This window comes from Castanea sativa, chromosome 9, assembly GCF_040712315.1.
Source record: "Castanea sativa cultivar Marrone di Chiusa Pesio chromosome 9, ASM4071231v1".
NCBI classification, from domain to species: Eukaryota; Viridiplantae; Streptophyta; class Magnoliopsida; order Fagales; family Fagaceae; genus Castanea; species Castanea sativa.
This window is the reverse complement of record NC_134021.1, coordinates 28587732-28647652: the sequence shown is the minus strand read 5'-3', so window position 1 is coordinate 28647652 and position 59921 is coordinate 28587732. Positions and strand designations below refer to the sequence as shown.

At 36.7% G+C, this 59921-nt stretch overlaps 3 protein-coding genes across 5 annotated transcripts in view; 1 reads left to right on the top strand and 2 right to left on the bottom strand.

Moving 5' to 3' along the window:
* Positions 1-828, top strand: part of LOC142611336 (dehydration-responsive element-binding protein 2F) — a 1243-nt gene extending 415 nt beyond the window's left edge. The window contains exon 1 of the mRNA XM_075783448.1: positions 1-828. This exon is cut by the window's left edge and continues 415 nt beyond it. Coding sequence (XP_075639563.1) covers positions 1-506 — 506 coding nt within the window. The 3' untranslated portion in view covers positions 507-828.
* A 19641-nt stretch (positions 829-20469) lies between these two features.
* LOC142611030 (uncharacterized) lies at positions 20470-35701 on the bottom strand. Of its 3 annotated transcripts, XM_075783035.1 has the most exons (16): positions 35445-35701; positions 35156-35260; positions 34474-34542; positions 34149-34238; positions 33944-34027; positions 33372-33536; positions 30927-31114; positions 29786-29858; positions 29200-29253; positions 28391-28648; positions 27739-27945; positions 26812-26915; positions 26434-26578; positions 24505-24639; positions 20970-21160; positions 20470-20840 (listed from the first exon to the last, which is right to left on the bottom strand). In XM_075783035.1, the coding sequence occupies exons 1-15, from the start codon at positions 35532-35534 to the stop codon at positions 20984-20986; spliced, it is 1944 nt and encodes a 647-aa protein (XP_075639150.1). In that variant the 5' UTR covers positions 35535-35701; the 3' UTR covers positions 20470-20840; positions 20970-20983. The 3 variants fall into 3 exon arrangements, with proteins under 3 accessions (XP_075639150.1, XP_075639152.1, XP_075639151.1); XM_075783037.1 differs by lacking the exon at positions 27739-27945; XM_075783036.1 differs by lacking the exon at positions 35445-35701 and having other exon boundaries at positions 34474-34538.
* An 11594-nt stretch (positions 35702-47295) lies between these two features.
* On the bottom strand, positions 47296-51431 carry LOC142610537 (adenylosuccinate synthetase 2, chloroplastic). The gene is made up of 4 exons (XM_075782361.1): positions 50982-51431; positions 48861-49553; positions 48195-48506; positions 47296-47744 (listed from the first exon to the last, which is right to left on the bottom strand). Exons 1-4 carry the CDS (start codon positions 51303-51305, stop codon positions 47574-47576), a joined length of 1500 nt encoding a protein of 499 aa, XP_075638476.1. The 5' UTR covers positions 51306-51431; the 3' UTR covers positions 47296-47573.
* Positions 51432-59921: the final 8490 nt, after the last annotated feature.

Below are 59921 nucleotides of genomic sequence, written 5' to 3'. Positions count from 1 at the left end.
TGCTCAATATAAATGCCCAACCTAGTGTTCATGTCATTCATCAGAGGCTTCAAGAACTGAAGCAAAATGGGGTTCAAAATCAAACCCCTTCTTCCAGTTCACCTTCCTGTGATTCAAAAGCCGATCAAGTCCAGACCATGAGTGAGAAAACCCAAGTAGAAAACCCAGCCGCGAAGGAGAAAGACGCAAAAATTCCATCAGACAAGATGATAGGAGCTTGTGAGGAGAAACCACAGATTGATCTCAATGAGTTTCTTCAGCAGCTGGGTATACTGAAGGAAGAGAGACAGTCAGAAACAACTGATGCCACAGGAAGCTTTGCGGTGCCAGATTCTCCATTGAAAGATTATGGTGAAGAACTTGGGGCCTTAGCTGACAAGACTTTCAATTGGGATGCACTGATTGAGATGCATGGGATTGTTGATCAAGGAGAAGAAGTGGGTAACTTCCAAGTTTATGATTGTAATGAAGAGCTGAGTTTCCCTACTTCCATTTGGAATTTCTGAGAGAATCAGCTGATTTTGGAACGAGTAGGATTTAGCTTCAGCTGAGTTCAAAATCAGTTAGAAATAGGTAAATCAGTCACCGGTTAAGCTAAGCTATTGTAGTTCAGTTTGGCTTTAAATCTTCTGCTAGTTCTATCACTCTTACGTTGGTAGTATTTCAAAAGAAGAGATCTTTTTTGTTTTTTCTGATAAAACAATGGGTCATTTTTTCCAATCAACATCATGGTTATCTTGTATCTCAGCATGTTTTTGCCTAGTCCCTGACTAACTGAGGAACTTACTGGTAAACATGTTACAAAGTAATCACAGCATACTTTATCCTTGACCCTGGCTTTTGACATCTGTCATTCCATTAGGGATTATATTTATTGCACATATACTATTTTACGCAGTTTTACACATAACGCAACGGTTTCAATTGTTTTTTGAGTTGTATGTAAAACAATTTGTATGAAACAAGTATTATTATTCCATTAGATGATGAGAAATGAGAAATATTTACTATTCAAAACATCTTTCCCTGCACAAGAGGTAAATTTTCTCTCAAGCCTTGCTTGTTAAGTACAAAAGGATCATCACAGATTTCTAACATCAATTTTTCAATTAATAATATGACTACCAGACTTAATTTTTATGTGACACAATGTGACATAATTGTCAATACTATATTTTATCCGTTCTTGATCGTTTTATATGCAAAAAAAAAAAAAAAAAAAAAAAAAAACCTAATTTTTTCACAATCAAATGTCAAATTAATTAATTTGATCCATAAGAAGACAAGTAATCATGGGCTGAAAACTGAATTTTATATTCAAATTACCCAAAGCTTGATAGATCAAGAGGTGTCAAGTAGGTATCGAGGTTCATTAACTCTTGCTAGATATATAGACAGGTATTGAATAGGTTTCAGATTCTACAGTTATAGCTTTTCTTAATCAATTTCTTGAGCAATCTTGTGTCTTCGATAATACCACTTGTTTGTCAATTTCGAGGTCTTCTTGAACATGCTAAAAACTATAAGACTTAAATATAAGTAATTGTGTTTTGTCAGTAAGATTTGCCAATTACATAAAAAATGGCCCTTGCAGTATTGTTAGCAAATATTAACTCATTGCTATTCATATGGTACATGATATGTAATTTGAGGGAAAAAAATATTTACACTTATATAATAATAATAAATTTCAAATAAAAAAATTATATATAATAAGATTTCTTTCAAATTATTTACATTTGAATGATTATGATGTAAAAAAAAATTCTTACATTTGTAGTTTTTTTCAGTTTAAATAAAAAGAGTACTTAGATAAAAAATATATACAATTTATTGGAGTTTAAGTGATAGCCAATGGATTCTCAAAAAAAAAAAAAAAAAAAGTGATAGCCAATGGTAATGGCACCCTTTGTGGTGCCTTACCAACCTCACCCCCTTTTCCTACTATCTACATATAAAAAATTAAAAGATTAATCCCAACCCGCAGTGTAAAAAATAAATGAAGTTGAATGGTTAAGTAAAATTAAATGAATGGATTGGTAAAATTGCTTGTGTTTGGATTGTAATGTTAATAACCAAATAGTTTCTAAAATTACACGATTGGATTTAAAGATATTTTAATATTTCTTTATATTTAATATGGTTTAAAAAATAATCAAAAAATTGATAGGAAAAAAAAGGATGATGATGTGATTGATAAGGTGGCACAACAAGAACTACGTAAAATTAAATGCAACAATTCTATTATTATATATTGTGAAGATATAAATATAGATATAGATTACATTAAATGAGATAAACCATTCTCCTTTTTTTTCTTTTTTTCTTTTTTAGAAAGAATTTCAACTTATGGCATCCGCTCTTAATGATAGCTCTTTATCATCAGACCAAGACACCAATCAATTTTTTTTGTAGGCGGAGATTGAACTCTAAATCTTTTATTCAACCATCAGAGACTCTACCAGTTGAGCTAACTAGAACCCAGATAAACCATTCTCCTTGGTAGAATACATTTTTCTATAAAATAATATAATGAATTTGAGATGTCACTTTTTTTTTTTTTTTTTGAGAATCAATTTGAGATGTCACTTGAACAGACACAATAAATGTTTTATTCATTTATTAGTAGTACATATTTATAACGTGGCAACAACACGATGGGGAAATATTAGAAGCAATATCTAAGACTTATTATTCAAGCATCCCAAATAGCAAGAATTTACATTGCTCTTGACATTGTTTAAATCAGTCACACGAAAATTAAAGCATTGATGAGATTCATAATTTCTAACAGAGGTTGTATAAAAATAGTCTAGAAAAATTATATAATCCTAAAGAAGTTTCTTAAATTTAATAAACATAAATTTCCTAAAAAAAGTTAAAATCCATTAACCTTTATAAAGAAAAAATAAAAAGTCATCTATATGAGAGAGAAAGAGAGGGAGAGAGGTAGAAATTATCATACTGGACTTGATAGTCTTTGATTGTACACAATCTTTAGTACAATTATAGACTTCAGTTTATGGTGAATTGCATTCTGTCGTGCAAAGATTGAAACAAATATACAATTGGATAAGGTCAAATTTTAGTTGTTTGGACAAGCAGCTAAAACTACACTTCAAAATTCAAATCACAAAAAATACTGGGAGATGGCGAAATTGATAAAGACTCCTTTTGCGCTACAAAAAGCAAAAGCATCATTATCACAACTATAAATCTTTTTGTACTCATTCCTTCCCTGGCTCCTCTCTCACTTGACTTCAACCCTTAGAAGTGTTTTTAATTATCTAGTAGATAAACGAAACCACTATTTATATTGAACTTTTGTCCAAGTACATTAAATTTGCAGTCTTAATTATAAATTGAAAGCTAATAATTAATTTAAAATGCCAACCTTGAGATTATAGTGCACAAAATTAGAAGTTACATTTTTTTTTGATAAATTGTAAATTACATCCTTAAAGTATGGAGTTATTTAAATTTTACACTCTAAAGTTTTAAAAACTTGATTTTATACCCTGGAGTTTGGTTTCATTGACAATTTACTCTCTCTATGAGTTTATGCTGTTAAGTAACACATTATCGTGTTGTTGTATTTTAGTTTTGCCAAATCAGTGAAGACAGAGCAAGAATGGTGCAATCCAAAATGGTGTCGTTTTGCCCAAAGTTAAAACAAAAAAATCCAATCCTAAACTACACCACTTCAGCCTAGTGGGGTTGCTCTTCTCTTTGTTAAGACCGTTCTAAGATTACATCTCTCCTCATTTCCAAATGATCATCCAAAGAAAAACTTACCTAAGTCTTACAACAACTTCATCTTCTCTGTTTTTTTTTTTCTTTTTTGAACTAGCTACTACGTTTTCAATGAACAGATTAAAGATGAAAGAAAAAGAAAAACACAATGGAAGCACCCAAGAAATGAAGAAGAGGTCGTATGAACTGATCAATGAGACAACTATAATAGTAGCTGCAAGGATGGACCATCATTTGAAAACAGTACAAGAAGCAATCTGGTCAAACAAATCTATCCAAAAAAAAAAGCCCAACAAATCAAAAAATTACAAATCCATCAATAATATAATAAAGTAAAACCAACAAGTCCAAATCCAGTAACAAAAATCCAACGAGAGAGAGAGAGAGAGAGCTCATAATCTTTGTGGCTGTCGCCGGACGCCACCAGGCTGATGAGTTCACAATGAGCAAGAGAAGAGCAACTCACAATTGGAGTTGCCGTTGCCACCGACACATCTGGAGCCTTCGACAAGAGAGCTGAGAAGTTTGGGTCAGAGAGGTTTGGTTCACGTGTTCTTGAATGTTTTGTGCCTTCATGGGATTTTGATTTTAGATCTAGGCTGGAACGACACCGTTTTGGATCTTGCCATCTGCTTTTGTCTTCACTCTTCACTGAAATAGCTTGTTTAGGGCTGATATGGCAAAAACAAAACACATCAAAACGAAGATGTGTCATTTAATAGCAGAAATTAATTGTAGGAAGTGAATTATTAACAGAATCAAATTTCATGGTGTAAAATTAAGTTTCTAAAATGCAATTTGAAGCTCATATTGGTTTATAAAGAATGAAACGCAATTTCTCATGTTGAAGAAAGTTTTGGGCTGAGAGGAAGAAAGCATTGGGTTAAATTCACAGGAGAAATCGAATGATTTTTTTTTTTTTTGTCTTTTATGTTACTCTTAACATAAAATTCCATTTTTTGTTTTTTGTTTTATGCATCAAATGTTTTTAAACCTTTCATGAGGACACGTCGTTAGTCATTACTATTATAAGGAATTAATGTCACTAGAATAAATTCGTTATTTTATCTTTTATTCATGTTTTGTATCTTCTTTTACTGTTACATTTTATTTGGATTTTTTTTTTTCTTCAACCTTAAGCATATATGAGTTTCAATAAATGGACTTGTATTGGGTAAATTGCAAATTATACCCTTAAAATTTGGGAGTGATTGGATTCTACACCCTGAAATTTCAGAATTTGAATTTTATCCTCTTAAGTTTGTATTTTACATCCTGACGTTTCAGAATTTGAATTTTATTCTCTATATTTTAGGAGTGTTTGAATTTTACTCCCTAAAACTTAGGAGTATTTAGATTTTACATTCTCAAATTCTGAAACTTTAGAATATAAAATCCAATCACCATTAAACTTTAAGGGTTAAAATCTAAATTATGAAATGTGAAGATGTAAAATCCAAGCACCCCAAACTTCAAAGAATAAAATCCAAATTTCAAAATTTTAGGGTGTAAAATTCAATCACCACAAAACTTTAGGGGTGTTTGCAAATAAATAGAATTTACTTGCCATTAGAATATTCTAATCAGTTTTCACACTAAGGAAACTACTTATTTAATAGAACTCTTTTTAACTAATTCAACCTAAATATTCCATAGTGTAGGGTTTTACAAATTCTAATTATGCTCAAACTTCAAATTTTACAAATTCCTATCATTTTTAATTTTCTACCAATTGTTGATGTCCATTATGGTGGGCCTTCTTGTACTTCTGGGCTGAATTGCTTCCTGCCGCGTTATGACCCAATAGTTCTAGGGTAGGAGAATCGAGACTGGCTTGATTGAAACTCACCTCAAGCTAGCTTGTGCGCAAGCTAGGACCCCTTTGCTGAGATCTTGATCACATGCCCACAGTAGAAGATGCTGTTACAAAAATGTTATAGCAGGAGGGCACATTATAACAAAATAAAAAGAATATATTTGCTTCCAACCAAAAACAATGATTAATCCACTTCCTTAGTAAAGAAAACACAGTGATATGAGTACGGCAGAAATAAGTTAGTGTCAATAATAAAAGAAAAAGGAGTAATTTTAATGCTTGATCAATAAAAAATAAAAATAAATAAATAAATAAAAAAGGAGTGGTTAGTCTGTTGTGGTTAGTTCCTCCAAAGATGTAATTCCAGGAAGGGAACCACTCTTCAATGTGGGCAATCTTGTAGGGAAATCTTGCTATAGAAATTGCCCACTTTGAAAAAATGGGCTTAAATGGCTTATCCTCAAATCTTTTTAATCTTGCTAAAGAGTAGGCTGTTGAGAGCGAGAGAATGAGTAACCTATCAGTGCATGCCTTTATTACACTCTTGCTTCCTCACTACACTTTTAATCCTCTTTGTTTTTCTATACTTTCCATTTTCTTTCTTATTCCTATATTCTCTTTTTTCCTCCTTGTTTTTCATTGTTTTCCTTCTTGCTATTTTTCTCACTTGTTTTTCTTTGCTCTCTGCTTGCCTCTCATTGTTCTTTCTTACTCACTTATTGCCCTCCACACTGTCGTTCACTATGCATAGCTAAGGCCTTTTTATACTACCCGTCGTGATGAGTTTTACTATTTTACCCCTCAACTACTTTTGGCCTGGTATGGGTGTCCTCAAACCACCCACTAGTCTATCGGCTACTCAGCCATCACCACTACCCTGTGCTGGCCATGCCACGTTCCATTCCCAGACAAAAGAGTTGAGTTTTGTTTTGTTTTGTTTTGTTTTCTTGCTCTCCATAGCATTCCCATCTAGATAAGAGTTGAGTATTCTCTCTTACTAATTCCTATGGCATGCACCTAGTGATTCTAGCTCATCTTTCCCTCTTTTGGGTGGTATGTAATCCCAGCAGGACATTTCCCCCAAAAGAGCTTGAGCGGGAATCCCAAAATAGACTTCCCCATTCTCCCTACCGCTAGAACACACCCTCTCTTACCTCTGACCCATGGCTTACTGCCCCTATATTGGTTGGATACAAGTGGGTGGTGCCTAGGCCTTATGCATGCTCCACTTTCATGTGAGTCATGGCCTGTTTGCTGCTTATGCGTTTGCCATTGCCTAGAGATTTGTTTGGTCTTTGATACATGTTCTGCTGCTCATTCTTAACCTCTTGTGGCGTGGGTGAGTCATTGGGCCTTCATTCCTTGCACCTCGTTTCTTCTTTGGGCTGGTTTTTGCTTGGGTATGGGCCCTTCTTCCTTTAGTTCGGCCCCTATCCCTCTTTACTTTTGGTGTGTGGGTCGACTAGCATTCCTGCCACGCCATTTTGTTGCTTCTGCCATGTTACCACTTGACTTGTGCTTGCTAGGCCTCTTTTGGGCCTACCATGCACTTTTCTCTTATTCAATTCACATTGCCCAGTGTTTCTGCTGGGTTAATTTCTCATACCATCTCGGGCTTCCTTGGCTCATTTCTTTCCTTTGGGCATCCTCGACCCTTCAGGCATCCTTGGCCCATTCCATTCTCACATTCTCATGGGCTTTTGCTACATCTTTTGGGGTTCCTCGGCCCGATTGCCATATCATTTACTTTCGGGGTTTGTTGGCCTTTGTACCAACCTCATTTAATAATTCCCTTCTTTGGGCTTCTTCGACCCATTTTTACTTGGCTTCCATTTCTTAAAATTTTCATGGGCTTACTACTTCCTTCTTTGGGCTCCCTTGGACCCGTTTACTTTCTTTGGGGCCTTTTTATTATTCCATAGGCCCGTGGACCATTATTCCTGCCATTCGGGTTTAATGGTTTTTTCCTCACTTTGCTAATTCTTCTTCCTTATTCCATTCTATATTGTTGGGCTTCTTCTTGTTATTGGGCCTTCGTGCCAAAGTAGGCATCAACATTCAACCCCCTAAGCATATGAAATGCTTCTGCGGTTCATATGCGAATAAAAAGTCTTTTCTCCTTCTTCTTCTCTTTTTTTTGCAAGTTTTTTCGAACAGTGGGCCCCGCTTCATTTCTTTCTTGCGGTGAACAATGTTGTCTCTTCAATTTCTCAGTTTAACAGTTATTCTAAAACACAGCTTCCGCTTCATTAATATGATGCATTTTCTAATGGCTGACCCATTGCATCCTTTCACGTTAGCATTAATGTCATTAGTACTTAAACTTATTCCCTTCACATCACTTGCACAAAGCACCTTTTCATTTCTCTTTTTCTTCACATTGTCTTCTTCCTCAAACACCTTTACCCACCTATTCCGACCAAATATCCCACCATGACACCGGCGAAAGGCGAGGGTTCTTCTTGCCATAAGGGGAAGGAAATCACCTCCGACAATCTTGCCACCAAAGCCGTAGGTGAAGATGCTTCTCTCTCCAAATTGAATTTCTCTGAGGAGGAAGAAAGGGGTCACGACCCAAACAACGAGTGCGCTCCTCTCATCTATCCATGGTATGACACCCATGCCCATTTTTCGAAGGTGCCTGATGACTATTTTCCTCTACCGCCAGGTCGGGTGTGCTCGATTTGTCGTCGCGACACAGATGTATCTTGGGCCCCTTTTGCTTCTTCGATCCCCGATCTCAAACTTAAGGGGATTCATTCTCAGCTTAAAAATTATGCATCTTTCAAACACCTTTCTCAACACTTTGACATGGTCTTCCCATTTCTTTGACTTTACAACTATGTCATCCACATAGTCTTCTAGTTCGCGATGCATCATGTTATAGAATATGGCGATCATTGTGCGTTGATAGGTTACGCTTGCATTTTTCAACCCAAAAGGCATTACAGTGTAGTAGAAATTGCCTATAGGTGTTCTGAAAGTAGTTTTCTCTGCATCTCTTTGCGCCATTCGAATCTAGTTATAACCGCTAAATCCGTCCATAAAGGAGAATATGGTGTTTCCTATTGCAGAGTCTATTAGCAAGTCCATGTTTGGGAGCGGGAACTCATCCTTTCAGAAACTCAGTTGAGATTTTTGAAATCTACGTAGCACCTTATCTGCCCATTCTTCTTCTTTACTGGCACGATATTGGACAACCATCGTGGGTGCTTGATGGGCTTAATGAAACCAGCTACCAATAGCTTTTGCACTTCTTTTACTATCTGCTCTTCTATTTTGGTATGAAACACTCCAGCAGGCTGAGGCACCGTCTTAGCCTCGGGATCTACGTTGAGCGTGTGCACTACCAATCCTAGGTCTAGCCCAGGCATCTCATTATAGTCCAAGATGAAGACATCTCTAAACTCTTTCAACAACAGTATCAATTCTAACTATTCTTCTTTTGTCAGTTTCGAACTTATCGAAATGGGTCTTGGCCTCTGTGGGTCAATGCCCAAATCGACTTCTTCCAACTTCTCTTCGGTTGATATCTGTGTATCTTTTTCTACTGCAATTTCCTCCCCTTTTTTTGCATTCCTTTCTTCTTCAGAATTTTCTTGAGCTACACAACACATTAAACTTTTATGTTGCGGCTCCTGTCTGGGACCCCTCTGCAAATCGCAAGTGGACCCCATGTACCTTCATATCTTGTAGATTATTCTGCCATTAAGGATCTGAACCCTGACACATCACGATGCATCGCTTGTCTCCAAAGCAAGTGCTTCTTTCCTTTTCTATCTTTGCACTAGCAGCCCTCTTAAATCGGGCTCTAGGTCATCTTGAATATCCTCCCATCTAAGGACAAAGGTGCCTTGTAGCTTGGACATTAAGCTCTCACCAGACGGTGCCCATTCATTATAAAACATGGTTTCTACCAAATGTGCTTCTGCTTGCTTAAAAGGTGACGAGTTTGCTGCTATTCGTATCATTCTGCCATTCAGCCTTCCCTTCACACATTAATGGTAGGTTGATGGGACCAACCGATGTTTATGCAAACACGGCCTTCCCAATAATATGTGATATGAAACTTTCGTTTTTACCACATGAAAGCAAGACAAGGAGGCTATTGGTCACACTTTCAACTACAACTAAATGTGGCCTGCGGTATATTCACCTCTTCTCCCAAATCTTGTTACCTTCATTGGGCACCCTTGTATTTTTCTTTTTGAAATTCCTGCTGCTTGCAATGTGATTAGCGGAATGAGGTTTACCGAAGTGCCTGTATCAACCAAGGCCCTTTTGATGGGGATTTGGTTTGTGGAAGCTGTCTAGTAAAGGGGCCTCCTATGATCTGAATATCCCACTTCCATATCTTCATCACTAAAAGTGATCTTGTTTGTGTCATGTAAGAAAGCTTTGTCAGCTATGGTTTCCATCAACAAGCACTCTACTCCTACCCCTAAGGCAATGCTAACTAGGACCTCCGTGGCAATTCCTTGCTCATTTATTGTGAGGTCCAACTAATCAAACAGGTTCTTGAACCTAGAACTCTTCTGCAAGGTGGTGATTGCTACTCCCTTCCCCTTGTGGTTTGGGAGCAGGTCTCTTTGGACTTTTAGCTAAGATAATTTGAGAGTTCTTTCTTTGATTCTTCGATGTACAAGTCTACAGAGCGACCAGCATTATGCGGTAGGGTGTTGCACATAGTTGTGCAAACGGCACAAACGTGGGTCTTTCTGCTCTTCTTCAGTAGACTCCCTGGAAACTTGGTTGGGCTAAGATCCAATCTGCAATCTATTTATCCAGGAGCACATCAAGCTTCATCGCTGTACATGGCAATGGAGGAGGGTCCTCATATTCCCTCCCCTCCAATTTCCTTTGCCTTTCACCAGTAGATGCTGCCATGGCTTGTGGAGTGGTCCTCCTTTCTTTGGGCCTATCAGAACTTGGCCTCATTGATTGGGCGGTATTTCTGGATTTATACAATAATTGTGCAAACTGGGAGATTTCTAAATTCTCCAAAACAGCTATGTATTCCATAATTATGTTACCCATACACATTTTCACAAATGTCTTTTCCTCGCATTGATCATAGCAGTCAAGAGCTATGTCTCTAAATCTTTTGATGTATTCCATCAAATCTTCGCCACTTCCTTGCTTGGTTGCTTGCAAAGTCGCAAGCGTTACTGTCTTCTCTCCATGAAAGTATTTAGTGCAAAACACGTCTACCATGTCATCCCATGTTGGGATTAACCCTGGTTTCAAATCGGTGTACCAAGTGTATGCACGATCACATGGGGATTTGGAAAATTTCCAAAGTCACAAGTCCTCATCTGCTGCGTAGGAACCAAGAGTGTCAATAAACTTACTCACATGTTCGATGGCGTTTCCCCTTTTACCATTGTATTGTGCAAATGTTCGTGGCTCATACCTCTCAGGAGATGGTTTGCTAAGTATTCTCAGCAGATAAGGAGGCCTTCGTGCATAAAACCTTTCCTTCGGTACCTTGGCCCTTTCTTGTTCTAGAAGTGCTGCAACTTCAGCCATGGTGATGAAACGCTACTCTGCATTCTGCGGACCACCCCCTACTGGGGTCTCTTCCTTATCTGCTGCATGCTCTAGGTCATGCTGGATTCCTTTTTCTTTGTCTTATCCGCCTTCATTTGGCTAATTTCTTCCATTTTCTACTGCTAGGAATGCTACACAGACTACAGCACTTCGATAAAAAAGTTGGCATTATCAGAGGGAACCTTTTGTTGCTGCTGAGGTCCAGCCTTCGCTCCATTGACACCTTCCGCCTGGTTGGGCTGGTGCTGGTGGGGCATTATTGGCCTTGACTCTGCTTGCGAGTGCACTGCACTCATGTTTCGCGTCGTCTTTGATCTTGGAGGCATAACTTACGAGGGATTTATCTACCTTCCGTGTCTTTTTTCCAACTTCCCAGTGGAGTCCCCAATTTAAATGTGGTGGACCTTTTTGTACTTCTAGGCTAGGCTGCTTCCTGTCGTGTTATGGCCCAATAGTACTGGGATAGGAGAGTCCGAACTAACAAAATAAAAAGAATATATTTGCTGCCAACCAAAAACAATGATTAAACCACTTCCTTAGTAAGGAAAACACAGTGATATGACTACAGCAGAAATAAGTTAATGATAATAATAAAAGAAAAAGGAGTAATGTTAATGCTTGATCAATATAAAATAAATAAATAAATAAAAAAAGAGTGGTTAGTCTGCCATACTTGGTTCCTTCAAAGATTTAAGTTCAAGAAAAGAACCACTCTTCAATGTGAGCAATCTCACAGGGGAATCTTACCATGGAAGTTGCACACTTTGAAAGAATGACCCTAAATGGCTTATCCTTAAATCCTTTTAATCTTGCTAGAGAATAGGCTGTTAAGAGGGACAGAAGAAAGTAGTCTATTGGTGCATGCCCCTATTACACTCTTGCTTCCTCACTCCACTTTTTACCCTCTCTGTTTTTATTTACTCTTCATTTTCTTTCTTATTCCTATATTCTCTCTTTTCCTCTTTGTTTTTCGTTGTTTTCTTTCTTGCTATTTTTCTCACTTGTTTTTCCTTGCTCTCTGCTTGCCTCTCGTTGTTCTTTCTCCTCTTGTTGCTTACTCACTTACTCACCTCTACAATGCAGTTCACTATGCACAGCTAAGGCTTTTTTATACTGCCTACTGTGATGAGTTTTACTTCTTTACCCCTCAACTACTTTTGGCCTAGTCTGGGTGTCATTCCCAGACCACCTACTGGTCTGTTGATTACCCAGTCATCACCACTACCCTATGCTAGTCGTGCCACGTTCTATTCCCAGACAAAAGAGTTTTTTTTTTGTTTTCTTGCTCTCCGTGGCATTCCCATCCAAATAAGGGTTAGGTATTCTCTCTTACTAACTCTTATGGCATGCATCTAGTGATTCCAGCTCATCTTTCCCTCTTTTGGGTGGTATGTCATCCCAACAGGATATTTCCCCCAAAAGAGCTTGAGCTGGAATCCCAGAATAGACTTCTCCATTCTCCCCACCACCAGTCCACACCTTCTCTTACTTCTGACCCATAGCCCACCACTCCTATATTGGCTAGGTACAAGGGGGTGGTGTCTAAGCCTTATGCATGTTCCACTTTCATGTGAGTTCATAGCCTATCTGTTACTCATGCGTTTGTCATTTCCTAGGGGTTTGTCTGGTCTTTGATACACGTTTTGTTGTTAATTCTTAACCTCTTATGGCGTGGATGAGTCACTAGGCCTTCATTCCTTACACCTCGTTTCTTCTTTAGGCTGGGTCTTGCTTGGGTATGGGCCCTTCTTCCCTTAGTTCGGCCCCTATCCCTCTTTACTTCTAGTTTATGGATCGACTAGTGTTCCTGCCATGCCATTTCATTACTTCCGCCATATTACCACTTAACTTGTGCTTGTTGGGCCTCTTTTGGGCCTACCATGCACTTTTCTCTTATTCAATTACATTGCCCAAGGTTTCTACTGGTTTAATTTCTCATACCATCTCGGGCTTCCTTGGCCCATTTCATTCCTTTGGGCATCCTCGGCCCACTTTATTCCTTTGGACATCCTTTTCCCATTCCATTCTTACATTCCAATGGGCTTTTGCTACATCTTTTAGGCTTCCCCAGCCCAATTGCCATATCTTTTACTTTCAGGGTTTGTTGGCCTTTGTACCAACCCCATTTAATAATTCCTTTCTTTGGGCTCTTCTGACCCATTTTTGCTTGCCTTCCATTTCTTACAATTCTCATAGGCTTACTACTTCCTTCTTTGGGCTCCCTTGGGCCCGTTTGCTTTCTTTAGGGCCTTTTTATTATTCCATAGGCCTGTGGACCATTATTCTTGCCATTCGGGCTTAATGGTTTTTTTCCTCACTCTACTAATTCTTCTTCCTTATTCCTTTCTATATTATTGGGTTTTTTCTTGTTATTGGGTCTTCTTGCCAAAGTGGGCATTAACATCCATTTTTGACAAAATGCCCAATAGTAGAAGAAGTCCAAAAATATGAAAAAAATGGGAAGAGAAAATAGTAAAACAAGCCTAATAGGTCAAAATAACAGGCATAATGGTCAACAAGCCCACAAGAATAATAAGAGGTAAAAAGGAAGTAAATGGGCCCAAGAAGCCTAAAGAATGAAGTAGTAAACCCAAGGGAACTATAAGAGGTAAAAAGAAGGTAAATGGGCCGGGAAAACCTAAGAAATAAATTAGTAAATTCATTGGGTTGGCTTAAAAACCAATAAACCCGAAAAGTAATAAGAGGTAAAGATGTGGTAATTGGGCCGAGGAAGCCCAAAGGATTTAGCAAAAGCCCGTGGGAGTAAAAGAGGTAAGGAAGAAGTAAAAGGGCCGAAGAAGCCCGATGAATGAAATGGGTTGGCACAGCAAGAATTGTTGACACCTCATTTTGCAACCCGTATTTAACCTCACCTGGAGGGTAAATGGGTAATTTTGCCTTGAAAATATGCATCTTAATTCTGGTCATTAGATCCTTAATCTCATTTCACCAAAATGATATTGATGTTGTAACGATCAAATCAACTAGTCATATGCCCTAATCGGACCACCAGATTAAAAGTTATCATTAAATCAAGTTTTAATGACTGAGATGCACTATCACAAATTGAGTCCGACCATATGCAATTATGAACAATTGATTTCAATTGGTTATATGTATAATCAATTTGAGATCAATGATGTGTTATAATTTGATTGGTTAGGACTACATTTTATGATAGGGTTGCACACACCTAATTAATTAGATAATTAAACATTAATTATTCAATGAGTAATTTGTACAATTATCTTTTAATTAGAGCAAATTTGGAATCAATTAAGTCTGAAATGGGAGCGATTGGAGCCATTTAATGTTAATTGAGAGCTAATTTGGGACCTATTAATGTTAATTGTGCTAAAACAATTTTCTAACAAATGACCTCTGCTCACTATTTCATCGATATCTCTCAGAATATTTTGAATATGTGAATGAGGTTAATTTTTCCAGAAACTAGACATCCAGGGCTTCAATTTGAGCACAAAAACGAGACAATTCCGATTAGAATTGAGTCAGATATGATTTTTCGAAGTTGGCTCTACAGGCTGTTACAACAGCAACGGGAGAACCGAATTTCGGCTTGCTCCTCACTTCTACAAATCTCTACATTTAATACTCCAGATTTCCCCCAAGGCTAAAATGAGGTCTAGATTCATGATTCCTTGTCAACCCTCATTAATGGCCTTCCATTCATACTTCCTCCACCACTACTATATAAACCCCCCCTCTCCTTCATTCGAAGACATATAAAAAATAAAAAATAAAAACCCTCTCTTCTCCTCTCTTGAGTTCTAGGAAGTTGAGTAGTCTTATCATATCTTGGTCTTCTTGAGACTCAAGGTATTGAGTGAGGCTCACTCTTTTTCTCCTAACTCTTCTTTTCCTCCACCCTTAGGACCTCCTTCAAGAGTCTTCTCCTCCACCATATGAATCTTGCATGAAGGTATAATCTCTTTCCCTAATTGTTTTTTGTGTTGCCATGATGAGAGTTTAAGATTAAAGCATGATAGTAATCATTTAAATTCATTTAAATATGTTTGAATGTTCTTAATTATTCTTATATGTTCTTCACATGTTCATGCATAACACTAGCTTCAATCTTAAATCTACATCAAAAACATGAAAAATATGTTTGTTTAATAATTCCTTTAAATTCTTGAATCTAGGATAACACTATCCACACACATTCACTAGAATTTATTTTTTAATCCAAATGAAATACTTAATGAATTGAATTAGGGTTTATCACATGCACACACTTTGAATTCAACATGCAAATTGATTGACATATTGGATGATATGATATGAATGTTGGCCACCATAGTCTAGAAGAAACCGGGCAAGGTGGGTGCCTAACACCTTCCCACCTTGTAACATAGCCTCCGAATTTAGATCAAGGGTTAGTAGATCAAATGTTTATCCATGTAATTTTCAATTTTTAGATTATAACTAGGAAACAAAGCCATGTACTTTATCTTAGATTGTATCTAGGACCAAAGCCATGTAATTTTCCTATGATCAATGTAAATACAATTGAAAATTAATAAAATGAGAAATTTTTCAATTTTGGTTTTCTTATTTTTCCAATAATTAAATAAGTGGCGACTCCATTGTAAAACCCTTAATCTAAAGGGGAAAACATAACTAGTCAAACCTCCATTTTGAGAGGCAATAACACTACTCCACCCATTCACGTGGGTTTGGCCCAACACTCTATAAAACGGGGCCGGGGGCGCAGTCTCTCACAGGAATGTTGGCCAATAAAACTCAAAAGAGGTAAGGATGTGAAAAGGGGACTGACATAGCAGGAATGTTGGCCACTAAAGCCCAAAAAAGGTATGGATATGGAAAATGGGTTGGCACAGCAAGAATGTTGGCTAGTAATGCCCAAAAGAGGTAAAGATGTGAAAAGTGGACTAGCATGAGCATTAGCCCGAAAGCCCATGGGTGACAGAGGAATAAAAGAGAAATAATGATATAGCAGGAACATTATAGTGTCATGGCAGGATCCACAATCAAAAGGCTCACGGACACAAGAAGGAAGATAGGCTAGGCAGGAAAGAGAGGGCCTTCACCCAAGCAACACCCAGTCCAAAAAAGAGATGTAAGGCAGAAAACGTGAACCCAAAAAAGGTATGGATATGGAAAATGGGTTGGCACAGCAAAAATGTTGGCTAGTAACGCCCAAAAGAGGTAAAGATGTGGAAAGTGGACTAGCAGGAGCATTAGCCCGAAAGCCCATGGGTAACAAAGGAATAAAAGAGAAATAATGATATAGCAGGAACATTATAGTGTCATGGCAGGATCCACAATCAAAAGGCTCACGGACACAAGAAGGAAGATGGGCTAGGCAGGAAAGAGAGGGCCTTCACCCAAGCAACACCCAGTCCAAAAAAGAGATGTAAGGCAGAAAACGTGAACCCAAAGGCCCATATATCTTTCACTCCACAAGAGTTAAACACCTACTAGAACGTATAACAGAATTAGATAAACACGGAGGCAATAGCAAAGGCGTGAAGACTAGAAAAGTAATGGATTCAGAGGGAAGTGGAGCATACACACAGGGCCTAGGCACCACCTACTTGTATCCAGCCAATGCATGGGAGGTGGACCACGGGTCAAGGGTATGAGAGGATGTGGTATGGTAGTGGGGAGAAAAAGGGAGTCTATTTTGGGATTCCCACTCAAACTTCTTTGGGGAGAAATGTCCTGCTAGGATGGCATCTCACCCAAAAGAAGTAAGTATGAGCTGGAACCACTAGATGCATGCCATAGAGGTAGGTGAGGGAGATGTTTAACCCTTATCCAAATGAAAGTAGTGAAAACAAAGAGAGGTAAGAGACAAAACAAGCTATTTTTGTCTAGGAATGAGGCGTGGCATAGCCAACACAATTTAATGGTAGTAGCTAAGTAGCCGGCAGACTAATGGCCAATCTTGGAAGGATGCCCATAGCAAGCCAAAAGCGGTTGAAAAGTAAAAATGGTAAATCCTATCGTAACAGACAATTATAATAGGCAATAGTTGTGAATAGTGAGGGGGACTTTTTATATTTAAAATCAATTATATAAAACTAATTATTCTTTTTTTGAGGTGTAAAATTACTAATTAAGTTTTTGTAAATTGGTTTTACAAACACCTACTTTTCAGGTAATAATATGACTAATACTTAATTTTGGTGTGATAGAATCGATTTTAAGGTTTGCATTTTTTTAATTTAATTTGGCAAACTTCTACTTGCATGATCATATGTAACAAGTATTATCAATAAAATTAATTATGAGCAGATAGAAGACTCATCATGGATAAATTGATAATTGTAACGGATGCACCATAAACATTCATGAATGAATGCACTAAATTAATGGTGAAATTCATTAGTTTTAGTTAGGGTTTAGAGGAAAATTACCACTAAACCAAACCTATTTGATGGACAAAGACGCCATTGAAGCTGTGGTGCTTATGCAACCATGAAAATGGGGAGGTTTGTCTTGATTGGTGGAATTGAGAATTTGAGATTGGGCATCAAAGGTTAGATTGTGAGATACTTTGGTTTTGGTCACCAAAATTAATTTGATTGTTACTTCAAATTTGGGGGAGTGGGTGAGGGAAGGGGTGCGATCTTTCCTGTGAACTGACCGTACCCCAAATCCACATAGGTGAACGAGTGGAGTATACTAGAGCTCTTGAGAAAACTATGTCAAAGGAACTCGGCAAAATGATCTAGAACTTCAGGAGAGGGGTGTCCTCCTATCTTTTGATAAGGAAAGTGACGCATACCTAAGTTCAAGCATCCCGACCACCAATTTGTGCAAGACACGCATTTTCAAACAACGTGAATGTAATTTAGAGGATGTCTTGGGTGGTAGATGCAATTACGATTTTGCATATTTAGAGAATGTTGGATGGTTTCAATGCGTAGAATCTCAACATAGATCCTAGCCTAAATCCACGGAATTTCTAAAAGGAGTCAAAATTGGCACTATTTTTTTTTTTTTTTTTCCTGAAGGAAAATCGGCACTATTTGATGGAAGGTAGAATTCGGCAAAAATCGTCAACTTCGATCGATGTAGGTTAATCGAGTAAATTCAATAGGGTGCTGACTCATAAGTTACTTTAAAATGCAAACTACAACATTTTTTTTTATACAAGATTGAATTCTACTCTAGCCTAATCTAAGTGTATATGTGTGTGAAGCTCTCTCCTGGAGACTTGAACCCCGGCCCTTGCCCCCCACACTCCACAAGCACTTTTACTTAAGGAGTGACCATCGCACCAAGAGTGTACGGTGGTTGCAAACCACAACATTGATATTAGAATACATACTACTATATAAGTTAGTAATTAAGGATGAACATTGTAATTACCTATAAGTGCAAAAATATATGTCAACATTTTTAATTAGTTGAGATAATAGGACTAATACGCTTAATTTTATGTGACATGGTTGATTGTAAAGTTTGTATGAACAGGAACCAAAAAGGAAAAAGTTTGGCTTACGCATAGAAATCAGTCATATTTGCCCAGGTAGTTGCCAATTAAATATTCAGGAATTCAATATAATAGTGGAAAATTATTGAATACTCCGAAAGTACCATAAATGCGAACTCTCCTCTCTCACATGTGAAATCTACCATAAATTTAATTATTGGAACCCACAGTTATGTGAGAGGAGAAAGTACACACATGATTGTCAAAATCGCGATCTGGATCATAGGATCGCACGATTTTACGTTCCCACCTCACCAAAACGTTTAGGATCGCACTAGAATTGTAAAAATGGTAGGATCATACATAGAATCATATAAGATCGTATGAGATCCTACCAAAAACATAAATTTTTGGTTTGTTTTTTGGATAAATTTTTTGTTTTGATGAAGTTTTAAGGGTTTTTTTCATGTTGTGATGGTATGACTTTTTATTTTATTTTTATAAAATTATGTTAACCTAAGCCAATGTTTTCTAGTTTCTAATTCACTTGTTTTCAAAATGAAGAAATGCTTCATCATTTCTAAATGAAGAATTTGATGTTGATTTTGCTAATTTTTAAGCTATAATGTTGTTAAATTTGTTTGATCAATATACTAATTTGTATTCTAATATTATTAAAATATTTTTTATATATAATTTTATCATTTATGCTTGTATTTGTATATTGATTGATTGAGTGGTATCTTGATATAACTTGAATAGTTGAGTCTGAAATTGTATCTTGATATCTTTTGTAACTCTAGTGTACAAAAATATAATGTCTACATAGATGATGAAATGGATGATGATAATTAAGAATTTAGGACGGTGGTTATAAGAACCTTAGAATGGGAATAATTAAATGTCCACTTCACCTTAATATTTATCTTACTTTGGGATTTTATATTGTAGTTAGCTAGTTTTCATTTGCTAACTTACTTTGAATTTCAAACTTGGAACCTAGAACTTGAAAAATATTTCTCATATGTTTTGATAAATATTTTGGTATTTAGTTGCTAATTAAATATTTATTTAACTTTTTAAATACATTGGATCAAAACTTAAATATATTTGTTTCGTTAGTATAAACTTAGCGATGTATGACATGCAAATTACATCATATGATACAAATCTTAGTTTTTTTATGGATGAATTTATAATTTACGTGATTATTCAACATAAAAAGTCATAATCAATGTGTTTTTTGCTTTAAATTTGAAAATATGTAAGATCTTACGATTCACAATCCGATCCTACAATCTACGATCCCACCTACTTTTAACAATCCTTCGTAGAATCCCGATTTTGACAACCTTGAATACACATTTATATTACTTCAAGAGTACCTAATAATTATCCATATACAATAATCACGTCTGCTAAAAGTATAAAACTGTGTCAATAAATGATAAAACAATGAACAATGAAATTGGCTCTTACAGCCAAAACTCAAAAACAAAAAAGTAAAGACTCGTTTGGTAAAAGATTTCTAATAACGTTGTTTAAATGTTGTGAAAATATGTGTAGGTAAAAAAGTATTGTAAAAATATGTATTATGATGTTTAAACAACGAAAACTATTATTCAAATAACATTACAAACAAACCTTAAAGCATTCTAACGTGACACATTTGTGGACACTAACAAGAAAAGGTAAACTTCTATTATATTAAAAAGGTAAAACTTTTGGTTAAAAATTCCTATGGGCATTTTACAATTACTAGGTAATTATAAATATAGTTGTTTACACATCAATATCTTCAGTTTTCACCCATTTTAACTGAGGAGGTTCAAGCATTACCATAAAAATCTTTTAAACAGTAAGCAACTTTATCTCATTTAGTAGGATTTTGCACCTACTTATCTTCTTCTTCTTCTTCTTCTTCTTTTTCATTTTCTTTTAATAAAAAGCGATAGTAGTTTTTATTAATAACAAAAAGAAAATTATACATTACTTGTAACAAAAGGACTCGGAAAGGATAGGCACAAACCCTCATTTCTTCATTCTTTGCTGTGTAAACAAGAATTTTGCAGGCCCATTCATATCAACTTTTACATAATGGAAATTCAACTGGTCCCAACCCAATACAAAGAAGTCTTTCATGTCTTCAATTAACATTCCCATCTCAGACCAAAATAGAATTTTTTGGTGAAATGCATCAAAAATGAGGCCCTGTATCACCTTCAACAACAACACACCTCCAATCTGCTATACCACCATACTTCTCTCCAAACCATTCTTCTGCTTTTCTCATCTCTGTACGCCACAAAAATGAATGTGGTGACAGGTCTTAAAAAGAGTATCCCAGATCAACTCTTTTGTACCACAAAACACAACCAATAGATTGATGCACCCCAAAAAAATATAAATAAAAAGCCACCTTACCTAGGTATCTTTGCTTATTCATTTTGATACTCTGAAGCACTTAGATACTCAGCATGCTCCTCAAAGTACTCAATTAATCGCTTTAAGAATCCATCACTACTCACTGTCTCAGTGTCACAGACAAGGCAGCATTGTCTTCTAGCCCGTGTCACAGCCACATTCATTCGTCTGCGGTCACTCAGAAATCCCACCTGAAATATTTTGGAAAAAAAATTGTTCAATTTATTTCTTTTCTACAATCTTGATGGTAAATGGAATTTCTACCATATTAACTAAAATTATTTCACTCCAACTGCAGTGTCATCGCCATTTTGATCTCTCAAGTTTCAAAAAAGAACATTTGAATTCCTGTCAATGTGGCCTTTCCATCAAGTGTTCTTAATTGTTAACCATTAATTACCTATGAAGCACGGGTGCGGGTGCGGGTGCGGGTGCGGGTGCGCGTGCGGGACTCGGCAATTTTTGAAAAAGGTGGGTGCGGGTGCGGCGGGACTCGGCAATTAAAAAATTATTAAAAATATTTTTATTTATATTTTCTATATATTTTTACTATTAAAATATTCTTAAAAAAACATATTACTATGCCTTGATTCACAAAACAAAGAAAGAAGAAAGCAAGAAACACAAAACAAAACACAAAACCAAAAAGAAAACACAAAAGAAGCAACAAATTTTCAAAATAAAATTGAGGAAGGACAGATTTAGGGTTTTTGGGTCTCATTCAGAGCCGATTTCGGCTGTTCCGGCATGATTCAAGGCCGATTTCGGCCTGTTTCGGCAATTTCGGGCTTGTTCCGGCTGTTTCGGCCGTTTCGGTCGCCGGCCGATACGGCCTGATTCTGGCCGAATCGGCCCAAATCGGCGCGAATCAGCGCCAAGTCAGCGCGGTTCAAGCCGCGTCGGCGCGAGTCGGCTGAAAAAAAGAAGAAACCACGTGGTAGATGCGGCCCGACGCGGCACCGACGCGCGAGCAGCGGCGTCCCTTGCGCGTAGCCGCGTCGGACGCGGGTACAGCACCTCCGGCGCCGCGTCCGTGCATCATAGTTAATTACCCCTAACTGACAACAGTTTGTTCAAATTTGTTTCCCTAGTTTCAAACTAAAAGACATTGCTTAGGGATAGTTAACAGTCACCAATCACTTGAGCCATACAGAAGGGCCATTTCTTTTCTTTTCTTTTCTTTTTATAAGTAAGAAATATTATTAAAAGTAAGACAAAAATTACATCCAAGTACACAGGCTTTGTACTCAAAAAGGAATTACAAATCAACTAAAATTACAAAAATCTAAGAACTAGAGTAAATTAGAGAAAGAATGAAATAGACATCCAATCATACAAGGAAGATCATTTTAAGATCTGTCATGGTTCATTCAGTTCCTTCAAACATCCAGCTATTGTGTTCTGTCCATATGGTCCCCATTAAGCACAGGGGGATCACATTCCAAATATCACCTTTCTGATATCAAGCAAACCTCTTCTTCCAAGAAGCCAATGTATGAATTACCCTCCCAGGCATGACACAACACCCCAAAAATACATGATAAAAGAGACCACAACTCTCAATCAATAATGTAGTGTAGAAGTAAATAATCAACTAATTCTCCATCCTTCTTGCACATACGACATTTCATAACAATTATATTTCATCTTTGTAAGCTATCAATTGTCAAAAATTTCCCAAAGGTCACTGTCCAAGTAAAATGCTACTTTTATAGGGGCTTGAACCCTCCAAATACCTTTTCACGGAAAAGGCTTCACAACTTCAGCACATGGGGTACTCTATAGAAAGGTTTTACCTCAAATAAATCTGGTCTCTTCAACATCTTTTCTAACCTTTGTGGAGTAAAGGAGATTTTAGGAAATTGGTTAGGGCATCCATCTCCCAATCCTGGATAGCTCTTATTAAAGTGGCATCCCAGGGAAGGCGGCCTTTTTTTTATATATATATAACATAATTTTATTGAAAAAATATAGCCCAAGTAGACAGGGAGTGTATACTATGGGAGCATCACAATCAAACTCTCAAGTTACAATAATCAATTAGATCTAGGAGAAAAGTAAAAGAAAATTAATCCAAAGATGACATCCAACCAAAAAAAAATTTAAAAACAAAAAACATGAAAAAAAAAAAACTTCAGATCAGGAAAATTCTGTTCGCGTCCCTCAAGACTTCCAACAAGCAATGAGGAACCGCTTTCCAAATTTTATATTTCAATGGCTAACAAACTGACCTTGCCAAGAAGAGAACATATTCGGAACTCTGGCATAACCCATTGAACACCAAACAAGCCAAATACCATGGTCCACAACTTTGTAGCCAAGTAGATGGTCCGTCAACAATTTCCCCACTCAGATTAAATGCACATCACAGAGCATACTGTAGAACAACCCTCACTATTAATCAAACTCCTATGGGCAATTGACCCCATCCACTAGAACCAGTTACCAAATAATCCAAAGGTTTTTCACCCTTGACGGGCTAAGCAGTTTATCCTCATGCCCAGGGGGGCAAATATAACACCAATCTATCAAAATAATGCATCTCTTCCACAAACTATCAATAATCAGAATTTTCCCCCAGGAAGCAATCCATGAAAAAGAAAGCAAAAAAGAAAGCAAACTCAAGGTGGTATCTACATTACAGCACATAATTTGCCACAAAGGCCTCCTTATTTTGAGCAATTCTATATAAATCTGGGAAAGTATCCTTAAGAATCCCATCCCCATAACACCAGTCATGACAGAAACAAAAATTAGTACCACCACCAACCTCAAAGTTGATGAAGTTAGAAAACTTACCCCAGCCCATTCTGATATGCTTCCTAAGACAAATGCTTTAAGGACCATTACTTGCCATCAGACACCAGCCACTCCACTCAACCGTATTTTTTTGGCACTACATTCCTCCAACGAGTATCTTTCTCTGTGACAAACAGCCAAAGTCATATTCCCAATAAAGCTTGGTTGAAAGACACCAAACTCGTCATGCCCAATCCTCCAATACAGTTCACAAATCTTCTTCCAGTTAACAAGATGGAATTTACATGCATCTCCCAAACAACCCCATTAAAAATCTATTTGCAACTTTTCAATCCGCATAGCACAGTCGTACCCATGTCGTATTCATGTCGTAGGTAGACTTGAAAGCATGCTCTTCCACCCCGTTAATTGCAATTCCCTCTCTTATATGGTTTCCAAATTGCCCTAGTTTTAAATCTATAACCCAAATGCAGATATTTGAATATGGAAGTGCCATATTGATAATCATTTGACAATTTAAAGGGTTAATTGCAAGTTTTAAAACTTAAGGAACCAAAATAATAGTGGCACTAAAGTTTGAGGGAGTAAAATGTACTCTAGACTGTGCCAATGAGACCTAACTCAAATGAAACCTATTTCTCCCATATGAATAGTTGAAGAGTGAGGTTATGGGTTTAAAACCCACTACATGCGTAACATACCAATTTAAAAAAGTATTTTAGCCTAAATATTTAAAGAAATGAACATATAATAGTAATGGAGGTGTTTTAAGTACCTCTTTCTTTGAGTTCGATCGAACCATCGAAATAATAATAGCTTCCTTTTCTCGTCCTTGGAAGCCATCAACTGTTGAGATTTCCACTTCCCTCAATTGGTCTTCATTGCTTCTCAACATCTTCAGTAACACAACCTGCATTACTAAATACATTATTAATGAGTGAAAGATTTGATGATTGGAATTTAGTTTGAAAGACATGGAATTCTCTGAAAGAAAAAAATATATTTCTCTTCTTCAAACTATGATATATCATATATGGGTTCTATTCTTTCGATTCAGAACTGTGTTAGATGTGCCGCTATTGTTTTTGTCTTTTAGTATGACATGAACACTTTCATGTACAAAGTGCAAATTTGAGATATGGGTTTTATTTTCAATGTGAGAATTCATGGAATTTCTAAAATTATGATTTTGATAGCTTTTCATGTTCCATTAGTTCATTGGGCTATCCAAAGGGGCCTTTTTAGTAATTAGATTTGGTTTCTGAAATTTATTATTATAGGACTGACTAGAAATAGGAACCATAGAGATCTTAAGCTTCAGATCTATTTGAAGTACCACACCCACATCTATTTGAAAGTATGATATATTTAACTCAAGGTGCTCCATTTTATATGTAATCTGTAGATTCTAAAGTCCGTAGGGCTATATAGAAACTAGAAAGAAACTTTTGTTTAGAATTTTTCCATTGACACGGGCAACATATCCAAAGTTCTTAGCATGCTAATAAGAGGAAACATTTGTTTTGTTGATGACTAGGTTCAAACCTACATAAATATCGTCTAGTCCTCATGATGATGCTCTGCCAGTTCAATTGTTTAGTGACTTATCATTGATAACACATGCTTCTGTTTCTGGGAAGATTGGATTTGTTAGATTGTCCCTCAAAATTTCAATAAATATTCATAAAGATATTGATGTAGGAGCACAACCAGAAACTATCTCAATATTTTATTATTGATTTTTATTAGATAATTTTAAGTTTTGATATTTTTATTTATTTAGTTTGAGTTATGATAGGGATTGGATTGCATATCCTTAGATAAGGATTAGTTTAGTATTTGGATTAGATTAGATTACTATTTGAGTATCTTCATCTCTTGAGATTCCTAGAAGCTCTATATAAAGCTCTAGAGACTATTAGACACTTATTAATAATATTCAGTGATTATTCACACAAAGTATGCATTGCGTTTAGTGGTAAATCCAAACAATCTTAGGTGTTGAAGCCTAACGTTTACTGTGGGATTAATCTAGGTGGGAAGCCTAGGCTGTCCTGCATCAGATAAGATATGGCCTCAACTGCTATAAGAGCATTAAATTGAACCCGTCCCTTTCCCTGTATCACTGCATGCATGCTTACATTACTTTATAAATGAAATATTAGTTTATACTGATTAGTTTGTTGAGAGAATGGAAAAAAAGTTCATGTGCTTCTTTTGAATGTGTCATGTACAATTTTGCCTTTGACATTTCTAGCTCTTTGGAAGAATTTCATGTTTTTAGGAAAAACCATCTCTAACAGAGAAGCTTGAGAATGGAGTTGGGTTTGCATCTGATGACTTTGCATTGAGAACTTCAAAGTACATTTTAAGGTCTGCTCGGGAATTTGGAAGTTTGTTGTAGTTTGGTTCCTCTAGAGTTGATATTGGAGTAATATTTTAATTGATAGGTAGAGTTGATATTGGAGTAATATACTTAGCCAGCTCTTCAAAGTCTCTTATTTGCTCTTTCCATGGTCTTTGAAGCATTGCAAAAGAACTATCTCTTTAGTTGCTATTGGTCAGATTGTTCTTATTAAGTAGATTTATCTAGATGTATGAATATGTACGTGTGTGTGTGTGTGTGTGTGTGTGTGTAGTATTCCACTTCTAGGCTTGTGACCAGCAGAATTTACACAAAAGCCCACAAAAGAAACTTATATACCTGTGCAGAATAAGGGGTAATAATTCCAATATCAGAAGCCTGGACTCCACTTTGAACAAGTCTCTTTGCATGGGCCACAGCAACCTCCGCCTCACCCTCATTCAATGTGCTATCTTCTTCATCCTTCTTCTCTTCCATATCACACCTGAATCAGATATTTATGAACTGGTTACAATTGTCATATGAAAAGCATTTTGTTGATACAGCTCTCTCTTCTGATTTTCGTAGAATTGTTTAGCATTCACGTGACTCCGAATTTTAAGCAGAAAAAGCATGAAACCATTCAATGCTGTTCCATACTCCCAACTGGGATATCGTAAGCAACAACTGTGAAAACCAGATACATTATTCAGCATATGATAACAATAGACTGCATACCCAGCTATGTCTATGAGAAGAAGGGTTGGTTCTGTCGAAGTGGTCTTCTTCACAGCCTCAAGATCAAAAAGCATATGCGCAGCAACACACGGATGGGCTTTAACCTGAAATAGGAGAGAACCATTCAATATCACATACATTTTCTTCATCCTTTTTTTTTTTTTTTTTTTTTTGTGGGTTGGGGGTTGGGAGGGGGGGGGAGAGGTTGGGGGGTTAATCTTCCCTCCCAATCCCACTACCAACCACCATAAACCCATATCTGACCGCCCAAAATCATCCACACACAAAGGGGTAACCTAGACCTTGATGAGGAGTTTGGAGGTGACATGGTGATAGGAGTGAAGCAGTAAGTGGAGAGAAGTAAGGGGTTAGAATTTAGAGTAAAGAGAGGGTAGGCTACGGAGGGCAAGGGATTTGGTCCCATGGACATCATCCATGGTGGTAGAGGTTTAGGTCCTTTAGGATGCAAAATTATGGACATGTGCCACTCAATGATTGGCTTAAAAGTCATGTGATTCTCAAATGCTGTTTTTCAGTTATTACAACTGAAAAGTTAACCATTTCACATTAGTCCAAAGCACATTGGGTTTAGGGTAAATCTTGAATTTTTATTGCGACAAAATAAAACTAGCCCTAATCACAATTAGGTATTTCATAAGAATAATGCTATGGACACAATAGTTTCACAACATTCCTAAATTAGCATGCCAACTCACACATGGGCCCACCACAATCCCCCAATTTAAATTTTTTTAATGAAGTGGCATGCTATTTTGAGAATGTTGTGAAATTCTTGTGGCTTTTTGTTGTGTCCATGGCATTACTCATTCCATAATTCCCCCTTATAAATATCACAAATATAAAAAATTCATAATTGATGATTGATAAAATACTCCTCAACCCAACATCCAGACATGACCTGAGCACCTTACTGCTGTAAAGCTCTTTAGATGACCAATTCATAATCAGCTCATGCATACGGTACTGGACAGTGAGCATAGACACAACTTCATCTCCATATATGTCTGCAAGTCGTTCAAAGAGGGTTCTTCCTAAACCTCTCCTCTCAGCTTCAACACTTTGGATGGTTGGAGGAAGCTGTAGATGATCGCCAGCAAGAATACATCTTGAACCCTAAAACAATTAACACACTCTATATGTATGATTGAACTGGATTATAATCAATATTATCTTTTCTTCTTTGGACATTGGGTTTCCTTTATCTCAAACATAACAACTTTGGAAAACCCAAAGAAACAAACCCTTTTTTTATAAGGAACAAAAAAAAAGGTTTGTTTCCAATACCTTTAAAGTCCATTATATAAAACAATTAAAATCAGTAACATTAATAATTGATACCCAATTAAAGCTTTTTTCAATATAACATGCATTTTGTATTTAGATATCTTTAAAGACCAATATTTCTCATAGTAGCAGGTAAAGAACTGTATCCAAAGACCAATAAGCATTAAACTGTGCACATAAATTATCAAATTCACAAATTTAACATGTGCCCATAACTGCATTTTTAGTGGAAAAGCATACATTTGTTTTGGTGTTCATATGTGTGTAACATTACCTTTAGTAGAGCTATCCAGCATGCTATCTCAAGTGCCTGAGCAGCTTCATCAATGATCACCAAGTCAAAAGAAGTGTTATCCAACTTGTGGGATAACGCCCCAGTCAAAGTTGTCAACACCACATCAGCATTTTTAATTACATCTGTAACAGCCAGTTGCTGTCTTTTATGCTCTTCTTTAGAAAGAGTCCGAAGCTCCTTCTGAATTTCTCTCCTTGTGCTTTTGTCTTTGGTTTTTAACAGCTTCCCATTTAAGGCCTGAAGCAATGCAGCAAAGGATAAGTTGAAACATTAAATAAAAATATAATATAAGAAAAGTAACTGATAAGAAAGCACAAAATGAATTCTGGCTCGAATAATAAATTTGCAGGAAGATTTCCTGCATTTTTTTATCGATAAGTTAAACATCCACCCAGTGGGTTTTGAACCCACAACCTCACTCTCCTACATTTATTAGAGGAAGTGCCATTTGAGCAAAAGAATAGACAACAGGATAAATAAATAAATAAAAATAAAGAAGGAATAGCTTCTTGTACATATGTTTTTTGATGAATAATATACAATGCAACAGCCAATCAGGCCCAAGGATATACCAAGTCTCTCTCAATGAATGAATACCAGAGTTTTTGTCTTAAAACTTGTACAAAAAATTGTGTCTTAAAACTTATACAAAAATTTTTTGATCAGTCCAAAACTTATACAAAATTAACAACGCTTATAGTAAAGTATCATTTTTCAATAACAGAAACTGCATACATGGATAAATTTTTTTTACTAAGTTAGGCTTGAAATAAATTCAGAATCTCTACCTTCATTTCCTTCCGAATGTCACTAGCCAGAGCACTATTATCCCCTCGTAAAACCTAAAAAGCAAAGAACCAGATTTGTAAGTTGAAAATAAGTTTTGATCAAAGATGAGAAAAAGTGTGAAAGCAGCACCACATTTTTTTTTATATATATAAATAAATAAAAATAAAAAATCAACTGCTTCATTATATTTCAGGGAATGAATTAAATGTCTAGTCCTCAGTATCACAATCAGTTAATAGAAGATGCTAAAGTAGTATGGATTTACATCATTTTTATTAGTTACATATGCACCCGGTGGGTCTTGAATCCATGACCGCACCCTCCACCATGCTATTATTATTTGACAGAAAATAATGAAACAGCAAGAAAGAAAATCTCCATATGCTCACACAAGTATGCATGGCATTCACTCACAAACAGCAAGCAAAAAAGTCAAGGCATACAACACAAAGATATACAAAATCATGTATAATTAATAAGATACCACTATCACGCAATAAGAATTCTTTTTACCAAACAAAAAGAACAAAAACAAAAGAAATTCCAAGTAATAAGTTTTTCCCTCAAACTTAAGGTTTTATGTACCTGTGCATCCAGTGCACTCTCCAATACTTGAGGTAGTAAACGTGCAGGATGCCCCAATCTCACCAACTTTACTCTAACAAAAGAGATGGAGATAGAGAATCAGTGATGATATTAATGCTTGCTCATTTGATCAAAACCAAACCATTTTATAACAAAGTACATAGGTATGTACATACTTTATCACATATATACAAAATCCAGACACATTTTGGTTTAATGGATAGGAGAAGAGTTTATCATCATTCAAAAGGCACATGAAAGTAAATACACATGATAGGTTTGATAAAACCACAAGCCTATCAGATTGAATTAGATATATATATATATATATATATAATTTTTTTTTTTTTTTTTTTTGGTTTAACGGGATACGACCAAAGTTGGTCTTGGTCATCATTCAAAAGGCACATAATTTAAGTCAATATACATGTTAGGCATACATCTGATACGATTGATCCTACAATCCAGACACATCTTTGTTTAACAGCTAGGATCAAAGTTGATCATCATTCAAAAGGCACATAATTTAGGTAAATAAACATGATCAGCTGGACAATACTAAAAGCATAACAGATTCAATTAGATAAGGTTGACACAAATTTGGCATGCTTAGTTGTCTGAGAATGCTTAATTCTGAATAATCCACTATGGACATAGTTTCCAAGTAAATTATGTTAATAACACTGACATATCAGGGCCTATTAATCTACCCTACTACTCTGTTGAATGGAACTCAAGAAAGCCCTGTCACTACCAATCCTAAAATCAGCCAAGGCAATTCCTGTATGCTAAGTGCCATACAAATCCTAACAATAAATGACAGAAGGTTGGAGCCCATTGGTAGCTAAAAACAAAGAAGTTCAACAGCATAATAAACAGCTGATCTGAGATCAATAACTAAAATATTTTCGGGTATTTCTGATCAAAATAACGGTGTACTTAAACGACCTTTAACTTGACACATTTGTGTATAGTACACAAACTTGTCATGATAGGCTGATAGAATAGCTTAGATTGACAACTAAAGATGACCTGTGTGACTTACAGAAAATAAATACTCAATACATCCCTGCTTCACTAGAGTTGATGCTAAATTTTCAGTTTAAAAATTATTTCCCCTTAAATCAAGGCATCACTTTACCTGTGAGGAACAAGTCGCTCAACAATGTTGTCTACAGCAATATTTGAAGCAGCACATGCAAGAACCTTTGATCCACGTTTCACTTCTTGTAAGATAATCTCCACTACAGTAGTAGTTTTTCCAGTTCCAGGAGGCCCATGCAGCAAAAATACATTTTTTGATGACAGGGCTTTCGAAATGGCATCTTTCTATGGAGAAAAAAGGTAGAGAGAAAGTACCTTAGTTTATGAGAAAGGGAGCATGCACAAAGAGTGATATATATATATATATTTTTTGATGACAGGGCTTTCGAAATGGCATCTTTCTATGGAGAAAAAAGGTAGAGAGAAAGTACCTTAGTTTATGAGAAAGGGAGCATGCACAAAGAGTGATATATATATATATATATATATATATATATATATATATAAAAATAAAGTAAGCATGGAAATGACAACTCTAGACACATAAACACGTATACAACAAGAAACTACAATATTAGTTATATACAAAGTCTAAACAGGCATGACAACTCTAATAAAAGTTTCTGAATCCGACCTGTTAGGACATATGTGATTCATGTTAAGAACATATGTCATCATGTATTGGCTAATTCTTTAACAAAATACACTTTAGTTGTAACTGGGTAGATTTAGGATATGTTTAATGCTTCAAGGAATAAGGTTAAGTGTTAAAGCCATGCAAGTCTGTCCAAGAATCAAGTGATGAAGTGCTGGATCTTAAATCTCGACAGCTAGTATCTATCGAGATTTAAAAAGCTGTCTAAGCCCAAAGTTTGACAGCTGCTCGACAGATAGGGTATCTATCGAGAATTATGAAAATCAAACTTTCAGCTCTGATTTCATTCCAATCCGTGAGTATGCGTTTGGGCTTTCTTTTCTCACAACCCTAGACATATATGGCTTATTTTAAAGGTCGTCACATAAGAGAATAAATAGAGAACATATGCAAAAAGTGACCAAGTGATTAATTTCTCTGAAAGAAGATATTGCGTCTTTGTGCCTTAGGGTTTTGTAACCAAGTGCTTCTTGATCTTCATTGTTGATGAAGTGAAGAACTTTGCAGCCAACATTCTTCTTCCTCAAGTTGGTGAGTGAGTCACGTACTGGGATTCGTGCAAAGGAGTTAGTTACGTACTGAGATCCGTGCATCAAAGGGTGGCGTTCATATATTGAAGAGTTCAGAGGTTCTGAAGCGATAGAAGGTTTCTGCTGTAAGTTCATCAACGAGGATTGTAGAGTCTAAGGACAAAGGTTTTGTACTAGATCTGAAACTTCTCTTTACTATAGTGAATTGCTTTTCGGAAAGATTTCCCCCCAGGTTTCTTACTGAGAAACTAGCTTATTTCATTGGTTTTCCTAGATCATCACATCTTGTCTTATTTAATTTTCCGTTGTGCATGATTTTGATATGATATTGATGTTTGTTTGTTTTAACAAGTTTTATTCATAATAAATCTAATTAACAATTTGGGTTTAAAACTTGTTACTTTTATCAACCGAGGTCTAAATTTCCCAACACGACCCAGGATGACCAAGACCCAATTATTTAAACTAAACTACAACATATTAGAGTAATGGGGTCGAGGGTTTGATCATGGGTTGAAGACTTGCTACGTAAATGGGTGACTTGCCAATCAATATATATATATATATATATATATATATATATATATATATTAGAGTTAGCTTATTAAGAAATTCACATGTTCACAATTAATAATAAATAAATGAGACACTGATTTACTTTTTAAGAGAATCCATCACCAAAATTTCTTGAACTTCATCAACGGTTATTCGGAAAGATCTTTCTATTCATTTATCTTTCAACTCCAAATGTTGTTTACCCCTAAAATTTTAGACAGGTGAGCATTTAGACTCCAAAACTTGAAAAGTGAGTGTGTCAACCATAAACAATCCAATTGAGAGTGAAGTTTTAAAAAAAAATCAGTCAAAAGAAGTAGTCTCAAAATTTTGAGAGAAACCAACCACCACTTGTTAGAATCCTTTGTTACTTCAGTGTGACTATGTGCATGATCTATGGTCTGTGGGGTTTTATCTTTTTGGAGTGCATTGAGTTATGCTGAAGAGGGTGGTCAAGGTGTTGGCGTGCTGGAAGGAGGATTTTGATAATTATCATTCTGTCAATGTTTGGGAGCCATGCCTCGTTGGGTTATGTGGACCATTCCGTCATACTTTTGATGGGATCTAGCATTCGGCATGGAGCTAAAGATGTATCTTTTATGTTCCATATTTGTTTGGTTAGCTGCCTTAATCAGTCATTCTTTTTCACAATTATGTTCATCACAAAGAAATAAATACTTTAAAGGTAGAAAATAGCAAATAATAAAAATAAGTATTCATTATAATTTAGTAATAAAAAAAACTGTCTGAATAACAAACACTTTATTGTGTATGAGAAATACAAGAGATTAAATTTACGCACCTGAGAGTGGTCTAGGTTGGAGTTGAAGAGGGTGAATGCAACATTCTTCTTCATCACTGTCGGTTGCCTCTCTCCAAATAAGACAGGAATGAGATCAGAAGCAGGCCCCTTTTGCACGCCTTTACTCAATTGTATCAATGCATCCTTCATCCTACGGTAGGTAACCTGCATAATTAATCAGTACATGCAGCATTTTTTTTCTTCAATGAATATTTATAAACACAGTACATTTGATGATTAAAAAAATCCCAGCATGGACATGAGACACCAGGAATTGTATTCCAGGGCCCCTTTTCTGGATTCATAACTTGTAGAAACTAGAAACCAAATTTTACAGTTGATTTGATATGAATGACAGATATGATTCAATGTAAGAAAGCTCAGTAACTACATTGTTCACAATATCCAGCAATTTGAACTCTTACAAACTTCTAAGTGATCTCTATATTGGTTCATAAAAATCTAACTCACTCAAATAATTGATTTAGAACTGGCTTGTTGTCTGACTTAGGTAACAATTCATGCCAACATAAAAAATCTTTTAAGTAACTAGAAAATTTTTAACAGCATACCTCATTTGCCACTTTCTCTAGACGAAGGGAACCATTCAAACCGTCTTCTGGGATGTCATCAAAAGCAACGGTGATTGATGAGTCCTGTTCAATACACACACCAAATCACCAGCAAAAGTAAGCAGTCACAAAAATAGTCATCTGCAAACTGAAAATAAACATGACTGTTAAATAATCACCCAACACTCTGTTTCTTCAAAATTACCTTCAACCGGTAAACTACCCCTTGTCCAAGCGCGGGAGACCCTAAATCAGCCTTGTTTGGTTTTAAAACAACCACATCATGGGTGCCAAACTACAACCAGAAAATAATGATAATGATAATAATAAATAAATACAGTCAAAAATTGAGATAGAAATCTAGAGGGTTCCAACTTCCAAACTAGGATATCTTTTCAACACACCTAATTTAAAACACTACAGTTTGCTTCAATGCAAGTCATACAATACTAAATAGTATGATGAAGAACAAAGGATCACCGCAAGAACCAGATTCAACAATTAATCAAAAGGAATTGTGGAATCTTCACCTTGTGAGCAGGAAGAACATCCCCTTTAGTAGATTGGAACTCAAGAAGAGTTTTCCCCATTAGACCTGTCTATTGTCAGAATCACAGTTAAAGAAAAACTTTAAGAAAACTTGGGTAACGCAATGCTCACTTCATTTTACAAAAAAAAAAGTGCAAGAAAAAGACCCCCCCCCCCCCCCAAAAATAAATAAATAAATAAAGATGCATTCTCTAGTGTCATAACCAAACAAAATTTCATTCATTATACTTACATTTTAGTAATAGTTTCAACATTACTTCTTAGAAGAATGTATTTTGCCATAATCCATTCGAAGTTACCAAATACTACATTAGTTGGCCCACCGCCCACCCGTTTTTTCTATGTTTGATATATACAAGGTCAGAGCTTGGTGCAAAGGCAAGTTCCTAGTAAAATGATTAAATTCACAATTTCCTAATAGCTTGAGGTTTGAGGAGAATCAGTAATTGATCATTACTTATAAATAAATAAAGGCTACTTAACAATTACCTGTCCCAGATCCCGTAAAAAACGGGAGCGGGTATGACATTTTATATATATGCATAGTAATGCTTTTTTTTTTTTAATTGTTTTGGATTGCTTCCAATTTTCACAGCAACGTATGAATGGTGGGTTTTGATTAAAAGTAAAAGAATAAAAAAAATAAAAAATTAAAGAGGTCACCTGGGCATCAACACACTTCAAGTTGAGGATAGTGGAGCCCTTCTTTTGAGCAGTCTCTACATTTCTGGACGCGCCTGTACTAATTGACGCTGATATCTCAGCTTCCTACAACCCATTTTTTTAAATAATTAAAAATAAATTAATCAAAAAACGCATTTAATTTTCTCTTTTTCCTTGTTTAGATTTTGCAATCCTATTAATTCAAAACACAATTGATTATAGGCGAAGTGGAACAAAGAAAATGAAAGAATTAATTATAGAAGGAGAGAGAGAGAGAGAGAGAGAGAACCTTCTCCAAATCAAGAAGAGGGGCGGTGATGGAGACGAATTGTTGGAGAGTGAGAGGAGATGATTTCTTCTTCGTATTCCCTCCCTCCATTGCTGCCTTCTATCTCTATTCTATTAAGCGAAGAGAGAGAGAGATAGACAGGAGTACACACACTTGGCGAACGTTAGCTTCTCTGCTGTCACTCTGTTCTCTGTTCTACCTCCAGCTCTGGGGTTTTGGAGCGTACTTCAATTCTTGTTTTTGGGTTTTTTTGGAATAATAATATTATTCATTATTAATAAATAAATAAAGCATTTTACAAAATATATATATTTTTTAAATAGCTGTCTCAGTCTCACTCTCACTTTTCTTTTTTCAAGAGAAGTATACACCAACAATATTTTTATAATATTTTCACAACAAATTATAAGTGGCTAGTAGTTATTAGTTTAAATTTGAATTTAGCACTGAAATTACTTTTTTATACCAACAATAACAATCTACAACCTACCACTTATGATTTGTTGTAAAAATGTTGTGGACATATCATTTATCTTTTTAAAATAGTGTTCTCAAAACATAATATTAACAAAATTTGACGTGAAAACTCTAAACGTGGATCTCTTGATTTGAAAACATGATTTTCAAATAATTATGTTTTGGAAACATGTTTTCATTGTAAATTTTGAGATTTTGCAATTTGTGCAAGGCAAGTTGTGTTTTTACATTAAAACATAGTTTCAAGACAAATTGTGAAATCGTGTTTTAAAAACATGATTTTAAGTGCAAACTTAAAATCATGTTTTTACACTTATATCATATTTTGAAAACTGGCAAATTGTATAATCATGTTGTGGTGGGCCTTTTTGTGTTTTGGGCTTGATTTTTCCTGCTATACCACGGCCCGTGATTTTGGGGTAGGAAAATTGAAACTGATCTAATTGAAACACACCTTAGGCCAGTTCGTGTGCAAGTTGAGTCATCCCCATGTACACACGCCCTAACAGAAACCTTAAATGTACCGCGTGCTCATGGCAAGAACCACTATTACAAATATTACAGCAAGAAGCACGATACGACAAGATGACTAAAACATTTTTATTGATAACAATGGTACATAAATAACACAGCAAGGGAGAATAGAGCAATACAATCACGAATAACAAGGTTACGGCAAACAGTTTAGTAGTAAGATACCGAGTTAGTCATTTATCAACCAAAAAGAAAAAATAAGATTCGTCTGCCAATGAAATGGACTTAGCTATTCAGAAACACAAACCTAGAAAGAAAGCCGATCTCCAATGTGGGTAATCTCAGAAGGAGTTCCTGCCATAGAGATTACACACTTTGGAAAAAGGACCTAGATGGCTTAAACTTGAATTCTTAGCTTATCAGAGTGGGTCTATTGAGAGGGAGAGAAATTGGTAGCCTATTGATGCATGCCTCTATTCCTATCACTCGTGTGTTTCTTTCTTTGGGATTTCTATATCTTTCCTTTTTTTTTCCTTTGTTTACTCTGCTTCCTTTTCTACCTTTGTTTCTTGTCGTGGGTTATTCTTTTTTTTCCTACTGTTCACGCTTACCCCTCAATCACTTTTGGCTCATTATAGGCGTCCTTTTAAGACTACCAGTGGTCTACCGACTTTCCAGCCACTACCATTACACTGTGTTGGCTGCACCACACCTCATTCCCAAACAAAAATGGTTTTGTTTTGTCTCTTATCCCTCTTTGTTTTCAATACTCTCATCTGGATAAAGGTTAATCATCTCCCTTACTTACCTCTATGGCATGCATTTAGTGATTCCAGCACATGTCTACTTCTTTTGGGTAAGATGTCTTCCCAACAGGACATTCTTTCCTCAAAAGAGTTTGAGCAAGAACCCCAAAATAGGCTCCCCCTTCTCCCCACCGCCAAACCACACCCTCTCATACCCCTGACCTGTGGCCCATTTTCCCTATATTGGCTAGGTACAAATAGGTGGTGTTTGGGCCCTGTGTGCATGCTTAACTTCCGTCTGAATCTATTACTTTTCTGGCCTTCATGCATTTGTCAATACCTCCGCGTTTGTCTGATTCTACTATACGTTCTAGTATCTGTTTAACCCTAGTGGCATGAACGATACATGGGTCTTTGGGCTTTCATCCTTTACATTTCATCTCCTCTTTGGACTGGACATTGCTTGGGTGCAAGCCCTCTCCCTCCTACCTAGCCCATGTCCCCTTCTTTCTCGTGTCTGTGGGTTAACTGATGATCCTGCCACGCCACTGCACTGTTCCTACTATGATATTTCATTGTTACTGAGCTTACGGGTTGAGGTTCCTGCCAGTCCATTTTCTACATTCTTTCTTCTTTTGAGCTTTACTGACCAACATTCATGCTAGGCCAGCCCATTCCATTCCTTAGGCTTCCTTGGCCCATTTCAAAATTCGGGCTTCCTCGGCCAATTTTCTCATTCATTACCTTTTTTACTCCCATAAGCTTTTGCTAAATTTTTTGGGCTTCTCCGGCCCAATTACCACATCATTTTCTCTAATTACCTGTCAGGCTTATTAGCCTTCATGCCAGCCTTATGAATTTACTAATTCATCTCTTAGACTTCCCCTGTCTAATTACTTCTTCTCTACCTCTTATTATTATTCTCATGGGTTTACTACTTCATTCTTTGGACATCCTCGACCCATTTGCTTGCCACTTATTATCCTTGTGGGCCTGTTAACCATTATTCCTGCCATTCTGGCTCGCTGATCTTCACTTTACTATTTTCTCTCCCCTTCTTCTTCATATTGTTGAACATCTTCTGTCATTGGACCCTTTTGTCAAAAGTAGGCATCAACACGTGTTTTTAAGACACATTTGCAATGTAAATTTTGAAATTCTATTTTTTACGCTAATTGTATCTTTAAGACACAATTGCAATGAAATTTTGAAGTTAAATTTTTTCCACTAATGTGAGTGAAGGTAAGTGAAATATAATTAATGGGCATTAAAAAAAATTTGCACTTATATTGTGTTTCCAAAACCCAATTTCAATGTTAATTGAACACATGTTTTGGATACACAATTTCTAGGTGGACACATCTCATCAATTCTTGCCACATGAATAGAATTTTAGGTAAAATTTTGTTTTCAAAACTCAATTTTATGAAGATGATAGTCTTGAAAATATTTTTCCTACAACACTATTTTTAGTGATTATTAATAAAGTAATATTATTTTTCCACGTGTATAAACATGTTGTTTCACCAATTTTCAAGATTTTTTTTTATAACCACCAATTTTCAAGCTTAGTTAAAAAATATTTTTGGTTTTTTTTAAAGGAGTTAAAGTTAGAAAAGATATATTTAATTTCATTTTCAATGTTTAATATAAACTTATTTTTCTATATATACATATTATTGCAACAAGTGGAGTAAAGGCATGGATGGACCCAGGCGGGGGCTCGGCCCAAATTTTTTTTTTTTTAACATATGCTATTTTTCAATTTTGTATTTGGCTCCTTCTTCTAAAATCTTAGTCCCTCTCCTTCCCAATCAGCCTAACCAGCCTAGCACTACTAGCAACTATCAAGCCCAAAAACTTAACAAAAATAATAAAAGCATTCACTATGGTGATTGTATTTTAGCAACAACAAAAAAAAAAAAACTATTTGACCACCAAAGAACCAAAAAAATCATGTATTATCAAAGAAGCTAAAGCTAAATTTTTGAAATTATAGTAAACTGGTATAAATATCAGTTGAATGTAGCAAGTTGTTAAAAATAAAATACCATATTTTATTAAGATTATCTCTCTTCCTTCAATTACAAAACTCAAATTCTCTCTCATTCTTATTATTTTAACGAGTTGTTTATATTATTTTAAATTAAGTAGTAAAAAAATAGAACATTTGATGTTGGATGTATTGTAAAGTGAGGTAGTAAAAATAGATAAAGTAGCTTTTTGAGGTGCTAAAAATTATTTTTTTTTAGCACCACTATTATAAATATTCTAACTTCAACAACAACAAAAACTAGCCTAGCATTAAAAAAACACTTTTTTTTTCCTTTGTTGGTAAATAATTGCACCTTAATATATTAAGAAACAATGATTTTGTGTATTTATAATTTGTTAATACTATATGGATGCCTATTTGGAATTTTTTTTTTTTCGTTTATACCCCGGCCCGCTCTAACTTAAAATCTTGGGTCTGTCCTTAAGCAGAGGGGATTTGAAAGTTGAAACACATATTTTTCTTTTCTTTTTTTCAAAAGAGTATATCTAGTTATGGTGCGTGTGGATTAAATTTTTACTAAGAAATGGAGAACTGAGTGAGCGCAAATGATGGTCTTGGTCTTGCACTCGTCCAATAAAGTGCGTGATTTTTCATTAAAATTTATAACCCTTTCAATTAATGGAACTCTTCTTCTTGCTTGATTCACCAACCAAAATCTACACTATGAGTCTAGTTAGCTCAACTGATAAAGTCTAGAGTATCATAGTGTTCTCAGCCAGGCGAGTAGGTTGTCCTCCTCTACTTTCTATAGCATAGTGCTCTCCCTCTCTGAGAGTGGGTAGTAAGTGTCCCCTATAGTAACATTACTAGTAGGGCCAGGGTGATTTCTTTAGGGGGTTTGGGATATAGTTTAGGTCTAGGACTGGAGGACCTCGCCCAAAGTTGGAAGAAGATGTCACTAACGGATGTGGAAGAAACTAATATTGACCTATCTAGTGACAAGAAGAAACATCAATAGTTTTGGCGGCTAAATTCTTCACACGCCGCTCCCTCAATATTGAGGTAGTGGCAAGAACATTCTGACCACTATGGCGTACCAAAAGCAGTTTTGAGGTTAGTGATCCGGGTAATAACGTGCTCCTAATAGCTTTTGATTTGGAGGTTGATGCTGAAAATGTCTTGCAAGGAGAACCATGGGCTTTTGATAGGCATTTAGTTGCACTATAGAAATATGATGGTTCCACACCAACCCAAGATCTTATTTTCTCCACAGCTTTCTTTTGGGTTCAACTACACGATCTACCATTCACCTTGCTGACCACGAAGGCGATGCTAAGTTTAGGGGAAACCTTAGGTGCGGTCACTAAACCTAAGGACATCTCGGAGATGAGAGGAGGCAATTTCATGCATGTCAGGGTGGCGGTGGATATTACAAAACCACTATGCTGAGGAAGGAAGGTAACATGGGATCAGTCAAAGAAGGGTTGGGTTTCCTTTCTCTACGAACATCTCCCCAACATCAGCTACTGTTGTGGGCATTTATCTCATGATAACAAGGACTGTGTATTATGGCTTAACAGTAAAGGGACGTTAACAACGGAGGATCAACAATTTGGCCCGTGGATTAGGGCTTCACAATACAATCCGATGAGAAAGGCAGTGGCAGAGGTGCAGGGTTTTGATTGCGTAGAACATCCTAAGGCAGGTTCCCATACCAATGCCTTCAAACAAACACAATGGTAACAACAATCATTCCAACGACCACACACATGGAAACCGAGGAACTTAGTGGTGGTGTAGCTAGTGGCATGGACCAAATTGGAGGTGGTGGCTTGCAAAGTCAATCCCAAGAGATTGAAACAATTATGAGGGGCTTAAATGACAAATTTAATTCAGAAACGATTATTTCGAGTCTAGAAAATGACAAAACAGAAAATTCAGTAGGGAAGGAAAGAATCTTTGAATTGAATGCACATGTAGTTAAGTCGAATATTAAGGACATTAGTGATTCGGCCAAGGTAATGGAGGGAGCTTTCAAGTTTGTAACTGAGTCAACAGTCAAACCTGATATAATTTTCACAGTTGGAAAGGAAGGTAAACTGAATGGGACAGCTGGCAAGGGTAGGTCAAGCAGGGGGTGGGGAAGGGGTAAAATTATTGAAAATTTACCACGGGGAACTCAAGGAAAAATACAGATGCAGAATGGGAAACATGCTGACGTGGGGGAGCATACAACCAAGACAATTGATTCAAAGCGTAAGTGCAATTTACACAGCTTGGATGACGCAGATGGCTCGAGTAAGAAAAGGAGGTTGGCAGTGGAGATAGATACACTTATTGCTACTATGGCAACTCACTTAAGATCGGCAGAGGTTGTTGAACAACCCCGCAGGGCCCAATGACGCTCATAAGCTAGAACTGCTAGGGGCTTGGAACCTCCGGACAATTAAAGCCTTGGAAAAGGTTGTTACAAAAGAAGAGCCCACAATCGTCTTCCTAATGGAGACTAAGTCGAATTGAGATTGGATGAAAAAGGTTCAAGAGAGGTGCAAGCTTAAACATGGTTTCATAATATCGAGTAATGGCAAGAGTGGTGGATTGGCTCTGTTGTGGAAGGAAGAAATCATTGTGAATGTTTAAACATTCTCTCAGACACATATTGATGTCGTGGTGGAGGGCAGAGCTGGAGTAGGGTGATGGCATCTCACCGGCTTTTATGGCAACCCAGACATAAGCAAAAGGCCCGAATCTTAGGCAAAGTTGAAACATTTGAAAGGTACATCAACTTTACCTTGGCTAGTAATTGGTGACTTTAACGAGTTGACGGGTTTGTCAAAAAAGAAGGGAGGGAGTGCAAGGTCAAGGCAGCAAATGCAAAATTTCATCGACACCATTAATTTCTGTGGTCTCAAAGATGTTGGCTACATTAGTCAAGCGTTCACATGGTTGTTTCAAAAATCTGATGGCTCACAGATTCGGGAAAGGCTTGATAGGGCATTGGCAACAATGGAATGATTGGCTCTCTTCCTAGCAACCAAACTATTTTACCTTACGTCCTCAACTTCTAACCATTCCCCGTTGTCTCTTCGGATGGTGCAAAAGTTTCAAAAAAAGAAGACAAAGAAAATATTTAGATTCGAGTCTATGTGATTAAAGGATCAATGATGCGAAGGTGTTGTTCAACATGCATGGGAGGAGGGCTTATCTTTGGGAGCAGATTATGTACTTGGTAAATGTATTGAGACTTGCTGAGCCAGGTTGGAGAGGTGGAACAAAACAGAGTTCGTTCATGTAGGTAAATGGATTGCTAACTTACAGAAGCAGCTTGAGTGGATTGAACTTCAACCCACAATGTCGGACATTGCACAACTCATGCGAGATACAAGGGTGGAGTTGAACTGTTGGCTTGAAAAGGAGGATGCAATGTGGCGCCAACAATCCAGACTCACTTGGTTTCAAGAGGGAGACAGAAACACGAGGTTTTTTCATACAAAAGCCTCGGCAAGATATAAGGAAAACCTTATTGAGGGAATGTTGGATTCAAATGGTGTGTGGCATGAAGAGGAGCACAAGATTAAGGAGATTGTGGTGGATCACTACAAAAATTTATTCACCATAAGTAACCCAACAGATATCTGTGAGCTCATAGATGTAGTTGAGATGAAAGTGTCACCATCCATGAATCAAATGCTCCTTAGAGATTTTACAGCAAAGGAGGTTGGACAAGCACTAAAGCAAATGCACCCCTTGAAAGCCCCAGGTTCGGATGGTATGCCCCTGTTATTCTTTCAGCACTTCTAGCATACAAGTGGTGAGGTGGTGATTAAAACGGTACTTGACTTCCTTGACTTTGGTGTTTTTCCTCCCAATTTTAATGATACACACATTGTTTTAATTCCTAAGGTCAATGACCCCAAACTGGTGACTGATTTTAGACCTATTAGTTTGTGTAATATAGTGTATAAAATGGCATCTAAAACCACAGCTAATAGACTAAAAAAGATTCTTCCTACTATCATTAGTGACACTCAAAGTGCCTTTGTAAATGGTAGGCTAATCACAGATAATGTTATTGTTGCTTTTGAGACTATGCACCATATAAGCTAGAAAAAAAGTGGGTAGGGTTGGAGAGATGGCTCTTAAACTCAATATGAATAAGACCTATGATAGGGTGGAATGGAAATGTTTAGATAAAATCATAGAGAAGTTGGGTTTTGATGTAAAGTGGAGGAAATTAATCATGCAGTATGTAACTTCTAAAACTTATGCTATAAGGCTCAACGGGAATCCAAAAGGCCATGTTGTACCAACTAGGGGAATCTGTCAAGGAGACCCCTTATCACCTTATCTTGTTCTCTTATGTGCAGAAGGTTTGTCGACTTTGATAAAAAAGTTGGTAGCAAATGGACAAATGGAGGGAATAGCTATATGTCGGGGAAGGCCTAAACTATCCCACTTGTTCTTTGCTGATGACAGTTTGATTTTCTACAAAGCTTCTCTTATAGAATGTAACTCGCTCCAACAAATTTTACAAGTGTATGAGCAAGCTTTAGGTCAACAGTTGAATCGGGCAAAAATCGCACTGTTTTTCAGCAAGAACACTCTGAGAGATATCTAAGAGGAGATTAAAACCATATTTGGGACATAAGTCATTAAACAGTATGAAAAATACTTGGGCTTACCTTCACAGTAGGGAGAAACAAACAGAACACTTTCAAAAGCATTAAAGAGAAACTTGGGAAGAAGCTAGCGGGGTGGAAAGAAAAGATGTTGTCTAAAGTAGGAAATGAAGTATTAATCAAGGCAGTGACACAAGCTATCCCAACATACACAATGAGCTGTTTTAAATTACCCGACGCTCTTTGTGATGATCTAACAAGCATGATCCAAAACTTCTAGCGGGGCCAAAGAAATGATGAGAAGAAAATAGCGTGGATAAGTTGGGATAAGTTTTGTGAACCAAAGTCTTGTGGTGGTCTAGGTTTAAAGAAAATAAAACATTTCACCCTAGCTCTTCTCACAAAATAGGGGTGGAGACTCCAAACAAAGCAGAACTCTCTTATCTATCAAGTTCTCAAGGATAGGTACTTCCCGAGTTATGACTTCATCCACGCCACCATTGGCAGCAACCCTTCTTTCATTTGGCATAGTATATTGGTTGCCCAATCACTAATGAGAGAAGGTATGAGGTGGAGAGTGGGTAATGGCATGGACATAAAGATATGGGAAGACAAATGGCTACCCACTGCCTCCATGCATAGTGTCTGCTCACCCAGATTATTTTTGCATTCTGACACACGGGTATGTGAACTGATTTGATCCGAGATGACAAGTTGGAATTCGGCGATCATCGATGCTTTGTTTTATCCACATGTGGCAGAGGTATTTAAGAGCCTACCATTAAGTTCTCAGCTCCCAAGAGACAAGAAAATCTAGGTAGCCTCTCCAAACGACCTCTTTAGTGTGCGTCGTGCCTACTCTCTTGCTGTGAAACTAATGAACACCGAGAACAATGGTACTAGTGCAGATAACAACTAGGTGCGGCACTTCTGCAGGAAAATCTGGAGTCTTCCCGTTCCACATAAGCTAAGGCACTTCGCATGGAGAACATGTAGGGAGGTTTTACCCAAAAAGGCAAACGTCTGTGGTTTAGGGTTTAGAGTTTAGGGTTTAGGGTTATCCACCAGCACAAACGTTAGAAGTTTATAAGTGGTGTTAGAGCATTCACATTAAGGTTCTCAAAAAATATAGCTTTTAGCAACTCAAAAATATATTTTATTTATTTTAACATTTCACTTTACAATACACTCTACATCAAAACTTCTATTTTTTTTACAATTTTTTTTTAGTTCTTGCTCTCTCCTTCATCTTCTTCTCCATCTCTTTCTCTTCTCTCTCTTCTTTGCTGCCAACACCCACTACCACTTATCACCACCATAACTGGTTTAAAAAAAAAACAAAAAACAAAGAGATACACTCCATAGAGAACTCACAAAGAGACCCACATGGGAATTCTCAACAACACAAACATCACACACTACAAAAAGAGAAATACCCATTTCCTAAACTGACTTGAAAGTTGAAAATTCATCAACTATTTTTCACCATTTTTCTTCGGATTTCGCGAAGAGAGAAAATTAAAATTTTGAGTATACAACATTGTTTTAAGAACCCAACAACCACTAGAGGAAAATGAAACGTGTTTTGAGAAAAATGAAAATTACAAGACCCACAACCATAAAAACCCAGCAACCAGCTCGGGCACTGCCAGCCACCACCACTGGAGGAAAAAAGAGCCCACAATCAACCTACTAGAACTCAACCAAAACCCACCCATGAGATCAACCTACCCACAACCCAACCAACACGGATTCCGATCTTCTAGATTTCCTAAGGTACTCTACCGGTAAATTTCTTTAAATCCTAACCAGTCTTTTATGATTTAAGGGTCTAGAGTTTGCAATGTCAGCATTCCGCTAACAATACTCTTAATTATTTTGTTTGCAACATTATTTTATTATTTTAAGAGTATTATTAGTAGAATGCTGACATAGTAGAATCTAGATTCTCAAATTATAAAAGAGTGGTTAGGACTTAAAGAAATATATTGGTAAAGTATTCTAAGAAATCTAGAGGATTTGAATCCAACTAACACCCAGCCACAACCCACCCACGAGATCAAACCCACCAAAACCCACCCACTAGATCAACTTAGCCATAGCCTACCAAAACCTATACAAGCGGCCCAACCACCAACAAGGGATGAATGCTGGCGAAGTAGTGGTGGTTGGGAAGTCGCCGACGGAGAGAAGAAAGATTAGATTTTGGAGAGAGAGAGGAGAGAACTGAGAGAGGAGGGAGAAGAGACTTGAGTGAGAGGCATGGGACAGAGAGAGAAAAAATTAATAAAAAGAAGTTAAAAGTTGCAACTTGCTATAGTGTGTTGTTACTAGTAGCAACTTACAGTAGCAAGTTACTAATAAATTTTAAGTTTAGCATCTTTGAAGTATGGGCTTTTTTAGTGTTTATGTTGTTAAGATAGCTTTGAAGCTATATTAACAACCTTATTGTGAATCCTCCTAATTAAAATTTGACAAACTAGCTATAGTAAAGTGCCATCTTTGAGATTTTAGAACCGTGGTGCTTTGTCATTAGACTACTAAATATTTAGCAATTTGCTAGAGCAATAAAGTAATAAATAAAATATTGTTTGTTTGGCTTCTCTCTCTTCTCTCATTAAATATATACTCTCTCTCTCTCTCTCTCTCTCTCTCTCTCTGTTCTTCTCTCCTCTCTTTTTTATTTATTTTATTTTATCTCTCCAGTGCCGCCCTCTTCTCCTCTCAACGTTCTGGTTCATATTTTTTGTTTGTAGTGGGTTGTTGAGCGTTTTTTTCTTTTTTTTTTTGATAAACGGGTTATTGAGCGTTTTAGGTTCTTGGTGTTGATGGTGGATCGTTTTTTGGGTTCAGATTGAGCTGGGATGGGTTGTTGCCGGTCTCTTCTATTTTTTTGGGTAAAGATACTTACCCTTTAACTTACCTCCTACAGAATACAGTTGCGTTGAGAAGGGATTTGTTTGATTTGAAAATCTTTTGAATCTTCATCTTCATAAAGTTCAGGGCTTTATCATGATAACACAAACTAAGTTATAGGACTAATTCTATAATATTTCCTTCTTTTTTTTTTTTTTTTTTTTTTTTTTTTTCTAATAAGTACCTATACCGAAACGGTTCAAGTAATAACTATGGTAAGGCAGTACACGTGGTATTACCAATTGTCATCACATGGTGTGGGGTCAATGAGCCCACACCAAACACCCTTTTTTTTTTTAGCAGAGAAAAAAATAATAATAAGCATCTATACATTCAGCAAAAAAATAATAAGCATCTATGCGATCTTAAATTTGAGTATAAATTAAACAAGCTTCAGCTAACATACTCACATAAAGCATTGTTTTTTCCTCTGAAATTTATAATCTTTTAAACGGATACGATAGCGACCCACTGAAGAGATATCACGACCTAATTCACGATTTACCTAATTCCCTATGGCAATATTGACCAAGACAATGACAACAACAATAAATAAATCACCATCTTGATGCCCTGAACTCAATCTAATAACCAAAAACTTCCATTTCTAGCACCATCATAAGTTGTGAACACTGCCTAAAATACAGCACCAAAATTGTCAGAGTCGTAAAAGTATTCAGATTCAAAATGGCATTCCACAGGTTTCTCAAAAAAAAAAAAAAAAAGGCATTCCACATACATTGAATACATAATTGTTACATCAAATGCATATAGCCACCTTATGTTATACTTTTTCTCCAAGATAATCTACCATTTTAAAGAGGAAATTCATCTAGCATTTTCTCATTTCTTCAGATAAAGAGAATCCTCTCTAACATCTTAAGAAGGAACAATAATCAAATTATTTTACTATCAGGGCATCACGTCCAGGTCCAATACCAATGTAATGGATTGGTACACCAACAAGTTCTTCTATCCTTTCCACATAGGTACGTGCAGCCAATGGAAGGTCAGCGTAGTTTCTGATAGAAGAAATATCACACTTCCACCCAGGCAATACTTCGTACTCCACCTAGAAACATAAGGACATAAAAATCAAGAAGAATCCCCAAAAATCTAAAACAATGAAGAGGACACCTGAATCATTTTTACAGAAGTCAGGAATCAAAGATTGTTCTTAACAATTTAAGTCACATATAAGGCTACACCCTTTTTTGTTTGTGCTAAACAATGCTTAGAAACTCTTGAGGAGAGGATAGGGCAGGGGTGGTCTGAATTTTGTAAGGCAACAAGAAAAAATCATAAGGCCTAGTATCCATGGGACCTAATCTATGCTTCAACTGTGATGTCAATGGCAAGCACTGTCAATGCATTACCCAAAAGGCAGATGGCGGAATTTTGTTAATAACTCTCTCTCTCTCTCTCTCTCTCTCTCTCTCTCAATATATATATATATATATATATATATATATATATATATATATATAAATTTAAAAAGGGGGCTGGGGTTGAGGGAACTTGCCTTCAATTGCTCAAGAAGACGAAGATCTGCAGGGAATGACTTGACTGGTGTGCCATTGATGTGTTTATAAGAAACCCCCAGCCGAATTTCAGGGAGATCGGACAAAACGTCGAGTTTGGTGAGATTCAGTGATGAAAAGCCATTGATCTGACAAGAGTATTTCAGCGCCACTATATCCAGCCAACCGCAACGACGAGGACGGCCTGTAGTTGTGCCAAACTCCTGGCCAGCAAACCTTAGGAGGTCGCCCCCTTGACCCAAGATTTCTGTAGGAAAAGGACCAGAGCCAACTCTTGTATTGTAGGCTTTTACCTGCACAGGGAAATTCAAGTTTGGAACCTCAACTGGCCAAGTAAAACGAGTTTAATTATTTAAAAATGCAATAATGTATTTAATGAATACTGTGCAGTATTCCCACAGAACATGTTTTACTCCAGACACATGTCAAAATGCAAAAGCCCACATGTTTGAAAGAGCAAACAAAATTTAAAAGGTGAGCACATTTGACATCAAGACATGCAAAAAGATAATAGAAGAAAAGGGCTCCTAGTCATGGCACAGCCTTGTTATATTTGAAGTTTTAACCCCTCCCTCACCAGTACAGAAAAAGAGGAAACAACGCCCCAAATATGATAAAAAGAAACCAATAGTAAATTATCCACTTACCACTCCAATTAGATCACCTACTACTCTTGGAGCAATGCCAAGACCAGTGCAAATTCCACCAGCTGATGGACTAGAAGAAGTTACAAAAGGGTAAGTTCCAAAGTCAATATCTAGCATGGTGGCTTGACCACCTTCAACTAAAATCTTCTTCTTATCTGAGATGGCTTCATTCATGACATGCACGGTATCAGCAATGAAGGGCTCCAATCTCTCAGCATATCTTTTGTATTTTTCAACTTCTTCCCTAAGCATTTCTGGGCCATAGTTAAAACCTTGGAATCTTGAAGCTGCATCTGACAATAAAAGATCAAGCTTTTGAGGAAATGTATCCATGTGCCTCAAGTCACTTACTCTAATGCCATTCCGTATAACCTTGCTTGAGTAACATGGTCCAATTCCTCTCTTTGTAGTGCCAATAAAAGATTGGGCAAGCTCAGACTCTCTAAGCCCATCCACTTCCTGATGGAAGTCAAATAACAGGTGAGCACGATCAGATACCAGTATTCTTCCCTTGCAGGAAACCCCATTGGATTCCAGGCCATCAATTTCTTCAAAGAGCCCTGGTAGATGCACCACAACTCCATTCCCAATAACACAAAGGGTATCATCATTAAGGATACCTGAGGGAACCAGGTGAAGGGCAAACTTCTTTCCCTCTGCATTGTAGATAGTATGTCCAGCATTAGCTCCACCCTGATATAAAAATTTATTCAAAAGTTTCAGGCAAAAAGATACACACTGGATCATCAGGATCTGGAAAGCCAATTACTCCTCAATTAAAAACATGTAAATTGTGTGAAGCAGGATGTTTCAAATATATTCTCAAAATACCATGCTCAAACTGGAAGAAGACGCGCCCCGGGGGGGGGGGGGGGATGAATGTAGCACTTAAACAGTGGTTTTGCCTCAATGTACTGATTATAAATGTCATAGAACCAAGATAAAAAAAGGCCATAATCAGTGCACAATACTCCCACTTTTGTGGGATTTTGAGAGAGGTAGTTGGTAACCTATCTCCAATTTTTCGAGAGCTAATTCCCAGACTCGAACTTGTGACACATACTTGGGCAAAGAGCACTTGGCAACGCACCAAGATCCAATTTTTTTTTTTTTTTTTTTTTGGAGAGAAATTGGATCTTGGTGTGATGCCGAGTGCTCTTTGCACCAAGATCCAATTTCTAGAACTAGATGTCCTTAATTTTAGATTTTGGACCAATTGAAACAATCAAATAAATAGTTTTGAAACGCTAGAAATATTTAATAGGGTTGCTCAAAAAGCCTAGGAGCATATGTGCCTCTAACTTAAAAGAGAGGTAACTCAACCATATTCTAACAGAATTACACTTAGGAAAATTTAATTAATAAAAAATGTCACACGTATAATCCTAAGGGGTAGCACAATCGGCTGGGGCCAAATTTCATGAAGCAAAGGCCACTAGTTCAAATCTAAACTTCCCCCTCCCTTGGGGCCAAACTCATTAAGAAAGAAAGAAAGTCACATGCATGCAGGTGCAGGTGCAGGTGCAGGTGCAGGTGCAGGTGTTCTGCTTAGGAATACTAATCAGCATACTACGGTTTAAGAAGACTTGTAATATGCCCCCATCAAACAACAATCACGAGAACCAATAAACAGACAAAATACAAACTAGACAAATTCGTATTTTGACTGAATTCTATGTATAAGATACACACACATCTTTTTAAATATAGAAGTGCATGAACCTAAAACTAAAAGTAAAAAATGTGTACCTGGGGAAAGGTATTAAGCACAAGCCCAAGTTTAAAAATTGAATCACACCCATTTGAAGATTATATATAACGCTAAAATTAATAAATAAAATATATATATATATATATATATTTTAAAACGCATTTTTATTTACACTAGTCTAAAAGATTTTCCCAGACTAGGCCAATTGAGAGTCTGAATGCTGAAAGGGTCAGTGATGAAGCAAATAAAGGATATGAAATGGGAAAAGTGGAATCTTTTTTAATGCTAAAAGATGAAACATGCAAAAGTTATTAGTGATTAGTGAAATGCTAAGCTAGCAACGAAATTAAAATTATATCATACAATCAAACAATCGAACTGAAAAATAAAAAAGGTGGGAAAAAGTGTACCTGGCAACGAGCAACGATGTCGAAGTGATGGGCCAAGATGTCGACCAGTTTGCCTTTGCCTTCGTCTCCCCACTGACAGCCCAACACTCCCGATACTTGACTCAAAGACCCGATCCGGTTGGTTCCTTGGGTTGTGCTCGATTCGGCTACGCTCAGAGATGCAGAGGCAGAGGCTGAGACTGAGACTGAGACTGAGGAGCAGACGATGAGGTTTGGGCGGCGAGGGAGAATAATGGGTCTGAGGTGGTGGTGGCGACCACCCAAGAAAGGGGTCTGTGGGACCCTCATAGGGTTCGAGTCGAGAGCCATTGACGAAAGACTCATGCTGCTGAGACACTGAGATAGAGATAGAGTCAGAGACAGAGAGAGAGAGACACACACACACAGACGCAAATCAACTACAATAAGAGACTTGGGTGAGTTTAGTTCAAGGCATAAAGCAGAGAGGGTTTGTTTTAATTTTATAATTTGAGCTTGAGTTTGACTGTTTGAGGCGTACGTTTTTTTTTATTGTTGAACAGTTTGAGGCGTACTTAACTTCTAGGTAGTCTCCAAATCCGAATACCGTCACATGGTTATCACTCGTGCAATTCCCCCGCATCATTTTCTTTTTTTCAAAATTATTGACTTTTTTTTAACTCTCAAATTTTTTTTTTTTTTTTTTACTTTTTTGATCCAATGGTTAATATTATTTTGATCTGAACTGTTAAGAAAATATTGTATGGTGCAAATTGCACTAGATCTCAATCTATTGTCACTACCGCTCAAACTGATGCTGGGTCATGAACACTGTGTCACTTTTCCTAAAAATGTCTAATATTTTTCCCAATTTTAGAAGAGTGTTAAATATATATCTGGTGGGTCTAAAACTAAAAGTCATGTGTAAGCTTTTGCCAAACCTAACATATAGTAGGAGATAAACATTAGTTCAATTAGTACAATCTCTTATGTGGTTAAATTAAAATTTTAAAGATTAATCACCGCTTACATAAAAAAAAAACAATTAGTATCTTAAGAGTTTGACCGTGCCAATATGCCCAAATTCAAAATAATGAAAAAAAATACTCACATAAAAAATATATAAGATTTTTTATTAATTATACAGATTTTTTTTAGGTGAGAAAAAAAATTTTAATGGAAATTTTGTAATAAAATTGAACAGATTATCTGATTTAAATAAATTTAAAACTTAAAAACTCAATTAAATAAAAGTAAAATTAAAGAATTAAAATAAATTTCAATCAAAATTGAAGAATGAAATTTGTATTTTAGGTATAAAAAATAATTTTCAATTTCAACTTTTCAATAGAATTTTTTTTTTTTTTTTTTTTTTTTTGATAAGAATAGAAAATGTTTTTTAATTGCAAATGATGTTTCACTTGATGTCAATCAGTCAATCCTTTATAAAGTTTGCCCTATTTTGTTAGCACTGTTAGCATTGCGTTCGGTGCACGCTCCACCCTTTATTCAGTGAATCTGGGTTAAAAGTGGAAGTACAACGAGTGTGGGATTTCAACGTTCAAACTGACTTTAATTGGTTCGGATGTATGTGGCTATCTCAACTCTCAACATCCTTTTTTCCATTAAAAAAAAAAAAATCTCAACTACCTCAGTCCACACGGATTTATCATTCGTATTAATCATCCTCAAACCTTTTTGGAAACTGTTCCTGTTCTACTATAAATTATAAAATCTCTCATAGTAAGATTTTCCTTTTTTGTTCGTTTCACAGTGCTGGCAGAGTTTGGTGACAGTTTATTGCATAATGATGCCAAATTGCCAATAATAAACTCATTATTATTATTATTATTATTATTATCGTGCAACAACAAATGTATATTCAAAAACAAAATATATTTTCTTAAGGTCTATTCCAACATACACAAACTCTATCCAAATTCCTTTTTTTTTTTCCCCTCTACTCAGAAACTATATTGTCAATTTGTCATGGAACAACTTAAATCTAATTTGAATCATATTCATAATTAGTCATAGACCTGCATGATGTGCAAAAATATTTGATGATTTATTTTTTTGTTAAGAGAAAAAAAAAAAAATAGCAGATGATAATTATAAGTGTTTGTCTCAAATCCTACTTAAAATGATGTGATTGTTTTTTAACAAAATATTTTTTTATGACAACAAAGTATAATTGATACAATATATTAGATTTTTTTAATTAAGCCATTTATATTTGTTATTTGAAAGTGTTTTAAATTTTTTAAGTTTTTTTTAAGGAAACACATAATGCATTTTTCATTTAATTATTATATAAGACGAAATATTTTGTGAATAACAGATTAAAGTGAACTAAAATGGATCGAATTAGACCAAAATAGATGAAGATAGATGTTACATCGATGTGGCTTAGTATGAGTGTAATAACAATAAATATAATGCTTCAACTTTTAAATATTATTATATAGAAATAGACAAGCATTATTCACTACTTAATTAAAGAAAATTATAATTTATTTAAATTATTTTATGAAATATAATACATATATAAATTAAGCCACTACAGGCAAACATGTATTGTGTAAATTTTATTATATAAAAATTTAAATTATGCAATATAATGAAATAAATAATTAAATTACTTTATATTTTTTGAAAATTTGTAATAAAGTTTAAATTTCAGTAATTTTTTTTTTAACTTTTGGGGGGGATTTCATAATAAAATTTTGTGTAGAGTAATTTATTAGCAATAGAATTTAATCTATAGACTTTAGTAAATAATCTTCATAATCAAATATTGAAACTTGAACATTTGGAGGGTTTTAATTGAAGTATAATTTTAAATTTCTTGAATTTAGATAATAGAGTTTTATGTAGAGTAACTATTGGCAATAATTTTTTTTGAGAAATCAATAAAATATAATATTTTGGTAAGATATATATATATATATATATATATATATATATATATATATATATATATATATATATATATATATATATATTAATAGGTATAAATTAGAGAAAATCCGTTTAGATTCTATAATTGAAGTCCAATTTTGCTTCACGTGTCCTAAATTGTTTATTTTTAAAGAGAGTTTTATTGCTTAATTTTGGAGTCGAATGTGAGACCACATCATAAATATTCATCTAAGTGAGTTATTGCATACAAAAACCAAAGAATCTAGAATTAATGAACACAATTTTTTTTATTTTTAAAAATGACAATTTACATGTTCAACTTAATAATATTATTACAAGACTTTTTAAAGAGTTAAAAAAATATAAGAATGACTATTAATAATATTTAAATTATATATGTAAGAATTATACTGTGTATCATAATGTATATATTTCAGGTGGTGCTACTAAAGCAATAAAGCCTTGATGTAAGCAAGTTGTTGAAGTTTTTTTAGGCCATAACTTTAACTTAGATCAATGGCAAACGTGCTCAAAGTCCTGTCTTTTTGAGAGCTCAACAAAAGCTTGGTTTGGTATAGCATAGCATAGGTCCTAAATTGTAAGAGTCCCCTACTCCTAAGCCCAAATTTTCTTTATCACTATTTCTACTTCATTCTATACTCCACAAATAAAAATATGTCACGTATCTATTTATTTAATTAAATGTTCAATATATGCCTTTGATAATTTCAATTACCTAAAAAAATAAATAAACCCATCGTATTCCCACTATCACTGCCACTACCATCAACTATCAAGAGCTCCGACGCCATCAATACCACTTGTCATGTCTGACCACCGCCAACCCACTTCCTCTAACGAAAAACATCACTCTTCCACTTTGGGTTTGTTTGGATAGAACTTATTACTGAAAACTGAAAACACTGTAGCAAAATAATTTTTAAATGTGTGAATAGTGTTGTGGGACCCATTTTTAATAAAAAATTGGCTGGAAAGTGAAGTTGTGGGTCCCATGAACAGTACACGGGACCCACAAATGTGACAAAAAGGACGGAAAAGTCAATAAATCACGGTTACTATTCATGAACAGTACCGTTGTCCCCCTGACGCGTGCAGCAGCAGCAGAAGAAAAAAAAGAAAGGAAACGTGAAAACGCAGCTTTGCAAAACGCAACGAGCATCCAAACATGCAATTTGTCTTAACCCCATTAAAAAAATAAAAAAAAATAAAAAAGAAAAAATCACCTGTACCACCTCATAAATTCCAAATCCACGAAGAACCTACGTTCCATCTAGTGTGGAAAATGATGCTGTTGTATAACTACTGGCTTAACAAATCATTCCTAAAAATTTTGCATGCCCAAGCAATTACTTCGGAATCTTATTAGGATGGTTTATGCAGATGCTAAACCAATAGTTACTATTTTATTATTATTATTATTTTTTTTTATCGACTTAAGAGGGACAAAGTGGAAGTGATGGCTGTTGTCGAAGGAAGTGAATTGACAGTGGTCAGCCATGACAAGCGGTGTTGGAGCTCTTGATACTCGATAGTGGCATACGTCGTAGGTTGGTCGTGGTGGCAGCGCCAATGGGAATACAATTGTTTTATTTATTTTTTTAAGTAATTGAAATTATGAAAGACATAATTTAGCATTTAATTAAGGTGAAAAAACTGTTTTATTTATTGGGAAAATCATTCTTTATGAACACAAAACAAAAGCTTCTCTTTCATATATGGTTGTTAAGAATGATTTTGTAATGCAATCTCCATTTATCTATCCTCTGGATCATATGAAAACGTTTTCTGAGTTTTGTAACATATTATATATCATTTTCATTTTGCCCATTCTTTTATTCTCACCGTGGTTAACATGTTTATATACACGGTAGCATGTATCCGTGTATGTGTAAATTAATGAATTTTATGGGGGATGGATAAGCAATTATGATTTATGCACCTATGCTTATGGCTTCAAAATCATTATTCCTATTGCATTCTATGAGAATGGTAAAATAAATTATGTCATAATGAATCCCTATATGTGTTGAACGCTTATATTTTTGTTGAGTTATAAAATTTCTTATATGGATGCAAATAGAACCTTAATTTGATCAGATTGTACATCATTCTTCAATATTAAAGAAAAAATAAATAAAATATCTTTATAGTTTCTTTCAAGTGGTTTCTATTCAGTATTGTGTAAATTTGTTTTGGAAGTTGATGGATGCAAACTTAATTTTTCTCAAGTTTCTTAGAAGTGCATCACACTTTTTAGATGAATTTTTCCCACTTGGATTTTGTTGAATATAACATGGGAAACATATTGTACGGGGCAGGGCCCCAGGCCCATTGGGCCTCAGACCCTAGCCTTGTGGCACCATACGGGGTAGGGGTCTAGGCCCGTTGGGCCTTGGGCCCTGACCTTGAGATATAACACCTGACCCTATCCCCCTTGGGCTTATGGCCTCAGTTCGAACGCACCTCGAAACCTAGTCTAAACCCAAAAACTATAATGGAGCCATCATGTCTTGAACGTCAAAAGCAAGCCCCTCTCGATCAACTCTAACTTGGTCGAGAGTGTAATTGCTTGGGGATACAAGGTCTTAGCGGTTCGGTAATGCCTTGGGGAGTATCACCGCCGAACAGCCTTTTGGTGGCAGGAACCAGATCCAATGCCATTACCACTATTCCCAACGGTACCTCCACTTAGAAGCAATGGAATTGGACCCCCATCCACATGAGTGAGATCAGGAAATAATCATAACACCCCCACTTACCTCCAGCTATAAATGGGAGGCTAGGGTGAGAGATTTGGGGGTTGGCATTGCAAAGAAAAAAAACAGAGAAGAGAAAGAGAGAGTGGCTATATTGAGAGAAAAAGGGAGTAACTCAGTAAGGAAAAAGAGAGGGGTTTGTGAAAATAAGAGTGTGTAACGGGATCTCCGAGCAAATGACTACCTATAGTAGGAAACCCAAAACCCACAATAAAATAAGTTGTGAGCCCAAGTATAGATTAAGTCTGTTGACTATATTTAGGGTGCGCACAATTGGCGCCGTCTGTGGGGATCTCCTACGTAACTGTGGTTCTGTCGAGACTCATGCAATGAAAATGTCCGAAGGTCAGTCAAGGAGTTATGCTGGAAGCGGTTCTGGGGGACCCTCTTGGGGGTTTACTTGGCAGGAAAGAAGGCAAAAGAGGCGCGAAGCCAGGCAGCATGAGTAGGAGGAAGAACGGTTTGACCTTAGAGAAGGGTCGTTTCAAACGCATCAGACACTCTCGGGCGCTTCGGGGCATCGTCGTTTTGACGAAAGGGAGGAGGAGCTTGAACGTTTGCGTACGCTGGTGAGAGATTTGGAATTGGAAGCAAGAGGTAGGCGTCAGAGAAGAAACCACGAGGAGCGTGAGGAAGCGTCAGCTAGCGTAGGAGGTCGCTATGGAGCAGGCTCCCACCAATTTGGTTCCCATCGACACCGGGATCGTTCACGGGAGTATGCAAACTGGGACTCAATTTCCCCAGAGGAGTAATGACCTCGGAATGCTGCTATGGATACTATGAGCCGAGCATTACGCAGAGCTGCTCATTCGCCATTCTCGGGGGACATTGAACGGGCCCCCATGCCAAGTAGATTTGCGCGGCCTCCATTCAATTCTTATGACAGGAAAATGGACCCGATAGAGCACGTAAGTCATTATATTTAAATGATGTCCTTGCACACTCATAATGATGCACTAATGTGTAAGGTATTTCCCTCGAGTCTTGGGCCTACCGCATGAGGTGGTTCAATGGATTAAGGAAAGGCTTAATTCAAAGTTTTTCCAAGCTGATTCTAGAGTTTGGTGTCCAGTTCATGACATGCAGCCGAGTTTCGTAGCCTATGGACGCATTACTATCAATGAAAATGGGGGTAGGGGAAACCCTCCGTAGCTATGCTAACCAGTATTGGGAGTTGTACAATGAGATTGGCAGAGGCAATAAAAAAATCGCAGTGAGTACCTTTCGGTTGGGATTGCCCGAGGATTCTGAACTATGAGACTCGTTGACAAGGAGACCACCCAAGGATATGAGGCAGTTGATGAGGCGCATTGAAGAATATAAGAGGTTAAAGGATGACCGATAGCAAAATAAGGGCAAAGTTCTGATCATGAGTCAGCCTTAGTAGGGGGTTTTCAATCAAGGCCCCGAAGGGATTTGAGGATTTGGGAGCCGGGCGCACAGGTAGGGAAAGTGAACGTGACGTTCAAAGAGTTGGTGCACAGAATTATAGATCGAATAAAAAATGAGCCATACTTTCGGTGGCTGAACAAGATGGGGGTGACCCGTCGAGAAGAAATCAAAACCTGTACTGTACTTACCATAAAGACAAGGGGCATACCACCGAACAATGCAGGGTGTTGAAAGATCATTTAGAGCAGCTGGTGAAAGCGGGGTATTTGAAAGAGTTTGTGATAGACCCGAGGAATCAGGATGATAGGCAGGAGCACGGCCTCGGGGAAATCCTCTTCCACCCCTATTGGGAGTGATAGAGGTCATCCACGCAGCTTCAAGGGGTACCGTAGTGTCCGGAAGGAGAGGGGTATTGATTGTGGTGCCAGCAGAAGGTTGCCCGGGCAAGCAACCCTCCGAGAAAAGGTTGAAGCTCACTTGGGAACCCATTGCCTTCAATGATGATGATATGGAGGGAACGATCCAGCTGCACGACGATGCTTTGGTGGTCACCACCTGGATAAATGACTTCACAATGAAAAGGGTATTAATAGATCAAGGGAGTGGTGCTAAAGTGATGTATCCCGACCTATTAAGGGGGCTTGGGTTGAAGAACGAGGATCTCTTTAAGTACGACACACCCTTGGTGGGGTGTGATGGCCGGATTGTGATCCCAGAAGGGCAGATTTTACTTCCCGTAAATATGGAGGGTAAGAAAGTAATGGTGACATTCATAGTGGTCGCCTCATTTTCATCGTATATGGCAATTCTTGGAAGGTTATGGATTCATGCAATGGGGGCAGTCTCATCCACCTTGCATGTGAAGGTCAAATTTCGCACCGAGCAAGGTATTGCTATAGTGAGGGGAAACCAGCAAGTGTTCAGGCAGTGCTTGGTGGCCGCTGTTAACCGGGAGATCGAATAGATTGAACTAGCCAAAGAGGTTCCCTTATAGCAATTACAGGAACCCCAAGAAAAGTTGGGGGCTTGTGGTGCCAAGGACCTAATAAAGGTAAGGATACTACCAGACGATGATAAGAGTTTCCAGATAGGGGCAAGCATGAAGGACAAAGATAAGGTGGAGATGCTGCTGCTTCTTGTACGAAATGTGGATGTGTTTGCTTGGAGCCCGTATAAGGTGCCCAGGGTGAACCTCGAGTTCATAGTTCACAAGCTTAACGTGGACCTGTTGTTCCCTCCTAAGAAGCAGAAGCCGAAGAAACAGACCAAGGAGCACATCGAAGCTGTTAGGCAAGAGGTCAAGAGATTGAAGGAGGCTAGGGCAATAAAGGAGATTTTCTTCCCAGAGTGGCTTGTGAATACCGTGGTGATAAAAAAGAAGAACAGAAAATGGAGAGTTTGTGTTGACTTTACTGACTTGAATCGAGCATGCCCAAAGGACCCCTTCCCTATGCCAAAGATTGATCAGCTAGTGGATGCCACATACGGGCATCCGAGGATGAGCTTTCTAGACGCTTTCTAGGGTTATCATAAGATTTCCCTAGCTACTGATGATCAGGAGAAGACGACATTTATTTCCCCTGATGCTAATTACCATTACACCGTAATGCCATTTGGGCTAAAGAATGCTGGGGCCACTTATCAACAGATGATGACGAGAATGTTTAGAGATAAGATTGGGCATATAGTTGAGGTATACATTGAAGATATGGTGGTAAAAAGCAAACGGGAGACGCAGCATATTGACGATCTTAAAGAGGTGTTCGAAGTACTTCGACAGCATAAGCTGCGCCTTAATGCTGACAAGTGTGCTTTCGGAGTGGGGGCTAGCAAGTTCTTAGGGTATTTGATCACTAACCAAGGAATATAAGTCAATCCCGATCAGATTGAA

Bases quoted from the DNA above. Each gene is read 5' to 3' on its own strand.
- LOC142611030 (XM_075783035.1), bottom strand. From the start codon at position 35,534: ATGGAGGGAGGGAATACGAAGAAGAAATCATCTCCTCTCACTCTCCAA. The intron at 34,543-35,155 runs GTGACCTCTTTA...TTCTGACAATAG, and splicing joins TGAAGTGTGTTGATGCCCAG to ACAGGTCTAATGGGGAAAAC. The intron at 28,649-29,199 runs GTAGAGATTCTG...GCATTGCTTCAG, and splicing joins ACATTCGGAAGGAAATGAAG to GCCTTAAATGGGAAGCTGTT.
- LOC142610537 (XM_075782361.1), bottom strand. From the start codon at position 51,305: ATGAGTCTTTCGTCAATGGCTCTCGACTCGAACCCTATGAGGGTCCCA. The intron at 48,507-48,860 runs GTAAGTGGATAA...TTCCCTGTGCAG, and splicing joins TAGGTGATCTAATTGGAGTG to GTAAAAGCCTACAATACAAG. The intron at 47,745-48,194 runs GCAAGTTCCCTC...TTATGTTTCTAG, and splicing joins GTCTTCTTGAGCAATTGAAG to GTGGAGTACGAAGTATTGCC.